This window comes from Chlorocebus sabaeus, chromosome 12 (assembly GCF_047675955.1).
Source record: "Chlorocebus sabaeus isolate Y175 chromosome 12, mChlSab1.0.hap1, whole genome shotgun sequence".
NCBI lineage: Eukaryota > Metazoa > Chordata > Mammalia > Primates > Cercopithecidae > Chlorocebus > Chlorocebus sabaeus.
The window spans coordinates 111,775,485-111,843,816 of record NC_132915.1 but is presented as its reverse complement, the minus strand read 5'-3'; the positions used below and the strand labels follow the sequence as shown (position 1 = coordinate 111,843,816).

At 54.2% G+C, this 68,332-nt stretch overlaps 4 protein-coding genes and 1 long non-coding RNA gene across 13 annotated transcripts; 2 read left to right on the top strand and 3 right to left on the bottom strand.

Moving 5' to 3' along the window:
- Positions 1 to 2,609: 2,609 nt before the first annotated feature.
- On the bottom strand, positions 2,610 to 8,101 carry LCN1 (lipocalin 1). Its single transcript, XM_008005704.3, has 7 exons — positions 7,918 to 8,101; positions 7,328 to 7,458; positions 5,563 to 5,633; positions 4,889 to 4,999; positions 3,936 to 4,037; positions 3,707 to 3,733; positions 2,610 to 2,804 (listed from the first exon to the last, which is right to left on the bottom strand). Exons 1-6 carry the CDS (start codon positions 8,005 to 8,007, stop codon positions 3,708 to 3,710), a joined length of 531 nt encoding a protein of 176 aa, XP_008003895.3. The 5' UTR covers positions 8,008 to 8,101; the 3' UTR covers positions 2,610 to 2,804; position 3,707.
- Positions 8,102 to 25,649: 17,548 nt separating this feature from the next.
- On the bottom strand, positions 25,650 to 29,414 carry MRPS2 (mitochondrial ribosomal protein S2). The gene is made up of 4 exons (XM_008005705.3): positions 29,292 to 29,414; positions 28,927 to 29,079; positions 28,344 to 28,473; positions 25,650 to 26,780 (listed from the first exon to the last, which is right to left on the bottom strand). Exons 1-4 carry the CDS (start codon positions 29,332 to 29,334, stop codon positions 26,189 to 26,191), a joined length of 918 nt encoding a protein of 305 aa, XP_008003896.3. The 5' UTR covers positions 29,335 to 29,414; the 3' UTR covers positions 25,650 to 26,188.
- A 152-nt stretch (positions 29,415 to 29,566) lies between these two features.
- On the top strand, positions 29,567 to 34,873 carry PIERCE1 (piercer of microtubule wall 1). 2 transcript variants are annotated; one of them, XM_008005706.3, is made up of 3 exons: positions 29,567 to 30,332; positions 31,375 to 31,453; positions 34,438 to 34,873. In XM_008005706.3, exons 1-3 carry the CDS (start codon positions 30,190 to 30,192, stop codon positions 34,624 to 34,626), a joined length of 411 nt encoding a protein of 136 aa, XP_008003897.1. In that variant the 5' UTR covers positions 29,567 to 30,189; the 3' UTR covers positions 34,627 to 34,873. The 2 variants fall into 2 exon arrangements, with proteins under 2 accessions (XP_008003897.1, XP_008003900.1); XM_008005709.3 differs by having other exon boundaries at positions 30,105 to 30,332; positions 34,484 to 34,644.
- A 6,715-nt stretch (positions 34,874 to 41,588) lies between these two features.
- Positions 41,589 to 50,749, bottom strand: PPP1R26 (protein phosphatase 1 regulatory subunit 26). Of its 8 annotated transcripts, none has more exons than XM_008005711.3 (4): positions 50,327 to 50,567; positions 47,675 to 47,807; positions 46,423 to 46,555; positions 41,589 to 46,056 (listed from the first exon to the last, which is right to left on the bottom strand). In XM_008005711.3, the coding sequence occupies exon 4, from the start codon at positions 45,992 to 45,994 to the stop codon at positions 42,350 to 42,352; it is 3,645 nt and encodes a 1,214-aa protein (XP_008003902.3). In that variant the 5' UTR covers positions 45,995 to 46,056; positions 46,423 to 46,555; positions 47,675 to 47,807; positions 50,327 to 50,567; the 3' UTR covers positions 41,589 to 42,349. The 8 variants fall into 8 exon arrangements, with proteins under 8 accessions (XP_008003902.3, XP_072878191.1, XP_072878192.1 ...); XM_073022090.1 differs by having other exon boundaries at positions 41,589 to 46,283; positions 50,327 to 50,495; XM_073022091.1 differs by having other exon boundaries at positions 41,589 to 46,280; positions 50,327 to 50,495.
- LOC140713002 (uncharacterized) lies at positions 50,074 to 54,108 on the top strand. Its single transcript, XR_012094901.1, has 2 exons — positions 50,074 to 50,157; positions 51,325 to 54,108. It is a non-coding gene; the product is annotated as an uncharacterized lncRNA (long non-coding RNA).
- The last annotated feature ends 14,224 nt before the right edge of the window (positions 54,109 to 68,332 follow it).

The following is a 68,332-nucleotide window of genomic DNA, read 5'->3' as shown; positions in this document are numbered from 1 at the left end:
GGGAGGATGCACCTGTGCCATCACAGGGTCTATGACATGAGGCAGAGTGGGGAGGATGCACCTGTGCCATCACAGGGTCTGTGACATAAGGCAGAGCGGGGAGGAGGCACCTGTGTGGTCACAGGGTCTATGACATGAGGCAGAGCGGGGAGGACGCACCTGTGTGGTCACAGGGTCTATGACATGAGGCAGAGCGGGGAGGACGCACCTGTGAGGTCACAAGGTCTATGACATAAGGCAGAGCGGGGAGGATGCACCTGTGAGGTCACAGGGTCTATGACATGAGGCAGACCGGGGAGGACACACCTGTGCGGTCACAAGGTCTATGACATGAGGGAGAGCGGGGAGGACGCACCTGTGGGGTCACAAGGTCTTCACATTTTAAGTAAAGGACACAGTGCTCGCTCCAAGTCCACTGTGAATTAAGGATGTCATCGTCGCCCCTAGAGCAGACACGTTTAAAATAATGCAGAGGGATAATGAAAAAGCTGACACATGAATTGGGATGAAATTGGGAAGAACGGAGTCGTTAGGGCTGATGGGCCGCCCTCTGACCTTCCGTAACATCTTCCAAGGGGCCCTCGGTCCTCTTTCTTCACCACTTTCTTCACAGCCCGCTTTCTTCCCCACCAGTCCTCCAGGGACATCTCCTCTCCCGACAGCCCCTCTGCACCAGACCCTGTGCCTCCCTAACAGGTGGATTCCTGTCCAGCGCCTTCCAAACTCCCTTTCCGGCTCTCGTGCAATCACGCTCTGGTTCACATGAGAGTTCTCCTTATCGCTGCACGTAGCGAAGGGTGCTCCCTTCTGGGGTGCACCCAGGTGGGGTGTCTGTCTTCTGTCACTGCTGCCCCATCTCCTCTCCTCTCTGCACAGTTGTCCAGACTGTCCCTGGGCCTGGGCTCTGGCACTGGCCCTGCGGGAGAGGAGGGTTCTGGCTTCCCCATGGAGGTCGTGTGGGGCACAGGGCACTTTCTGAGCTACAGGTGCTCACATGGGCTCTTTGCACTCATCTGCGTGGCGTCTGAAGACTGGTGCAGAGACTGGCGCACCTGAGATGGGCATGCCGGCCGGTGTGGCCACGTCCACCTGCTGCAGGTGACACCCGCTGCAGCCACGTCACCCCTGGAGCCTGGCAGACGGGAGATGGAGCTGGGCATGGGTGGCATCTGCTATGAGTGAGAACCTCAGACACCTCATAAGAACCAAGATTCATCTTGAGATGCAGAAAGTGGAACCCAAATGGAATCGGGTTTCTTTTATTTTTTATTTTGTTTTTTGAGACAGGGTCTTGCTCTGTCCCCCAGGCTGTAATGCAGTGACATGATCATAGCTCATTGTAGCCTCGACCTTCTAGGCTCAAGCAATTCTCCCACCTCAGCCTCCCGAGTAGGGGGACTACAGGTGTGCACCACCAAGCCTGGCTAATTTTTTTTTTTTGGTAGAGATGGGGTCTCACTATGTTGCCCAGGCTGGTCTCCAACTCCTGGCTTCAAGTGATTCTCTCACCTCCGCCTCCCAAAGTGCTGGGAACACAGGCATGAGCCACCATGCCTGGCCAGAATCGAGGTTTTTTAAAATGCAGTCTTGACCTATTGCGGAGGCCCTGGTTAGGGGCCGGCCCCTTCCTGAGCAGCTGATTGGTCCACACAGCCACCCTGCCCTATTCAGATGGCCCCACTCGGGGGCCACTCCCCACCAGCCCTCATTGCCCCAAGGCCAGGTACCAGACAATCAGGGACAGCCGCTATGCCCTGGAGCCGAGAAATGACTCGTTAGCTGGCCACAGGCAGCCGGGTCACCCGCTGCCCTTTCCGCTCCCTCCCCTGAGCTCCACAGGCTATTGTCCTGTCCCGGGCGCAAGCCACCCCGTGTGGCGCTGCCCGGCAGCCGCCCTCTCCTGGGGAGAAGCAGGTCACTAACAGTCTGCCTCTCCTCGCTCCCAGCGCCACTGCGATGTTGCGCCATCGAAAGAAACTTTAAATCCTACAAACCGCCAGGGTTAGGAAAGGCGCCTGCGCGAGGTGGGACCTCCGGTGGCTGCCCCCAAGCTGGGAACTTCCTGTCCCAAATCTACCTGGGCACAGAGAGGGACAGCGTGGAGCCAGGCCCTGGCGGCAATGCTGGTGTGGTTCCCCGGAGGACAGGAATGGCTTCCCCGGTGAGCTCAAGCCTGAGCCACACCCTGCCTTGAGCTGCTGTCCCCTCTCCCCACGTCCAGCCTCACGGACTCAGCGTTAGTGCTGAGGGTCCTGGTGGCCCTGCCCAGTCCCCCTCTGGGGTGGCAGCTGAACTTGGTCCCAGGCCTTCTGGTCTTACTTGTGCAGGATCGAGGAGCAGAGCCCTGCCCCCACCCACCCCTAGAGCCTGAGCTCCGTGGGCAGCTGACCTGCAGGAAGCACCCCCGAACCTTCAGGCCGAGTCGCCAGCACACACTCCCCTGCCAGGCCCTTCCAGGCCCCTCGCACTGTTGGCCTGTGGCACCCACCATGGAGAACTGGGCCCAGGCTGGTCCCCTGTCCTTCCTCCCGCTTCCCACCCCCGCCCTGCACCCAAAGGAGCACCCAGCCAGCACCCCCCACCTCGAGAAACCCCACAGACAGGCGGAGTCACTGGGAACTGCTGAAGCTCTTTATGGAGAACCAGGAGAGGGGGCGCAGGGCGGGAGGAAGGTGGGGGGTGGTAGGAAGGGGTGCGGCCGGCCGGGTTCTGCAGGGGTGGGGAGCTTTTCCATGTCCCTGTGAACGACGGAGGTGTTGGGTGGTGCTGTCCTTGGGCTGCTGAGGAGCCAAGGTGCCCCTGCCCTAGAAACGAGGGGGAGGGTGAGTGAGGCCATGACAGGGAGAGGGTGGGACGGGGATGTGATGTGGGGGCACATGTGGGCTCTTGGGTGCTGCAGTGTGGGGGCACATGTGGGCACTCAGGGGCATGGTGTGGGGGCACATGTGGGCTCTCGGGGACTACGGTGGGGACACACACTGGGCTCTTGAGGGCTATGGTGGAAGGCACATGCGGGTTCTCGGGGGCGATGGTGTGGGGGGCACGTGCTGGATCTCAGGGGCACACACGGGCTCTTGGGGGCTGCAGGTGGGGGCTCCAGCCTCCAGATTGGAGCAGATGGAGCAGGGACCACCCCCGCAGGCTGCTGACAGAGCTCCCTGCTGAGTGAAGAGGCATCAGGGTGACTGCAGGACAAGGGGAGGGTGCGGGAAGGACAGCGATGCTGTCTGGGATTCTGGCTCTGCCCACACCCTGGGCGAGTCTCCGAACTCTGGTCCCCTCGTGCAGCCAGCAAGGGGTCCATCTGACATAGCGAGCACAGGCGCGCCTGCCGCTTTGCTGAATCTTTGAGCAACTCATCAGGTAAGCGAGGTCACAAGGACGGCTGAGGGTGAGGGGTGCTGAGGAGGAACCTGAATCTCCCGCCTGCTCCCACCCACGGGGCTGGGGGGTAGACACCGTCTCCACCAGCAGCCAACAAAGGCTGGCTCAGCGCTGTGGGCTTCTCGGCTTCCCAGGAGTCACTCCCAGGGCAAGAGCGGAGGCTGGTGCCCGAGTGCGGGCAGCTCAGGAGAAGATCTCCCACCTGCCTGGCCTAGGTGGGGCATCTCCCACCCAGGTAGGAGTGTGGTGGGTGGGAGAGACCCCAGGGCCACTGAGCCCAAGGCTGGATTTTCTCAAATGTCCTCTAAAGCTGTTCACTCACCCTAATCGCTCCCTGGAGAGCAGGTTTCTGCAGGAAAAGGAAGCACAGGCGAGTCAGGAGACCCCAGGAATGCAGTCAGGACCGGGGCCCCTCATCAGCCACCAGCTCCACCACCCCAGGAAGGACAAAGCCAGAATTAGACGCAGCACAGCTACACGCCCATGCAACGCGGCTCTGCTGACATCCCCATGCGGGAACATGGGGGGCTCTGCAGGGCCGTGCCTCCTACCGCTCTGCCTGGGGATGAGGATGCTCTCCGAGCTGAGTCCACGGGCTCCTGCGGCCTTCTCAAAGTCTTCCAAGGCATCCAGGTTGTTCTCAGGGTCTCTGCCTGTGGGTGCCAGGGTGAGATGTGGGTGGTTGAGGCAGAACTGGGCAGTCTCCGGCACCCCGTCCTGGCCTGGAGGCCTGAGCTGGGCTGGGGAGGAGGACCTTGCCCGCCACAGGGGCACTTGAACCCAGAGGCCCTCGGGCTGGCAAAGTGGGACCAGGGTGCTGTGCACGGCTGAGAAGGCTCCCGCGGCAGCAGAACTGGGAGAACGGGAAGGGTTCTCCGTCCATCCCCAGGCATCTCCCGGAGTGAGGATGGACGGCAGGACAGGCCCGCCCTGGAGGAAGCGCCTCTCCCCTCGGGGGCACCAGGGCACTGCCTGTCCCATTCCTCTGTCATTCGCACACCCCTGGATCCAGGGAGAACTCAGGAGACTTCACGGGCCTCGTCCTCAGACAGGGATGGCACTGACACGTCACTGTCTGTGGAAGCCACCGCATCCGGAATTCAACCCTGGGGGCTGGAACATTCTTTCCACGCAGACTCCTGCTCACATCCCCGTTCCTCTCCCCTGCTGGACACCCCGCAGGAACGCGCTCAAGGATGACGCTGCAGGGAGCTGCCCCGGGGGAGGGTCTGTCCTGCCCTGGGACATGTGTGACCTCTGAGCTGCTGTGCCGACGGCCGCGGCTCCTTCCTGCCTTCGCTGCAGAGACCTAGGCCGGGGCATCCGAAATCCTGAACTCCAGGGGTGGGAATTGGGGCCTTTATCAGGAAAACTCATCCTAAGGAAACTGCAGTGGGTGCCTGGGTCCCATTGGCTTCTCCCGTGGGGAAGAGGGTGCAGGAGGCCGTGGGAGGAGGGAGGGCGGGTGGAGGCTTGGGTTGCAGGGTAGGGGTGCGGGACTCACCCACGAGCTTCACCCCTCGGATCGGCTTCCCGTGCAGCTCGCCCTCACAGTAGAAGATGTAGTGGTCCTTCACGTGTGACCTGATGATGTATGTCACGTGCTTGCCCCCGTCTGCAGAAGGACAGCAGCACAGTCCTGAATTAGCCACTGGGGCCTTCAGAGAGGATCCCGGGACAGCGTGCGGCACCAGGCCCAGCAAGCCCCGCAGCTCCTGCACCTTCCCAGCCTCCCAGAGCTCTCCGACCCAGGGTCCCCACCAGGCCTGAGCCCCAGGCCATGGGACCCCCACTTCCCAGGAACCTGATGCACCCGAGAGGCGGCCACATCCCAAACCAGTGAGTCACCAGGGGTTCCTCCGGGTATGAGGTCTGTGGAGGTGGGAGTTGGGGTGCAGCACCCCACAGCCAGATACAACTCTGCTCCTGGCCCTGCCAGAGCCACAGCCAGGGCTACAGGGAAAGCCCTGAGGGTCCGCCCCAGAATAAACCCGTCACACCTGGTGTTTAGGGTCAGGTGTTCAAGTCTCTAATGCAAATTGACCAGTGGGAGAGGAGAGTGGGCTTTTAGTGGAGTCAGGGGCAGCAGGCCAAAAGGCCACCCCAAAAAGGCACTGGCTGCCCCCCAATTCCAGCGTGTGTTCGAGTTCAGGCTCTGGCTCAGGCTGCAGGACTCACTGGCCGTGTATTTTCCCGGCTCGTCAGTTTTCTCCAGGACGACCTTCACCTCCTGGCACTGGCCGCTTATCCTGGAAAACAGAAGCCCCCTGGCAAAGTGGCCCTGGCCTGTGCCTCCCCTGGCCCTGGAGCAACCACACTGCAATGCCCTGCAAAGGTGGTCCCGAGTCTGCCACAGGCCCATAGAGGAGGGTGCTTCTCTGCATCTCAGACCCAAGCACCAGCGGCCCCTTCGGGTCACACGTGGCAGTTCCCGGGGTCTCCCGAGGTGGCCAGGAGCTCTGCACCACTCCTCCTGGTGGCTGCCTTCCCAACCCCTCCACCCCCAACACATTTCCTGCCAGAGGGACCCGGGCCGCCTGGTTTGCAGCAAGTGTCTGTGGCGTGGGCCTGAGCCTCATCCTGCCAGCTGCATTCTTCCTTTTGGAGACATTCAGGGACAAGCCCCACATCCATCATCATCTGGCCCAGAGAGGGAAAGGTTCAGTTAGGGGCTTTTGGAAAAAAAAAATCAGGGTCATTGCCAGGGTCAGTGACTTTCTAAGGGTCAGCCCCCAGGACTGGAGCACAGGCACTGCATGCCACTCAGGAGGGAGCCACTCAGGAGGGAGCCACGCAGGAGGAAGCCACGCAGGAGGGAGCCACTCAGGAGGGAGCCACTCAGGAGGGAACCACTCAGGAGGGAGCCACTCAGGAGGGAACCACTCAGGAGGGAGCCACTCAGGAGGGAGCCACTCAGGAGGGAACCACTCAGGAGGGAGCCACGCAGGAGGGAGCCACTCAGGAGGGAGCCACTCAGGAGGGAACCACTCAGGAGGGAGCCACTCAGGAGGGAACCACTCAGGAGGGAGCCACTCAGGAGGGAGCCACTCAGGAGGGAGCCACGCAGGAGGGAGCCACGCAGGAGGGAGCCACTCAGGAGGGAACCACTGAGGAAGGAGCCACACAGGAGGGAACCACTCAGGAGGGAGCCATGCAGGAGGGAGCCACGCAGGAGGGAGCCACTCAGGAGGGAGCCACGCAGGAGGGAACCACTCAGGAGGGAACCACGCAGGAGGGAACCACGCAGGAGGGAGCCATGCAGGAGGAAGCCACTCAGGAGGGAGACACTCAGGAGGGAGCCACAGGGGTTAAACCACGCAGTTGTGCAGGTGGGAGCCACGTGGGTAAATCACACAGGTGGGAAGTCAAAGATGTGAGCCATGTGGGTGGAAGCAGCACAGGTGAGAGCTGCACAGGTGAGCTCTATGCAGGGACTTCAAGGGAGTCTTCTTCATGGCGTCCTTTGCCCCCTCTTGGTCATTCTGCAAGCCCCATCCCTGCCTTCATCTCTGGGGTCTGAGTCCACGGCTGCCTGGCAGGTTGCTTGCTGGGGCTGGGAGAGGCTGTGCCACTCCTCCCACAGAAATGTACTGCCAGGACTGCGAGGCTAGTCTGCAGGCCCTGCCTACTGTCTCTGACTCTGGTTGGGGGTAAACACCTTTTCCCAAAGAGGCCTGCACATCACCAGACATTCCCTAGTCGGAGGAGGAGGTGGGTGGTACCACTGGTAGCCCACAAGGTCTGATCCGGGGCCTCTGTCCCCTCAGGCCCCCTCCAGCCAAGGCACCTCAGTGGCACAGTTTGCCCTCAAACATTGCAGGAGGGGCTAAGAGGGGCCTCCCAGCAGGTCTGCCCACCTCCTCAGCACCAGAGCTCTCCTGGGTGGGGAAAGGGAAGGCCCTAGACCAGGTTGCAGGCTGCCCGGTGGCTGGCAGACACTCACAGCATAGTGGCCTTGGCTTCCAGGTTGCCCCCTTCCAGGATCGTGAGAGTCATGGGTGTCACCGATTCCAGATTCATCTCAGGGAGCTCCCTGTCCACTGTCATGGCCTTCAGATACCATGTCCCGGACACCTGGAGAAAGTTCCTGTCTATCAGGCTCAGGCCGACTGCTCCAGAGCCTCCCCTACTCTTCCCTGGCCTGCAGCCCCCAGACTCTACCGCACCCTGAGGGCTGGAGACGGGGAGCATTCCCCAATCTAACCCACCCAGAAAACAGCACCCTCACCAGGCCCATCTGAAGGTGGCTCCAGCCCCTACAAGTCAGCCAGGACCACAGGAGCCCTCACCCCCAGGGGAGAAGTGAAGTCAGCCAGACCCCCACTCTCCCAGTCCTGTCCCCGCTGTGCCCCTGCACTCCTTCCCCCGCCAGCCCAGCCCCCTGCTGCCCCATCTCATCATTCCCTCGGGGCAGGACTTTACCGCCCAACCCAAAAATGAGAGTCGCCTTGGATGGGGGAAGTATGGGGTCTCCATCCAGTCTCAACCTCGCCCCATGCCTCCTCCAGCCCACCCTTCCCATCCGGGCCTCACATCCTGAATCTCCTCGTCTGAGGCCAGGAGGTGGTGGGCCTGCAGGGCAGCAATGAGGCTGAGGCTGACGGCCAGGAGCAGGGCCTTCATCTCTGGGGTCTGAGTCCACAGCTGCCTGACAGGTCGCTTGCTGGGGCTGAGAGAGGCTGTGCCACTCCTCCCACAGCCGCCCTTTATACTGCTGGGCTCAGGGTCCCCCAGGGACCTGGCACAGGTGACTGACCAATCCCTTCCTGGATGCAAACCATGGCCAGTTCTGCAATGGAGCAGATAACGTGCCATTGTTGTTGGAGGCTGTTGAATAACAACTTGTTAATCCCAGAGGATCATCCGGACAGGACCAGGTCTAGAGGAGCGGGTTTGCAGATTTCACCTGGGAGGAAACTGAAGAGAGTGAAGGGCATGCAGGCCACCTGGGGACATGTGCGGCAGTAACAGGCACCCTCCAGCCATCCCACACACGCTGACGTGCACACCACCAAGGGGGTTTGGGGTTGGAGTCCGAGGGCTGTGGGCTTGGGAATCAGCTGAACTTCCTGCATCTCTGGGCAGGTTACTTGGCCTCAGATTCATCATGGAAAAAGTGGGACCCTCCTGTGTGAACACGGTACCGTGTGCATTTAAAGAGGGTGTCCACCTCCTGAGCACGGTGTGCAATAAGGAACTGCTCTGCCCCACACACAGAGCAGCAATAGGTCAGACAGACAAGACCAAGACAGGTGTGTGTGTGTGTATGCATGTGTGCACATATATACATGCACACACACACACACACACACACACACTCACATAAAACCAGGAATGGAGGAGAAGCACAGGCTGGTGATGGAGCAGAGGCAGGGGCTGTCAACCCCAAGTCTCAAGGCAGGCAGAGAGGGCCTGGGTCCAGCTCCTGGGAGTGATGGGAGCAGCTTCCCCAACTCCAGAAAGGAGGCTGAGAAACCCTTCCTGATGTATCCCAGGGCCGTAACTTCTTATAACTGAGTGGAGCTCTGTGGGCATAGGAAGGCAAGAGGACATCGACACAGCCTGGAGAGCAGAAGCCGTCGTTGGGAGGGGTGACTTTATCTGTGACATCCTCTGCATCACTGCAGAACAGAAGCCTGGGACCCAGGGCAGAGGCTACGAAATACTGTTAGACAGAGGACAATGACAACGAGATAGTGGAGAAAGGCAGAAATGCAGAGACATGATATCCTCGCCTTGAAATGAGCAAGGCCAGGTTCCAAATTACCCAAGGAAACCCACACTAAGAAAGGCAGGCTAAAAATGAGCAATTGGTACAGGAACTTATACCAGCCAAGGAAAGTCTGACACACACGTTAAGACTGCAGGAGTATGATCAAGATGCCTAGAGATTTAAAAAATATAAAGTGTAAAATTAGAACTGGCCAGAATGTAAGAAACAAGGAGAGACGAAATAGAAATAATTACAAATCTTGAAGATGAATAATAAAGTGAATAAAAAACTCAATAGACAGGTTAAATTCCAGACTTGACGTAATAGAAAAGAGACTTAGTGTCATGGAAGATAGTACTAACAATATCAACGAAGACAGAAACAGTTGAAGGAGAAATTGAGGTGTTACAGATAGATTCAGTCTCCAGCCTGGAGCTAGGAATAAAATGAGTGGAGGAAACCAATCAGAGTGCAGCAGCTCTGAAAACACAACACATACACAGACACACACACACGCACATATACACACATACACACACGCATACACACATGTACACACACACGTACACACACACATGCATGCACATGCACTCCCACACATGCACACACATACATGTGCATACATACAAATGCACACCCACACCCACACACATGCACACATACATGCACACACACGCAGGCATAAACATGTGCACACACACCATGCATACATACATGCACACATGCACACATACACACATACACACATGACCACACATGTGCAAAGTTAACACACATGGAGAATAGATCAAGAGGCTTCAATATAAACAGAATAGGAGTTCTGAAAGAAAAACATTTTCTAAAATGGCAACAAAGCAACGTAATAGCTCAGATTTCTTCAGTATTGAAAAGACATGAGATCCCAGATCTAAATTACAAACCAAGAGAAATCCACTCCTAGAATATTACAGTGAAGTGCAGATCATCCAGGAGAGGAGAAAAAAGTCAAAACGACCAGAAAGAAGAGCCACAGTACCTACCAAAAACGCAGATGTCAGCTGACAGCAGACTTCTCAATAGCAACGCTACCTTCCAGAAGACAATGGAGTAATGTCTTTAACAGACCCAGGGGAAATCACATTTACCTTTGAATATTATTCTCAGCACAACTTTCATAAAACATTGAAGGCAAAATAAGGACATCTTGGACCTTAAAAAGCAACTGAGGCCCAGCGTGGTGGCTCACGCCTGTAATACCAACACTTTGGGAGGCCAAGGTGAGGTCAGGAGTTCGAGACCAGGCTGACCAACATGGTAAAACTCCATCTTGACTAAAAATACAAAATTAGCCAGGCATGGGGGCATGCGCCCGTAATCCCAGCTACTCAGGAGGCTAAGGCAGGAGAATCGCTTGAACCTGGGAGGCGGAGGTTGCAGTGAGCTGAGATCATGCCATTGTGCTCCAGCCTGGGCAACAGAGCAAGACTCCATCTCGAAAAAAATAATAATAAAAATTAAACAACAACAACAACAGCAACTGAGAGCGTCTACCACTCACTGACTTCCATCAAAGGAAGTTTGAAAGGGAGAATTTTAGCAAGTCTATAGCAGACCAAGGTCAGGGGGATAAATGATGCCAGCAAAGCAAACTACCTGCTGGCTATACAAACACAAATGGTGCAGACTTTGATGCGGGGAGGAAGGTTCTGTTTTACTGGATATTTAAAGAGAGCTAAATGCACACAAAACACACTTGTGCCCACATGCATGGGTTCATACGAACCAAAAGATGCATGTTAAGCACAGGAGAATAGTGATGTATGGAGAGAGGGAAGTGGAAAGGGGTGGGCAGGGATAATAAATTTTCAAAATACATAAAGAAGCTTGTTAGACAAAAGCATGATTTATTTTTCATCAGTATAGATGAAAAGGGGGCCAACATGAAAACAAAAGCACAATCACAAGCAGATGACTATTCATGAATCTGAAGGCATACTGCATCAAAACGCAAGAAGCCAAAACAGACTGAAGAACAAAGGGGTCAAATCCACTCGGAACGGGAGACGCCAGCACTTCTCCATTGGAAACAGAGGCCGAGGGTTTTAAAAGTTCACACCAATGTCGAAGATTTGGAACCAAAATTGTAAAGTATACAAAGCCACTGCCTCAACAGCTAAACAATTATATTGTTATAATTGTTACAGTGAACAATTCTTAATTGTTAATTCTTCTTAAGGACACATAGAATAGTTTTTTTATTTTTGTTTTTGTTTTTGTTTTTTTGAGACGGAGTCTCTCTTTGTCACCTGGGCTGGAGTGCATTGGCCAGATCTCAGCTCACTGCAAGCTCCGCCTCCCGGGTTTACGCCATTCTCCTGCCTCAGCCTCCTGAGTATCTGGGACTACAGGCGCCTGCCACCTCGCCCGGCTAGCTTTTTTTTTTTTTTGTATTTTTTAGAGGCGGGGTTTCACCGTGTTAGCCAGGATGGTCTTGATCTCCTGACCTCGTGATCTGCCTGTCTCGGCCTCCCAAAGTGCTGGGATTACAGGCTTGAGCCACTGAGAATAGTTTTAAAGTAGGCCACATACCAGGCAACATGGGGAATTTCACAGAACCAACACAGTAGAGCCTGCCCTTTGTAGCTACAAGGCAATAAACTAGAATCAACAATGAACAGAGTGTTACATAAAGAGAAATATAAACTTCAAGTCTACAGCCTTAAACGCATCTATTATACAATAAAGACGTCAGGACAGAAGTCCTCTCTGTGTGAAAAGTTCTCGGTCATGAACACGCACGAATGCCCTGGCCAGCTCTGTGCTCCTTTGGTGGCCACCTTGCGAAGGAGAATTATCAGAGCCGCTGCTTACGGGGCAGACGCCCGTGGCAACATCACCACACACACATCCATGACGGCGGCCACGTGTGTCATGCAGCCCCCAACCAATGATGAGAAACGAATCTGAACCTCACATCAAAGGGAAGGCTGAGTTATCTTCTATTCTATTTATAGGAAATCTTTTTTTTTTTTTTTTTTGAGTCAGAGTCTCGCTCTGTTGCCCAGGCTGGAGTGCAGTGGCACGATCTTGGCTCACTGCAAGCTTTGCCTCCCGGGTTCACGCCATCGTCCTGCCTCAACCTCCTGAGTAGCTGGGACTACAGGCGCCCACCACCACGCCTGGCTAATTTTTTTGTATTTTTAGTATAGACGGGGTTGCACCGTGTTAGCCAGGATGGTCTCGATCTCCTGAACTCGTGATCCACCTGCCTTGGCCTCCCGAAGTGCTGGGATTACAGGCGTGAGCCACCACGCCCGGCCAGGAAATCATTTTCATAGGAAGCAATAATCAAGGGGTAGCAGCCAAAGTATACAGAAAAAATAAGTTCGATAGAGGGATGCCAGGGAGTAACTAATCAAATCTTGTTTGTTTCTTTCATTTGAAGATGTTTATTGCACCTATCAGCTTTTTCATGTGTGAGCTTTGTGATTTTTTATCACTTCAAATAAATATTTTACTTTCCTATCTAATTTGGATTCATATTGCTATTATTATTTAAAGTAATCCCTAAATTTTATGTATATTTTAAGCTCCACAAAATCCATCTACTCCTGGCTGTATCTGTGAGTTTAATTTCCTTTTAAAATAATCTGAATATGGCCGGGTGCGGTGGCTCAAGCCTGTAATCCCAGCACTTTGGGAGGCCGAGATGGGTGGATCACGAGGTCAGGAGATCGAGACCATCCTGGCTAACATGGTGAAACCCCGTCTCTACTAAAAAAAAAAAAAAAAAAAATCTGAATATGTACCAAGGAGATTTTCTAATGCCAGGCATGGGCAATGGGTGTTTTCATTCTCGGCTTGTTTCTGGGCGCTGAAATAGTCAGGTTTAGGACAGTGCACCACGGAGAAAGTGCCCGGATGTGCTGGTACCTGCAAATCATGAGAAAGGGAGGTAGCGTGAATTGCACGTTCTTTTATTTGGATTCTTGCTACTCCCACGTTACTGTCAATATTTTTTCCTGGAGTTTGAAAAGCAAATGCCCCAAGGCAAGCACACAGGGTGCAGGGGTTGCGGTGTCCCGAGGGTGGGGCTGTGGGCAGGGCCTGGACCCCCCGCACCGCGGCTCCTCCTCTGTCCCTGGGCTTCGTCCTCCTCAGTGGCCTGCAGGGCCTCTGTCCACTGCCGGGCCACTGACTAGGCTACGGAGAGACGGTGACGGTCAGACTGCTTGGATCCCCTGGGCTAGAGGAACACGGGAGCCTTTCAGCCAACCCGTTGACCACCCATGAGACAAAGGCAGAGCGGCTGCCTGGTCACGGAGGATGAGCAGCCCCTCGCCCCGTCTCCTGGAGGCTGGCGCTCAAACCAGTAAAACCAGGGAATCCTGGGATTCTTGCTGCCCAGACATAACGCTCTCGTGGGGTCACTTCCTGACACTTGTTTAAAGGACGCACACTTGTTATAAATCTTAGAAAGCTGGAAGAGGGGAGAAAATCACTTCCAATCCCACCTTCCCAGTGACTCACTCACGAGTTGGAACCGTTTCCTTCCTGTCTTTTTTCTAACAGTGTCTTGCGTGGATGCGGTGACAGATGCGTCACCTGTGGCAGGACGAGCCGCAGACAAAGCTCCTCAGACACCGGATTAAAGAAGGAAGAGGCTTTTTATTCGGCCGGGAGCATCGGCAGACTCGTGTCTAAAGAGCCGAGCTCCCCGAAAAAGAAATTCTTGGCCTTTTTAAAGGCTTATAACTTTAAGGGGTCCACGTGAAAAAGTCCTGATAATTCGAGCAAGCGTGGGAAACGTGACTGGGGGCTACATGCATCAGTTAACAGAACAAAAAGTTTTACAATGCTTTTTCTTCATACAGTGTCTGGAATTTACAGATGACACAAGTAGTTTAGGCCAGGGGTTGATGTTATTATTATTACTTTTTTTAACTCCTAGGGCCGGGTGGTGGTGCCAAGGTTGTCCGGCTATTTGTCTTACTTTTGTGTCTTTCTCTCTTTCCTCCTGTCTTGTGAACTAGGCAAGGTGGCGGGGGGAAGAGGGCAGCAGGAGTGGTAGTGGTCTCCTTCCTTACACCCACCTGGGACCGAAGGAAGCCACAGGAAGGACACCCAAGGGCCTTGTGGCATCTCTCCTGTGCCCTGCTCTTCCCCTGGACCAAAACCAAGGGCAAGGCCAGCCGTGATGGGCAGCAGCCCCTCTGCTGGACATGCCGCCTCCTGCCCCAAGGCCGAGGCTCCAAACTCTGCCCCCCACTGAGCATCCGATTTCCTGAGTCCCCTCCAAGGGCTCCGGGATTTGACCTCGAAATTCCTGCCTGCCGAGTCTGTATGTTTTAGGCCTCCGTGGACTTCCCTGTCCGTGCCCTGCATCCACCTGGCCGCTGCCATCCTTCAAAATCCAGCCCAGTCCCACCTCCTCCGGGAAGAAGGGGCCCTGCCCGCCTGGCCCCCGGGGTGTCTTGGGCCAGGGCAGTCGCAGCGGTCCCTGCACGTCCCCGTCACAGGTGGGTGCCTGTCCTGAAGGAGCCCAGTCAGCTAGACAGGCCTCGGCCCTCTCTGGCCACCCGGGCTCCCTCGCCCTTCCGGGCTGGGCTCAGCAGAGGCTCCTGGGGCTCAACTGGGCTGAGTGGAGTCGTGGGTGGTGGAAGAGAGGGGCACTTGGCCATGGGGGCCCAGGGCGTGGCAGGGGGGCCCAGGGCGCATTCGTGGAGGGGCTCCTTCCCGGGAAAGGTCGCGCTGTGTTTGTGTTCCGGCTCTTTCTTCTGCCTGAGTTCCTCCGAGGCCCTGGCTTATCTGAACACAGGACCCTGTGTGCCACAGCATGCACCATGTCACGGTGAATGTCACACAAACAGGAACGTGCCTGGAGGCTGCCTGGACCTGTCCTCCTGCCCATCAGCTGCCAAGGTGATGCTGTGGACATGGCTGTTCCCACCTGCTTCCCTACTCATGGAGCCCCTCACGGGCTCAACATCCCCCTTCCAGAAGGCTGATCCCTGGAGGGGAGCGGCAGGCATTGCGGCCGGCATGGGGTCCATGAGCCAGGGGGTGGAAGAGGCCCTGTGACACAGGGAACACACTAAGCTCCTAGCCCAGCTCTTCTCCTGGAGGACCGGACGCCCTCGCTCTGCAGCTGGGGAAGGGGTACACAGGGGGCTTGAGGCCAGCGCAGGATCTGCCCCCTCAAATCTTACTCCGGGATCAGCACTTTCCTGGAAGATCCCAGGAATAAGGAGCAGGAAGAGCAGCCGGGGAGGGAGGGAGGGAGTCCCAAGCCAGGTGCCACAGAGAAGGGGTGCTGTGACCCTGTTCAGGTCACCTCCTGGGAAACTGAGTCCCAGCCAGGCAGAACAGGGTCTCCTGGTTCCAGACACCACCCGCCACTCAGGCAGCTGCCACCTGGGAGGCCAGAGATGTCAGGTGGGGTCTTCAGACCACTAGCCAAGTGGAAGGAGGCCACGATCTCCGTCCTCCCACCTGCGCACACACCCTCCCCCAGGTGAGCTCCAGGAAGTCCCTCTCTGGGGTGGGGGTGGATGCTACTGTCCTGTGCAGCTCTTTGGTTCAGTGAGTCCTTTTTGGTGAAAGGGCTCAGAGATGCAGCTAAAGCCTGTACCAGCCTTGCACTTCCACGAGGGAGGTGTTACCCTCGTGCCCCTTTCACGGGAGAGGAAGGTGAGGCTGGAAATGGTGAGTAAGGGGCTGAGCTCGCTCAGAGGCTGCACAACCCCAGCTCATACCCGCCAGCAATGTTAAGAGGCACTGGGAGGTGAGAAGGGCTGAGGGCGCCACGCCGGGGATGGACCGGGTCCGACCTGCCCCCTCCTCTGAGGCTCTCTCCTTCCTTCCTGTGTTGGCCTTTGGAGCCCACGGTTTCAGCGTCTGTCACGGACCCCACCGCATACCCAAGTGCTGCTGAGGACTTTAACTCGGCTTTTGAATTTTCAGTGCTTTCTGATTATTTGTAGTCTCAACATCAGAAGAGGCTATTTGCCCTACACGGAACACAGTGTATTTGCATTTCAGATAATTGTACATTTGTAAGAAAAAATGCAATTTGTCTATAGTCACCCCCTCCATAAAAAAGAAAAGAAACCTCCCTAGGGATTGTGACTGGGCTGCCGTCAGGTGTGTAACTGATTTGGGGATAATTCTCCCATCCCTTTGCTTTCCACTGCTCTGTGGCCCCCGTGTCCTTCAGGGCAGGTGGCCTTTGCCTTGTGAGCACCACACATTTTTGGGGGTGTTTCCTGGGCATCTGGTAGAACCACAGGTGAGAATGGCCCCAGTGGTCCTGGGCAGATGTGCACACTGGGACGATGTTCGTGCAGGAAGTCAGGGCCCCGTCGGGCCTGTTGGTATCCATTCCCCTCCCTGTATTCCCCCAACACACCGGCATCCTCATGGACGGTGACCACGCTCCCCGCTCCAGGGTGCATCTGATGGATCTAACAGGGCCCAGTCCCACTGGTCTGTGATTGCTCTGAAATAGGCCAGGGAGCCCAGAGAAGAAACACGCAAAGGGCATCTGAGAACCACAGCAGGGGCCCCAGTTGGGATGAGCCAGCCCTGGGGACCTTGAGGAGAGAGGCAGGAAGCAACCAGTTCTTGACGCCATCACAGAAGCCTGCCCCACACCTGTACCCCAGCCACGTGGGCCACGCAGGGCCAGGCGGGCTCAGCAGTGTGAGGCGAAGCATGGTGCCTGTCGTGGATGCCACGTGTGTTGAGCTAGCTGTGCTGTGGACAGGGCACTGTGGACAGGGCACAGCGGACAGGCAGGGGATGTGGGCACCGGGAGGGGGAGTGATGACTGGTGTGAGCGCCTCTGGAGAAGGGGGTGATGGACAGCGAGAGGTCAGGGAGGCATGGGGGCTTGGGATGGCCACCGGCCACGTCAGAGCAGCGTGGCTGCTGGTTCCCAGCAACATGGAACGAGGCCTCTTGGCAAAGCAACAGTATGTATCTTTGAAACGGCAGCAGCTGACCTTTAAAACAGTAGCGAGTCATGCCTGTCTCAAAACGTTTAAATCCTCGCCTCAAACCATTATGCGGCTCACTGCACCCACAGAAAGCCAACATCAATACCAGCGTGCATGCTGGCCTCCCTGGCTTGGCTGTTTTATGGGGAAGTGGGTCTCAGTTATGCAGCTCACTGCACCCCTGTAAAGCCAACGTCAATACCTGCATGCACATCGGCCTCCCTGGCGTGGCCGTTCTTTGAGGTCGCTGGCTCGAAGCCCCCAGCACTGCCGGACAGGGAACCTGGCAAACCCAGGGATTCCAAGGCTCAGCTCAACAGCCACAGCCTTCCATAGGCCAGAGGAAGCAAGAGCTTTCTCTCTTTCTCACTGTTCTCAGGGATTCATTGTCTTTGTTTCTGTTTTTTGTTTTGTTCTGTGTTTGGGGAAGGGGGCCAGGTCACAGGTTACTATAGAAACAAGCCCCGAACTAGACGGGTGACGAAGCTGTTACTTCTCCCGGAGGCTCTTCGATCCACTTGAGCCGATTGTGGGGCCGTTCTTTAGAAAACAGGCGTTTTTGCTCCGGGAACACTTTTAAGCTCTTTCTTCTTCCTTTGCCTCAGTTGGAGGCAGCATCGCTTCTGGATCACCTCTGATCACTTCCTTTTAACAGCTTTGTTGACATATAGTGTACACATCGTAATGCTCATCCACTGTACGATTCAACCACTCTTAGTACATCTACAGGCCTGAGCAACCACCAGCACCATCTGGCTTTAGAATGTTCCCACTACCCCAGAAAGGTCTCCCGTGCCCCTGAGAAATCAATTTCCAATCCCTTCTCCAGAGCCTGGACACACGAATCCACTTGCTATCTCTAGAGACTTCTCTATTCTGAACATTTCATGGAAGTGGGATCATACATATGTGACCTTTTGTGTCTGTTTTTTTGTTTTTTTTCCCCGAGTATACTTTTTTTTGTTAGTTTGAGACAGAGTGTCACTTTGTCACCTAGGCTGGAGTGCAATGGCGCGATCTCAGCTCACTGCAACCTCTACCTCCCAGTTCAAGTGATTTTCCCGCCCCAGCCTCCCGAGTAGCTGAGACTACAGGCATGCACCACCACACCTGGCTAATTTTTGTATTTTTCGTAGAGACAGGGTTTTGCCATGTTGGCTGGGCTGGTCTCGAACTCGACCTCAGGTGATGCCCCCCGCCTTGGCCTCTCAAAGTGCTGGGATTACAGACATGAGCCATCGTGCGGGGCTGAGTATACTGTCTTCAGGTTCATCCGTGTTGCAGTGTGTGTCAGACCTTCATTCCTTTTCATGGGTGAACAGTGTTCCATTGTATGGATGCAACACATTTTGTTTCTCCATTCACCAGTTGATAGACATTTTGGCTTTTTCTACTTTTTGGTTATTATGAGGAACGCCGCTATGGGCATTCAGATACAGGATATATGTTCTCCATTATCTTGGGTATATGACTAGTCGTTGAACTGGGGGTCATCAGCCACACTACACTTAACCATTTAGAGAAATGCTGGATTGTTTTCCACGATGGCTGCACCATTTCACACTCCCACCAGCCATGTGCGAGGGTGTCAGTTTCTCCATATGGATGACAATACTTGTTATTGTCCTTTTTTTTGGACTAATGCCATTCTACGCGGTGTGAAGTGGTGTCTCATTGTGGTTTTGATCTGCGTTTCCTGAATGACTCATGATGCTGAGTGGCTTCATGTGCTTACTGGTCACTCATCCTTCTTCCTAAGTGAAAAGCAAATTCAGGGTGAATATGCTTCTTGGGTGAAAAGCACATTCAATTGTATTCTACTGTTTTTTTTTTAGTTTGAGTTGTTCGTCTTCCTGTTATTAGTTGTAAGAGTTCTATCAGACGTATAATTTTCAAATATTTTCTTCCAGTCTATGCCTTCTCTTTCATAATGGGTATTTCTTGAATCACAAAAGTTTTAAACTTTGATGAAATACATTTTTTTATGGATTATGATTTTGATGATATATCTAAAAACTCTGGCTGAAGTCCTGAAGATGTTCTATGTTTTCTTCTAGATGTTTTATACTTTTGGCTCTAACATCCAGATTTATGATCCATTTTGAGTTAATTTTTTAGTATGAGGTACAGGCCTAAATAAATCTCTTTCAAGAGGATATCCAATTATCCCAGCATCATTTGTTGAAATTCTACTGTTTCCCTATAGAACTGCCTTGGCACCTTTTCAAAATCAACAAACCATAAATGTCAGTGTTTATTACTGGACTCCAACTTTAGTCCATTGATCTTTGTGCCCATCTTTATGCCGGGATGACACTGTTCTGACTGATGTCACTCTAGGAAGCTTTGAAGAGAGAAATGTAAGTCCTCCAACTTTATTCTTCTTTTGAAATAATGTTTTGGTGTCTCATATACATTTTAAGATCAACTTGTCAATGTTTGGAAACAAGCAAATCCAACTGGGATTTTCTTAGTGATCGAGTTGAATCTGTACATCAGTTTGGGGATATCTGCCACCTTGACAATACCAAGCCTTCTAATACCATAGAGTATCTCTCCATTCATTTACAATATCCTTAATTTCTCTCAGCAGTGTTTTATATTTTATAGTTTTCAGTATGCAAGTCTTCTTCTTTTGCTAAATTTGTTCTTTCTTAAAAAAAAGTATGTTGTTCTTTTCAGGGATATTGTGATTGGAATTGTTTTCTTGGTTTAATTTATGGATTGCTTACTAGTGGAATAGAGAAACACAGTTGATATTTGCATATTGATCTGGAATCTTGTGACCCTGCAGTACTCATTTATTACAGTTCGTTAGTGATTCCTTAGGATTTTTGACACACGGGATTGTTTTCTGTTAATAAAGGTCATTTCACTTCTTCCTTTCTAATTTTGAACTTTAATCTCTTCTTTAATTCTTTTTTTATTTGTTTGTTTCTGGTTTTGGTGCCGTTGCTTGTTTGTTTCTGTTTTTTGGCCATATCATGCTGGCTATAACTTTCATATATTCAGAGGGCTGTGCTGTTAAATACATAGACATTTATAATTATTTTATCTTCCTGAATAATTAATGGTCTCTTCATTATTAAATTCCTGTCTTTATCTCTAGTTAACACTTTGTCTTAAAGTCTATTTTGTCTGATATTAATATAACTCCTCCTGGCTGGGCCTGGTGGCTCATGCCTGTAATTCCAGCACTTTAGGAGGCTGAGGCAGGCGGATCACCTGAGGTCAGGAGTTTGAGACCAGCCTGGTCAACATGGTGAAACATTGTCTGTACTAAAAAAATACAAAAATTAGCTGGGCCTGGTTGCACACGCCTGTAATCCCAGCTACCCAGGAGGCTGAGGCAGGAGAATCACTTGAACCCGGGAGGCGGAGGTTGCAGTGAGCCAAGATTGTGCCATTGCACCCCAGCCTGGGCAACACAAGTGAAACTCCATCTCAAAACAAAACAAACAAAAAATATTGATATATGTATAAAACTACTCCAGATCTCATGGTTATGGTTTGCATGGTGTTTGTTTTCCCATCATTTTGCTTTCAACCTATTTTGTGTTATGAATATGAAATGTTTCTGTTCTAGGCTCTAGATAGCATAAAGTTGGATCTTGTTTCTCATCCACAGTGTCAATGTCTGCCTTTTGATTGAAGTATTTAATCCATTTACATTTAATTTAATTATCGCTATGGTTGGATTTATCTCTGCCATTTGGCTGTCTGCTTCCGGTATGTCTCATGTCTTTTCTCCTTTCCTGCTTCCTTTTGTATCAAGTAGATACTTCTTTGAATAATTTTTCTGTCCCTTCTCTTTCTCCTCTCCTTGAACTCTGATTATGTGAATATTAATATGTTGATTGTTTCCCACAGGTTCAAGGCACTGTTCATTCCTCTTCCTTTATTACTAACTTTTGCTGTTAGTCTTCAAACTGGATCATTTTTACTGATCTACCTTCAAAGTTCCCTGATTCTTTCCTCAGATCTGCTGTCAATCCCTTCTAGTGAATTTTCATTTCGATTATTAAACTTTTCAGCTCCAGAATATCTATTCAGTTTTTTAATTAATGAGTATCTCCTTATGTATTTTCTCTAATGAGTCATTTTCATCATACTTTAATTCTTAACATGGCTTACTTTAATTCTTTTTATTTTGAATTCTGGCTTCCTAAGTGTTGTTCCTGGGTCACCATATCTTAGTGATCAGCTAATACCCGGTCAGAAGTGGTGCCCAAATGCCTTGAGCCAGTGGGTCTGTGTGTGGGGTGGGGAATGCATTCGAGGCTCTGGCAGTTTACCAGTCTGCCCTGGGTATTCCTTTCTTCTGGGCCTTCTCCTGTCTCCTCTGCACATGTGTAAGTCCTCATATTTGGCCAAGAATGAGTAGATAGCTAGGACCCTCTCTGGTCTTTCCTGAGTGGACACAGCCCTGCACATGAGCAGAATCTTCTAGACCACAAGAGGCATGTGACAGCTGATCAAGGTTCATGTGTCTGTCTTGTTGTTTCCTGATTCTCACTCAAGATTCTGGCTGGTGTGCCTTGGATCTGGGAGAGCTGGGGTGGCCGTGCTGCTGCTGACCCACCCATGTCCCCTCAGCCCACCCGGGTCCACCTGCAGCTGGGGCAGCTGGTCTCCATCAGGCCACAGCATCCCCTGAAACGCCCACATGTGTCCTTCCTTAGGGCTCTCTCAGGCACCATGGGGGCTTCCTCTCCTACACACTGCACCAGCCAGCAGAGCAAAGGCATTAATATTCCAGGGCTAACCCTCCGCCCATGGGGACAGAGCCCATCCAGGTGGGACCTGGACTTCCTGTGAGGCTGAGTGGGGTCCCCACTGCAGGATTTGCTCAAGGTCACTCGCCAGCTTCTCACCTCCAGGTCCACCTTATCCGGTGATCCCTCAGGCTTCCTGGGATCATCTGCAGCAAACAACATGTCCCCAAATCCCTGTCTGCTTTCAGAGACCCAAACTCTGCCAAGGTTCCACACTAGCTTTGACCCGAGCAGGTGTCTCCACCTTCTGGACACGAGTGTCCTCATCTGTAAGATTTTCCTAGTGCTAAATCATGGAAATATTTCAAGAAAATCATGGCTTTAAACACCTTCAGTAGAACAAAAGCCATCCTGAACATTTGCCTCTGTGCCTCTCCACATTCTGTTCCTTATTTCCACACTGTTAAATCGGTGCGTACACACAGTCATGGGTTCAGGGAGGTCCGGGAGGGCAGCTTCATGTTTGTTGAATGAATGAGGCCCAACCAGCTTCTTCTCAGGTATCTGAATGGCCCTTGGGCTCTTCAGCCCTCCCCAGAGGGTCCTGCTCTGCTGTACCCAGGATGGGAACCTCCCACATGGAACCTGGAATGCTCTCTGCAGGTGGGAAAACTGCTTTGCACTTACAAGTGAGGCCTGGGGCAGAGAGTTTCCCCATGGAGGGGAGAGGAAAATCATAAATAAGAACACCACAGACCGGGTAGCCTGTTCCCCAGAGCCAGGCGTGAGCAAAGTGCTTTCCATGGCCCGTCCCACCCAGGCTTGACAGCAGCCTCACCAGGTCCTCTTAGCTCCCAGTTCTCACACAGACCAGCCGAGGCTCAGAGGGGCGACGTGGCATGACCAAGACCCACCGTTGGTGGGTATGCGAGCAAGGATCCCCTGTGCAGTGGAGTGGGACATGCTCGCCTGTGGAACAGCAGCTCCGGCATCTGTGGGGTGGGGGGCAAACCTTCCACACGTGCCCAGGAAAGCAGGAACGAGGAACGGTTGCTGCTCTGCCCCCAGGTGACGCTCTAGCTTCTCCGTGGAGCTTGCGTGGGAACTCCCACCCTGCAGGTCTCATCCAGGAACAGGGCTGACTCATTTTCATTCTGGAGTGGGCCAAAGGGAGGATGGCCCAACATGAACAGGAACAAAATGCAGTCGCTCATCGCCATACTATGAATTGGAGAAATCTAGGAAGAATTTCTTGGCTATTCCTATAGAAATATAAAAAGTCACTTTGCACCTGGTCAAGTTGGGGCCAGACGGTGGTGAGGTGAGGGCAGGAGGAGGCCTAGGGTGCTGGGATTGGGACTGTGGGCCGCTGGAGAGGCGGAGTCCTGGGAGGACCCTGGGAGCCACCTGGGGGCATCTGGGCAGGAGGCCTTCCCAGCCACTCAGGGGCCCAGGCTGTGGAGAGGTCCCCAGGACACTTGCACCCCCAGCCAGCGCTGGCCCTTGTTGGTGTCGAGGAGCCCCTATCCCTCACTTGGGGAGAGAGTGGGGGTCGCCCCCTTGGCCAGGGTCCTGCATGGAGCTATGCAGAGACAGTGACCTAGGAACAACAGAGCCGGTTCCCGCCCTTGTCACTTCTGCCCCCCTGACCTTCCACTCCCCGGATCAGCCACAGAACCGTGTCCGCGCAGACCTCCAGCCAGGATGACGTGAGATCCATCTCAAGGGCTGGGGCCCACATCAGCAGAGGGCATCGGCTGGCCCAACTGGCCTCGATCCTCATGGGCCCCTAGGCTCCTGCCCCAGAACCCTGCTCTTGCCCAGGGCAGGCCCTCCCCTCCTATCCCCTCCCCCCACACACCCAGGGAGGGGTGCAGAGGATCACAGTGGAAGCCTGGCCTGTGCTGATGGAGGGGGCTGCCCTGAGCTCCTCCAGGCAAATGGGGATCCTCCGGGCCTCAGGGGTGGGAGTGGCCCAGCCTCAGCAGGGATGGAAAGGTTCCTTGGCCCTACCCACCCCACCCTGCCCTGAGCCGGCTCTGCCAGGCCTGTCCTCTGGTGGCTGCCTCTGGTCTTCCCCACCGTCTGGAACACCAGCTGGTCCAGGTACAGTCCTGCCACAGTCCAGAGAAGGCCACCTCTAATGGGGTCTGCAGGCATCGTGGCCAAGGGAGGAAATGGCTGGGGGGCCCCTCTCCCCAGTACTGAGGCAACTCCCTTGCCCTTCCCCAGCCTCAGGCACTCTCACCGTCTCCTTTGGCCTCTTCTGAGGGCTCTTGGGGTTCATCTCCAGGGTGGAAAACTTGGAGGGCCCCTCCGGGCAGAGTCAAGGATGGGGTCAGCGAGACCACATCCCCTTAGCCCTCAACCCTTGTTTCACCCAGAGTCCCTCAGAATCCTGGGAGGTGGCTCTTTCCACTTCCGGAAGGGGCCCTTAGGCACAGCCTGGTTGTCCCAGCATGGCCCCCACGGCGTCTGCGCTGCACCCTTCCCGTCCCTCCCTGCCCCTCATGGTCACTGGTGCCTGCTTATCCACTGGGTCATCCCTTCGGCCAGGGCCCCTCTAGCCCTGGAAGCCCAGCAAGCGCCCACTCGTGGCTGTTTAGCGGGTCCTCGCCAGCCTGTGCCGGGCGCAGGGGCCAGCGGGAGGAGGACGGCAGGAGCCAGGCAGGTCATCAGCACAAGGTAAGGGGGACCAGTCGGGACCCAGGGAACCTGCCAGCCCCCATCATTCTTACAAGGTTTCTTGGGTTAGCCACAGCACTGCCTGGGCTGCTCCCCTCCACCTGGCCTCAAAATTCATGGCCAGAAGAGACCGCCCATCCCTCCTGTGTTTGCACCCCACTGTGTCTCCTGCAGTCCCAACCCCCGGGGCTGCCTGCAATGCCCTCCCCCGCCGCCGGTGGCTTAGCAGGGAAGGGCCTGGCCTGGACGCAAGCTACAAAGGCCTCTTCCGGAGGAGGCCCAGTCGCAGCTAGAGGGGCACCTCCTGGAAGCCCCCAATCAGTGCCCAGTGTTTGATACTGCTGCCTCATTGCCGGGGTCCTGGCTCCCCACAGCTGGCCTCCCCAGCATGGTGGGACGGGAGACCCAGCTCAGGGTATCTCACCTGCACACCCTGAGAGGGATTCCGGGGGGAGCCCTGGAGGGGCCCTCACTTCACCTGCCTTTATACACCTGCATCTTCAGACTTCGCCTTTGCAAATGAAAGCCATGCTGGCCAGAGACCAACCTGAAGCTCAGCTCCCTGTCCTGCCCACATCACAAACCCGTGACACCCCCAGCGACCTCTACCATGAACCCCTCGCCAGCCTAACCCTGAAGGGACAGGGATGGACGCTGGACTCCGGCCTCCCATCGCCCTGTGCTGCTCTTGCAGGGCAGGCCTTGCCCTACCCAGGGCACTAGACTCCATACAGCCTCGCTGCCCGGACTCTGCCGAGATGGCTCCTTGGGTGGTCAGGTGCATGGGGGAGGGGGGCCTAGGTCCTAAGCAGCTCGGGATGGGGCAGAGAGGAGGTTGCAGCTTGTCCCAGGAACACGGCTGTGTTCCCACAGGTGAGGGGTGTTAAGCGTCCCTGTCAGCACGTGCCCATCTTTCCTGAAACTGGGAACACACCAAGCCTGTTCTGATGAATGAGGCTGGCCGGGCTGTGGGCTTGTCAGGAGCTCCACTGCTGAAGATGGTGCCCTCTAGTGGCGGCTGGCACCTCTGCTGACCTCATTCATGCCCCTCACACACACAGTGCCTGTCCCATCTCCCATCACTGGGGCCCCAGTGCGTGCCTGAAAAAAAAAAAAAAAGCCATACCACATGGACGAAAGCAAACGCACTCGAGGCAGAACCCCAAACTCCAAGTCTCATTTTGCCCAAATCTGAGTTTTATTCTTGCTGGAATCAGGTCCTCTGGCCTGGCTGTCCCACCAACCCAGCTGGGAGCCTCCGAGCAGCTTGCCTGCAGCATCTCATTACAATACAGCCCCCTGGAACCAGGCAGCCAAGGAAGCAGCCCACCTGAAAGGCATTTAGATTGAGAAGAAAAACTGTACCTTCCTGACAAAGGTCAGGGGTCAGGGTGAAGGGAGGGCTGCTCGGATCACAGGGACAGCAGCGTCTTCCAGCAGCTCGGCCACACCAGCCATTGAAGTCCTAACTGCAGCCCAGGGGCCGTTCTGTGCACATCGCTCACCCTCTGTGCTCTGTTTCCCACAGAGCAAATGCAGAGGCAACGTCGGTCTGCTCAGTCACTGGTTCTGAGGCGGAACAGCGGATGTCTGCACTGTGACGTCAGCTAAGTAAGTAACAAGGACTGAGGATGCCGTTGACCCAGGGCTGAGGAAGGGGACTCCCAGCTCAGACAGGCTTGGCTGCGGTTGCTTTGGGAGGAGTTGAGTGAACATCACAGGGAACGGCTCATGTCAGCCCCAGGAGGGTGGGCTGGCCCCTGGTCCCCGGGCTCCTTCTGGCCCTGCAGGCGATACAGAGCCTCAACCTGCCGCCGCTTCTCCTTGGCCCGGGTGATGGTCGTCTGGAAGAGCCTGCAGTAGAGGTGCACAGCCGGCGGGGAGTCGTCGTTGCCGGGTACGGGGTAGGTGATGAGGCAGGGGTTGCAGTTGGTGTCCACGATACCCACCGTGGGGATGCTCATCTTGGCTGCGTCTCTCACGGCCACGTGCGGCTCAAAGACGGTGTTGAGCGTGTGCAGGAAGATGATGAGGTCCGGCAGGCGGACGGTGGGGCCAAAGAGGAGGGGCGCGTTGGTCAGCAGGCCGCCCTTGAAGTAGCGAGTGTGGGCGTACTCGCCACAGTGGCGGGCCGTGTTCTCAATCAGGTACGAGAACTGCCGGTTGCGGCTTATAAACAAGATGATGCCCTTGCGGTAGGCCACGTGGGCGGTGAAGTTCAAGGCCAGCTGCAGGTGCGCGGCTGTCTGTTCCAGGTCGATGATGTCCTGGTCCAGGCGGTTCCCAAAGATGTATGGCTCCATAAACCTGCCAGAGACCCCACCAGGGCAAGGGGGATGAGAGTTCACCGGGCCAACTCCACTGGCCCCTTGCAGGACACAGACGCCCACCAGGGACTCCCGAGCTCCTCCTCAGGGGCACTATGGGCTGGGAAGCACAGTTTGCAACGCTCCCCGTGTGGACAGACAGCAGTGCAGACCTGTCCAGGCCACCCCTCTACACGCCTCGTCTCATGGCTTAACCCCTGCGACCCTCTACTTCTTCCCGAGGGAGTCCTGATAGAACTGACCCCATATGGATGTGTGGACATCCAACATGACACCAAAAGGACATTCAGCCCCGTGCGGCTCACGGGGCAGCCCCCTCCGTCACTCTCCTCTTCCCGAGGCTTTGAGGACAAGGCCCCGCTGGGGTTGGACTTAGGGGGGTTCTCTGGGCCAAAAGCATTAAGGAATCAGGGCAGGCGTGGCCAAGCCTGGGAGGAGAACCCTGATCCAGGGCACTGGACTGCTGCCGGCCTGAGCTGAGGAAGAGCGGGGCATGGGAGACACCCCTGCCTCTTGGTGTATGGCTGGCGAGTCATCCACATTTGCGGTTCCCAGGTCCTCACCTCCAGTCTACTCCCACTGGGTTCTGTCCCTTCCTCTCAAGCAACCCTGCCCATGAAGACACTGGAGACCTCCATCTTACCAAGGTCACACCCTTGAATTCACTTCTTAGCAGCATCAACAGACAACCACATCCCTCTACCCTCAGCTGTCCCTCTTCACTGACTCCAAACACTGGAGTGCCCAGGGCTCCACCTCCGACCTCCTTTTCCGATGCTCTGGAAACACAAGTCCCCGATGCTGATGGCTCCCTAGGAGCCCATCCCTCCTGGTACCCGTGTGACCTCTCCACTGGGGCAGCTAAGAGTTCACACCTCATAGGAACCAAGCTTGTGATGGCCCCCAGGTCCCCCCCAGTTTTCACCATCTCAGTAACCAGCACCAGGCTCCAGGCAAGGAGCAGGTGTTTGATCCCTTTGGCCCCAGCCACCTCCGACCCCAGCCCAAGGCCCACTGGCTCCACCCTGCTGCCTCGTGTCCACCTGCTGCTCTAGCTCTTCTGCTACTGCGATTTAAGCCTCGCCACCTTCACCCTGGACACCCACACCAGCTTCCTCCCTGGCCTCCCACCTGCCCCTCCCATCCCCTCTCCCCGCAACAGTCAAAATGACCATGTGAGAATACAGGACCAGTCACTCCTCCTCCCCACAGCTCAGAAAGCCCTGCCCAATCCACGGGGGCCAGTCTCACAGGCTCTGCCCTCAGCCTTTCCATTTCTGAACCCGTGGAGTTCTGCATCCCCCAGCAGGCCTGCCCTACTAAGGGCTGTGAGCACCACGCCAAGGCACGCAAGAGCCCCCGCCAAGCTGGGGAGTGAACTGCTGCTTCTGTGTGGGGCTCCGTGTTCCCATGTGGAGGAGGAAGGGCTGTAATCACCTAAAACTGACATGGGCCAGTTCAAAAGTGGTCCTAGAACCAGGGCAGGTCCCAGGTCCCAAGCCCTCCTGGGAACCGCTACAGCTCAGATGGGGGTGTCACCTACCTGTGCCGACAGCCAGCTTTGTGTCCCAGATGCACCCGGGCATCAAAGAGGCTTCTCACGGAAAACAGTTCCTTGACATTGAAGAAGTCAGAGTGCTTGAGAGGCTCATTCAGAATCTTGTCGTTGAAATCTACGGCAGGGAGGAGGAGCGACGCTGTGTCTCCCACCCTTGGCAGCAGAAACAGGCAGAGCGCAGTTCCCGCCCACCCCTGCTCCCAAGTGCCTCCTGTGACACCGCGGTGGGCAGCCGGGAGCCCCCCAGCCCCAGGAAAGACCTGAAAGCATAGGGACCTTTTCAGGAAACAGAGGGCTGGAGCCAGATTCTGATCCCGACCTTGCTCCTGGGTGAGCCTGGTCGAACCTGGTCAACCCCGTCCCTTGGTCTTACTTGGAAGACAGAAGAGAAAAAGAGGGGCCCAGCGGCTTTCTCAGGTCTTTCTGGCACCTCCCCACCTTGTGGTCTCAGGTGGCCAGCACGGGAGGGGGAGGAGCCCGGCCGGGCGCGCAGTTTCGACCACGTGCAGCGCCCAGGCCCCTGCAGGGTTCGCATCTCCCACGACTGCTGGCCTCTCCTCGTTCCTACCTGACTCGGTTGGGCGCCCAGTGTTACCGGTGCCGTCCTCGGACTCGCGGATCACAGGGGTCGCCGCGCTTCCAAGCGTCCTGCGGCTCGGCCGAGCAGGCCCGGGTGTCGCCTTCCCGAGGAACCCCAGCCAGCGCGACGGGGCCCGGGCACCTGGCGGAAAGCAGACAGAGGTCCTGGCGCCGCGTCCCGGATGCACCACGCCCGCCCCCACCGCAGCCCTAACGGATCCCCTCTGCGTCCCCGCGCCCTCCTCGAGTCCCCTCCGCGCTCTCCCTGGGTCCCCTCCGCGTCCCCGCCGCTCCCTCGGGTCCCCGCGCCCCCTCTGCATCCTCCTCCCCAGGGACCCGCAAGCGCGCGCTCACCCGCGCCGAGCATTCGGGGCAGCGCGGCCGGGGCGGTCGCCATGGCGGGGACGCGGGGCGGAGCGAGGCCTCCCTCCGGGCCGGACCGAGCGGCCTCCCCTCCCGCCGCCGTCCGCGCGGGGCCGCAGTGCCGCCTACAGGCCCGGAGGAGCCACAGCGCCGTCCCCAGGCTGCTGGGACCTCCCTGCGGGGGCGGGGCAGATGAGGGGGCAGGGCCCGGGGTCCCGGGCTGGAGAGTCTCGGGCCAGGAGTGGGGCCACCGTCCTCGTCTTGCAGCTCGCTCCGCCTTGCTAATGGGCCCGGCCAGCCCGGCAGGCCCCTGACCTTTGGGGGAGCCCGCTGGGTGATGGGGACCCTCGCCTCCCGCCACGTGAGCTGTGAACCACGTCTCGCTCAACCTCTCGCTCTCCAAAACTGTTTTTAATATTTAAACGATATTTGACTTAGAAGAATTTCATAAAGTTAGCAAGATCTCGGGTCTCAATTTAGACTCGGGGTGCTGAGGCGCATATCATCCCTGGAGTACATTGCACAGCAAGCGTCCAATCGTTGTCTGCCGAGTGGACCTGCAGTGCTTAAACCCCGTCACCCGGCTGGCGGGGTCCCAGGGCCTGGGGTTCCTTTCGCCCGGGAGTCCACGCCCCCATGCTGGGGTGACCCGGTCCCCTCGCGGGTGGCTGGGGGCCAGGGGCTGCCCCATACGACGGTCCCAGCAGGGAATCTCTCGCCGTCCCGACCTTCCCGGTCCTTGGGGACTAGCTAGGCAGGTTCCCCACCCGCCCGCGGAGGAGCACCGCCCAAGCGCGGCGCCTTTAAGGTCCCTCCGCTCCGCCCCAGTCACGTGACCTGGCCGTCGCTTGGCAACAGGACGCCACCGAGTCCCGCTTTTCGAGGCGCAATGGCGGAGGAAAGCCCCAGAGCGTGCGCGGAGCCTGTGGAGCCCAAGGCCACGGCCCCGCCTGAGAGGACCAGCGACTACTACCGCGTAAGCGCGGACCTGCCGGGCAGGTTCAACAACCCGGGGTGGTTCCGGGGCTACAGGTGAGGAAGCTGGGGCGCGCCTGGTCCTGACGTCCACTGCTCCATAGCCCAGTGTGTGAGAGACCCCGCAAGACCCCCAAGGTCCTAGCTGCAGAAATCAAGAGGATCGAGGGGTCATCCGGGGCCCGCGCTGTCATCGCCCACTAGTGAGCAACGAAAGTGCTCCCCAGAGCCTCATACAAGGAAGTGGGACTAGGGTCAGTGAGGGGCAGGGCCGAAGGGGGAAGAAAACCCAGTTGTGGCCTCAGCTCCACTGTTTTGTGCCGGGTGAGTCTCCTCGCCTCTCTACCCTGAAACCCCGCTGCAGGGCGTGAGCACAGCAGCACCTGCAGCAAGTCTACGGTCTTGCTGTAGACTCAGCCAGCTGTGAGCTGCCACAGGGCATTGCAGGCTAAGAAGCAGTAAGAAAATTCCTGTAGGCAGGTGCAAGCATCTTGCCGTGCTCACACATTTGGTCCCTCAACAGTCCTCTAGGGCAGGGTCTGTTAGTATCCTCGTTACCCCATTGAGACGACTGGAATGTAGAAAGAACAACTTGGCCAAGATCTAGGAGTATAAAGTAGAGCTAAGGTGTGGGCCTGCAGCCTCTCAGTAGCCTGTCCTACTGACAGGTAGGGGCAGTGGTACCGAGAGAAGCATGACCTCAGCGAGGGTGGGGGCTAAAGGCAGAGGGACCCTCTGGGTGGCAGGGTCTGGAGGCCTCCGCTCCTGACAAGCTAAGTTACCCAGAAATTGCAGCATGTGCCAAGGTCCTGCCAGGGCTGGGGGTCAGCACTTGCTGGCTGCCTGCTCTTTAGGGCTTTGGCCTGCCTTGGAAGAGGAGGGATAGTGGTGAGCAGAGGGGGCTGGGGAGGCCGGGCCGTTCAGAATGGTCATCAGCCAGGTACTCCCAGAGGCTGCCTTTGAGGCTGCATCACCAGCCCAGGCACATTGCTCTTTCTTTGGGGGCATTTCCAGTGGAGTGCTGTCAACCAAATACAAGACTGTGGTTTGTGCAGAGTTAGATTAAATGAACGAAAAGAGAGTGTTTCTCATCTACCAGGACCCAGAAGGCTATCTCGGTGTACAGGACCAGTAACCAGGCTTACGGGAGCAGAGCCCCCACTGTGCATGAGATGCCCGTAAGTGGGATGCAAGATCGGGCATGGGGGGGGGGGGGGGCGGGGGGGCAGCCTCAAAGAAGAGGCTAAAAACCTGGGGTTCTCAATAAGTCAACAATGAGACGGGGAGGGGTGCACCCAGAGAAGAGGCCAAAGTTCCAACATCACAAATGGGGAGGAGGGAGGTTCCCCAAATCGTTTTTGGGAGAGGGTAGGATAGAACTAAATGAGTGAATGAATTTGGGAGTGGAGTGTTTTAAAAGAGGAGGATATAGACTTGCTGACATCACCCTGTCCCCACACCCCAAAGCACACGCACAGCAGTCACACACACACACGCAACCATCTCCTGCAACTTACAGTGCTCAGTTCTGAGGCAAATAAATGAAGGGCTACTTTTTTTCTGGAATTACACTTTATGAGATGTTAACGTGTGACCTTAAGAGGGCAGTACTGGCTGACAGCACAGCTTGTGGGTGGGCAAGGTGTATTGTGGGCACAGGAGCCTGTGGGCCACTGGGGAAGCCAAACCCTTTTTGAACTTGACCTCAGACTCCAGGATGACCCTCCTAGAACCTCCTCACACCAAACCCCATGAAGGTCCAGGTGAATGGACAGAGGGGCTAGTGCGGTGTCTCCTGCACACCTGGGACACTGGGCCAGCCATTTTGGGGTGAGAATGTTGTGGGTGTTTTTTCTTTGTCAAAGCATTCATCATTGAAAAGGTCTGCTGAGTGCTTATTTAGTTGTGTTGTGTGAGTGACTGAGCTCTGGTGAGAAGATTACTTACCTGAAAATGCTGGAGCACTCTCCCATAATCAAACGACCCTGAGTTTTCCCTGGGGATCAGGTATTTCTATGACAAAGACCAGACACAGCTGGGCGCGGTGGCTCACGCCTGTAATCCCAGCACTTTGGGAGGCTGAGGTGAGAGGATCACTTGAGGCTAGGAGTTCAAAACTAGCCAGGGCAACGTAGTGAGACCCCATCCCTACAAAAATAAAATAAAATAATTAGCTGGGTGTGGTGGCATGCACCTGTAGTCCCAGCTATTCAGGAGGCTGAGGTAGGAGGATTGCTTGAACCCAGGAGGTTGAGGCAGCAGTGAGCCATGATCGTGCCATTGCACTCCACCCTGGGTGACAGAGCCAGACCCTGTCACCAAAACAAACAAACAAAAAACCCAGCAAACTCACTAATATGGGTCCAGATGTTTTAGGTTTTATAAAAGGCCATGAAAAAACGTTCCTATTGTAAATGGTAGGAGCCTTCAGGTCACTGATGTGAGCAGGCAGTGGAATAGGAGGCATGAGGTACTCTTGACAAGTTTCCAAGGAGGTTTTCCTGCTTCTTATCCACCTGCTCCATCTGGAGTCTCTTTTCCAGTTTCGTGACCAAGGGTGGATGCCGGAGAAGCTGTTTACCTCCCATGTGAGAACAGGAGATAAATACTTTGCATTAAAAAGTGCACTGAAGGGCTGGGCGTGGCGGCTCACACCTGTAATCCCAGCACTTTGGGAGGCCGAGGCAGGCAGATCACCTGAGGTCAAGAGTTTGAGACCAGTCTGGCCAACATGGCAAAACCCCGTCTCTACTAAAAATACAAAAATTAGCCAGGCTTAGTTGTGGGCGCCTGTAATTCCAGCTATTCGGGAGGCTGAGACAGGAGAATGGCTTGAACCCAGAGGCGGAGGTTGCAGTGAGCTGAGATGGCGCCATTGCACTCTGGCTTGGGCGACAAGAGCGAAAACTCCATCTCAAAAAAAAAACAAAAGAAAGTGCACTGAAGGGAATTCCTCTCCATGATACTGCAAGGGTGGGTCCATGTCATGATACATTTGTCCCCCCTGTAGAATGTGGACTTTAGTTACTAATAAAGTATCAACACTGGCTTCACTGTAACAAATGGGCCACAGGAGTGCAACATGCTGAGGACACGGGACACTGTGTGCTGAGGGAGGTAATTTGGGAACTCTCTGTACCTTCTATTCAATTTTTCTATAGATCTAAAACTTATCAAAAACAAAAAGAAGTTTTCTCTTTGCACTTGTTTCTTGCCAAGGAGATGAAACATGAGACAGGATCCTCTAAGGACGACAGGTCACCCGCATAGGGCAAAATATTTGGCAGAGGTTCAGGCCACTAGCTTCAGGCTTCAGGAATGTCACAGTCACCTAATGATGCTGTCTTGCTAGAATAACTCCTACGGCTGGGTGCCCGCCCACACGAGTGGCCTCAGTACACCCCTTCTCAACCTCCATAGGGCAGCCCCTGCCCAGACCACTGGGCTGGTGAGGTGTGGGCATTGGTGTCGTTAAAGCTTTACAGATGATTCAGATGATTCGAATTCCCAGTGAAGGTTATCATCTTTTTTTTTTTTTTTTTTTTGAGATGGAGTTTTGCTCTTGTTGTCCAGGCAGGAGTGCAATGGCACGATCTCGGCTCACTGCAGCCTCTGCCTCCCGGGTTCAAGTAATTCTCCTGCCTCGGCCTTCTGAGTAGCTGGGATTACAGATGCCTGCCACCACGCCTGGCTAATATTTTTGTATTTTTAGTAGAGATGGAGTTTCACTATGTTGGCCAGGCTGGTCTCAAACTCCTGACCTCGTGATCCACCTGCCTCGGCCTCCCAGAGTGCTGCGATTACAGGCGTGAGCCACCATGCCCGGCCCCAGTTAAGACTGAAACCCACTGATGTGAATATCATTTCTATTCCATAGAAGAGAAAATGAAGTTCAGAGAGGGCTGGCAGCTTTCCCAGAGTAGCGCAGTGAGGAAAAACAGACCTGGGGGTGACTCCAGGCCTGACCCCCAAGGCGATGCTCACAGCCACATCCCGAGGTAGAGATGGCACACAGGTGGCCCTGCAGCCCACCCTTCTATCCCTCGAACAGTGCAAGGGGCAGTGTTAACAGCAAGTGCCAGGCATCGGGCATGGGTTAGGATGGTCTGGGGTGAGCCCATTCATCCGTGTTCATTCATCTGTGTTCCTTCATCTCTTCTAGAAAGTATTTTATCCAAATTCGAATAAATTTTCCCAACAACTTGCAGCGGGTGGAATGTTCCGGAACAACACTCTCAATGTTTACCTGGAGAAAAGCGTCGTGACTGGCCCTGATAACTACATCACCTCCTGTGACCGGCTCAACTTCCACCCCAGTTACAACATCAACAGGCCATCCATCTGCAATTGAGGGGCTGGAAACCCCCTCTAGGAGTCCTCTGACCCCAGGGGCCTCCTGGAAAATCATCGTCCCTCATCCTCTAGTCGCCCAATTGCGACGGCACACACTGTGCCGCCTTCCCTGAAAATATTATTCCGTCTGCGGAGTAGGAAAATGTGCAAACAGGGCTGTGAAGTCCTGCTATTTAACGTCTAATAAGTACATGGGGAAAGATGCTCATGGTTGATTTTGCATTAAAAACGTTGTCACATCCTGAGCTTCCGTCTTGTCTGACATTTGTCACGGTGCAGTGGGGCTGTGGCTCCCGGGGCCCAAGTCCTGGCCTGCGCATCAGGAGTGCTGGCGGCTAACTCCGCTCATGTCTATATTTGGGAGCCATGTTACCCACAAGACCAGTTAGGGAGCAGATCTCCCGTCCTAAAAGCACCCAGCACCCTGGTTGAGATCTGCACCAACCCTGCAGGGTTCCCACAAGGGCATGGGATGCCCCACTGGGGTGTGGGCGAGGGCCAGGAGGAGGAGCAGATGCCGCGTCAGCCAAGTCGAGGCTGAACAGGCAGGAGGGTCATTACTGTCTGAGATTACTCGAGGAGCACGGGTTGCAGGTGGACCTCCTCCGCCATGTTTGTGTGCTTCATGCTCCAGCAAGGGGCAGGGGCAGAGACAAGACTGGTGACTGCCCTTCATTGTGGAAGGGGGTGATGCAGACATGGGCATCCTCTATGTTTATTTTAAAATTTCAATAAAAAGTAAAAAAAAGCAGGCATGGGATTACTTGTATTTTGCTAAGGTGGGGTAATAACTACATTAAGTGGATTTTCATCTCTGTGTAGTCATAAATCCATGTTTACTATGAGTTACAGGATCTTCAATTTAAAAAAAAATTCTGTCTATGACATGGATTTTTTTCCCTCTATGAGAGCACGATGTGTTCATTATAGGAAATTTAGAAAGTGCTGAAACTGGAAAAAATAAACTCCTCTTATATACCATCAATAATATCTTGTGTATAGATTCTTATCCGCAGGGATTCTACTCACGAATCAGGGAAGAAGTTAAACATCACGATGGGTTATTTCTTCATATAAACTATTATTAATACACAAAAGCAAACATTTTGGCAACAGTCTTAATGTCCAATTTGGGATGGAAATGCTTCCCAGAGAAAATTAATACATTTAATTAAAAATATACAAAATTGGCCCTGAAGCCAGGATCTATGTAATATCTTTCTTCTGAGCTAAAAAACCAGCAGAGACTCCAGGCATCAAATTGAAAATGTTTTTGCAGTCATTCCTTAAAAATACCAGAATACCAGTAATCCCTCTGTGTTTAGCGTCTATTGAAATAAAAAAAATAATAATAACATGCCTTATCAATCAGGTTTCTCAACATGCTGAAAAGAATGCATTCCTGGCCGAGCGTGGTGGGTGGTTCGCGCCTGTAATCCCAGCACTTTGGGAGGCTGAGGCGGGCAGATCACTTGAGGTCAGGAGTTTGAGACCATCCTGACCAACATGGCAAAACCCCGTTTCTACTAAAAATACAAAAATTAGCCAGGGGTGTTGTGGTGCGTGCCTGTAATTCCAGCTATTCGGGAGGCGGAGGTTGCAGTGAGCCGAGATCACGCCACTGCACTCCAGCTTAGGTGACAGAGCAAGATTCTGTCTCCAAAAAAAAAAAAAAAAAAAAAAAAGCATTCCTTCCTCCACAGATGATTTTGAAAAGCAGGTTACAACCCCAGGGTAAGATGAAGCCATCAGGCCAAATGACTGAGGTTCTTTCCCTGCCAGCCTAGAACTGTTGAACACCTGCACTGCTGTAGCAATACTGCTTCATGCAGGCAAAACCTGCAGGCAAAGTCACACCTGCAGGCAAAGTCACATCTGCAGGCAAAGTCACACCTGCAGGCAAAGTCACATCTGCAGGCAAAGTCACACCTGCAGGCAAAGTCACATCTGCAGGCAAAGTCACACCTGCAGGCAAAGTCACACCTGATGAAACCACTTCACTTGGAAAACACCCCCAATTCTAGCTGAGGCGCTATAGGGGCCCAGGCTGGGAGTATCAACCAACAGCAACAGGTGCCTCCCTCCTGTGGGCTTCACAGGCTCGATTCCGGCATCTCAGTTGGGCACCGAGTGCTTTAGTTGGTTGTGTCTAATAAAACGTTATTTCTGTACAGCTGCTAATGAGCTGATGGAAAGTTGGACTCCATTCGTTTATTCTAAATAGAGTAAGCATCTGGAAAGATGAAAAACTCCAATACCTCTGAATTGTGAGCGTGCCCATCTCCCATGCCCAGGCCCGGGCATGTGCCCGGCAATCCGTTTCTCAGCATCTCGCAGTATTGTAAGGGCTTTGGCATTGTCACCTGGCCCGAGCCTCACACCTAGGGCAGGTCTCATCACTGTGCCTCCCTCTCAGATGAGAAAGAGCCTCAAGGAAGTGCTGTGAGCAGGCCTTGCCGGAGCCCGCCTTGGGCACGTCCTGGAGGCGCGAGGCCATCGGCACCAGAGTTGCAGATTCAGTCCTAACCTACTATGCATTTGTCATATGGAACTTCAGGGATCACAAACGTGGAGACAGAACTCCAGGGATCACAAATGTGGACCTTCATCTTTGGAACAGATTTCCAAATCTTGACATGCTGAGAAAAATCAAGTCCACTGATCTAACTGAATGCTAAACGGGTATGTTTTCTGTTTGGGATTAAAGTGTTCAGAACGGAGGGTTGCAAAATGAAAAGAAAATGGCACCCATCTGTATTGTGTTCTTTCAAAATCTTAGAATTACAGGAAAGGCGATGGAAACACAGGGTAACATCAGTTTGCAGAGATATTTGAAAAAAAAAAAAAAAGGACACAGCCATTTCTGAAACCCTCTCTCTTCACTCCACAGAGCAGTCTTTGCTTTGTTTAGCCTTTTTATTCCACTCAGAAATTAAAAGCTAAGGCTGGGCGCGATGGCTCATGCCCGTAATCCCAGCACTTTTAGAGGCTGAGATGGGCGGATCACCTGAGATTAGAAGTTTGAGACCAGTCTGGCCAACATGGTGAAACCCTGTGTCTACTAAAAATACAAAAATTAGCCAGGAATGGTGGTGCACACCTGTAATCCCAGCTACTTGGGAGGATGAGGCAGGAGAATTGCTTGAACCCGGGAGGCGGAGGCTGCAGTGAGCCAAGATTGTACCACCGCACTCCAGCCTGGGCGACAGAGTGAGACCCTGCCTCCAAAAAAAAAAAAAAAAAAAAAAAGAAAAATAAGTTTCATGTGGCTTACTAATCACTGAATTTTGCTGCTGAGTTGGTTTAAAACCAGCCACTCCTCCTTTTTTTTTTTTTTTTTTTTTTTTGGTGAGACCGAGATTTACTCTTGTTGCCCAGGCTGGAGTGCAATGGCGCAATCTCGGCTCACCACATCCTCTGCCTCCCAGGTTCAAGCGATTCTCCTGCCTCAGCCTCCCAAGTTGCTGGGATTACAGGCATGCGCCACCACGCCCGGCTAATTTTTGTATTTTTAGTAGAAACGGGGTTTCACCGTGTTGCCCAGGCTGATCTCGAACTCCTGACCTCAGGTGATCCGCTTGCCTCAGCCTCCCAAAGTGCTGGGATTACAGGTGTGCACCACTGCGCCCGGCCAAAACCAGCCACTTCTTCAACGTACATTTTCATTTATATTTCTGTATTTTTCATCAGTAACCTTTATCTTTTCATTATAGTCAATATTAGAATGGTTTCTACTACATAGTAAAATATCTTGACATTGAAAAAAAAATCTTACATTTAGTACACAAAATACCAGAAGCCTCAAAGATTTTGCACATAATGTGATCTGTCCCCCACCGTCCCCAACAGCCACGCCTGGGAATAAACCTGGTTGTGATTTGCAGATGTGGACTGCGGGCTTTGTGTTGTTCCCCGCACACCTTTAAACAGTTCCTTTCATTCATTTGGAGGGAGGGGGGATCCAGGGGACAATGCGTTTTCATGTTTGTATGAGCGGACAAGGTGCTAATAATTAAATGTACTGCTTGATTTTCCGAAGCAAATGTATCTCAAGCTGGGAGAACCTGCTGTCTGACCCTTCAGAGTTTGAGCGACAGATAAAATAAGGGGGACTCTTCCCTAAAGGAAGCTTCTCCCCCTATATGGGGACGTGCGTGGAGAATATCAGACAAGACCCACCAGAACTTTTTCCCTTTCCCATCCCCGTTCCCCGACATCAGGCTGATCCATCCCAGAGGACGAGAAACCTTAAAACCTGACCTCTCCTGATTCTTTGTATTGGATGAAATGGACACTGGCTCTACTCCCTGGGAAGAGAGAGGGGCTCTGGGGACGTGACTCACGTCTAGGTCTTAATAATTACAGACTGGCAAAGAGATTGACTTACTGACACCCCATCCACCAGAGACTCCTACAGGGCGGGCACACATCTACTTATTCCCAAAGCGGCTCCGGGCCTGTATTTATGGGATGAGGCCGCGTTGTCACACCCGAATCTGCGGAGGTGCTGGGAGACAGACTGCCAACACAGGGGCGGGCATCCCTCCTGGACAGCTCCTGGCTGCCCCGACTGCAGCCCCCTCCCATACAGGAAAACCCACTGGCAGGTGTGGACGAACCTTGGATCTTGGCCTCTTCTCTAAAACACACAGGGCAGTGGAGGGGTGAAGAAGCAACACTTTCAGGTCACAAGGCCCGCGGACAATTCCAGGGAATTCCAGTTTGTGAAAAGAAAGTAGGCACCAACGGACTCATCTCCAGCTGAGTCTTAAGGCACCAGTGACTCCTGAAAGCAGGACAAGAGGAGCTCCAAAGACAGCCATGATCAGCAGAACGAAGGTCGGAGGAAGCCCCGAGGAAGCCCCAGGGAAGACTCCCATGGATCGCCTGTTTTAACCCCATCAGGAGGGCCGTTTGGTCAGTGCTTGAGCAAGCCACTGTTTGTCACAGCAAAGCCTGACCCCAGGGCCCTCGGTAAGGAGCTCTGAACTGGGGACATCTTGTGCAGTTTTGAGTCCACCCCACCGGGGTGACCCCAGTGATGACACGGCACCTCTTTACAAAAACTGAAAATGGACCAAAATGTTCCATAAAGAAATGCAGGTTCCCAGAACATTCTTAGTGTGTAATTAACCCACGGTGACTGTCAGCCAAGTGGCAACTGCTCCGCATGTGGACAGTGGATGCCGTACCACAAGGACGGACAGAACATGCTAACTAGGGCCGGTGACCGTGTGCTACAAACGCCATGTCCCCGAACCTTGGGAGGTCTTCTCTCTGGGGCAGCGGTAGCTCCGACCTGCACTGCTGTGTGGAGCGTTGGCAGAGGACATGGGAACGTCACGGAAGGTGTAAAGGGTCCAGGGTTTGGGGAAGACATGAGACAAGCGACCCTGGGGTGGGCATGGGGGCAGCAGTGGGAGAGGCTCAGTGCTATGTGCACTGTGGTTGCAACGCCTCCCCTAGCAGGCCCAGGACGAGGTTTCCAGCCAACACCCCCACAGGCACTATCTACAAATATAAATAAGGCAGGGCGGGGTGTCTCAGACCTGTCATCCCAGCACTTTGGGAGGCCGAGGCAGGCGGATCACCTGAGGTCAGGAGTTTGAGACCAGCCTGGCCAACATGGTTAAACTCATCTCTACTAAAAATCCAAAACTTAGCTGGGTGAGGTGACAAACACCTGTAGTCCCAGCTACTTGGGAGGCTGAGGCACGAGAATCGTTTGAACCTGGGAAGCGGAGGTTGCATGAGCCCAGATTGAGCCATTGCACTCTAGCCTGGGCGACAGAGTAAGACACTGTCTCGGGGGGCGGGGAGGGGGGGGAAGCAATATAAATAGAACAGCACGGATTACATGAAACTGTTTCTCCTGGAAGCACTTAAGTGAAGCAATATGCCACAATGAAGATATCAAACACAAAAGACAGGGCTGGACAGGAACGGCAACCACAGGGACCCTCGTCCCAGCTTCTGACCCAGCAGATGTTATAACTGTGGATGGCAGGGGGCACATGCCTGCATCTGGATACAAGAGTGAATTCTTGCTAAAACCCAGGGGTGCACAGTGTGTAGACAAGTCACTCGCATGTTAGAATACCAACAAGATTCAGCTCCAAAGTAAACCTTGAATGGCAGCTGAGCCACGAGGCTGACGTGGGAACCTCCAGTGACTCATGAAAGTCTGCTGAACAATTACAATGTACATGTCATGGCCCATCAGTGCCCAGCACTGCTTCCGTCTCTGTAGTAGCCACAGGCACTGCGGCAGCCTCAGAGTTCTGCAGAAGGCACAGAATACCAGGGCGCCAACACAGGGCGGCATCACAGGGCGCCAACACCGAGGACCTGAGGCTGCTGCCTTTAACCGCAGTGCAGAAGAGGGTCCTGTGCATCCCGCCCTGGGAGGCGCCCACAGAAAGCCACCCAAAGGGCTGGCCTTGGTGTTCGGGCACACCTCTGACGGGGCTCCTGTTTCTGGAGGGCAGGTATGGAGAATGCTTATCCCCAGGACTGGGCTTTGCACATCGTCTCTGCCCTAGGTGTCTGAGGACCAAAGTTCTAAGCACTGCTTATTGGTGTGCACAAGAAAAGAATCTGTTTGTTTTTTGAGATGGAGTTTCACTCTCGTCACCCAGGCTGGAGTGCAATGGCATGATCTCAGCTCACTGCCACCTCCGCCTCCTGGTTTCAAGTGATTCTCCTGCCTTAGCCTCCCAAGTAGCTGGGATTACAGGCATCTGCCACCACGCCTGGCTAATTTTTGTATTTTTGGTAGAGATGGGGTTTCACCATGTTGGCCAGGCTGGTCTCGAACTCCTGACCTCAGGTGATCCACCCGCCTCAGCCTCCCAAAGTGCTGGGATTACAGGCGTGAGCCACCGCACCCGGCCAAGGAAAAGGAAATTTTAAATGCACGTGTGTTATCTTTAAGAACCATGATTAAAAAAGAACAGTAACTCCATATAAAAAGAGGTTTATTTCGATGTTAGAATCATCTAGTGATTGAACAAGATTGGACACGAACCCACCCAGGCCCAGGGCTGGGCTGCAGAGCAGCTGCTGCTGACATCTGTGTGGATTTGACATGCAACAGGGAGCAGTCACGTGCTCGCTGGCCATTGTGCTTCGAAACGTTTTTCTAGCGGACGGCTGTAATTGCAGTTTTCAGATGTGCCCTGGCCTCCAAGGACTGTGGGGCCAAGGGGGTGTCCTCTGTATAAAAAGTGCTGTCCTGGGAGCTTCCCAACGGACATCTTGGGGGCATCTGAGCGATTCCCAGGGAGGGCAGCTCGGCCTTCCTCAGGCTACCACTGCAGTCACCGCCAGCATTCTCACCAATAACCAACTAAAAAGCATCAGAGTCTCTGTGAACCTGGCTGCGATGATAAGAACCAAATGTTTCCTAATCGAAGACTTGTATGCAGAACACAGAAAACTGCAGTTAGGAACACCCTACAAAATCGAACGACAGTATTTTCCAAAAATATTTTTTACATCACTTTAAATAATTTACAAAAAGCTACAAAAATCATATTTACCAGGACACGTCTGTTAAATAAAAGTTTCATGTTGGTGTACATATATACAGGGTTATGTATAACAGACCATTTCCCTCCCTGCAACCACAGAACGATCACACGCACGCACGGCTACACACATGGCTATGCCGCTTTCCACGAATGCACGGAACCCGGGACACGAACCCATAGCTCAAGGGCTTAGACCTTCACTACGGAGCTGCCGCCACTGTCCTCCGCGGAGGTGTCGCTGAAGTCACTGGCGTCACTGCCCAAGGCGTCCTGGTCCTGGTCATCTCTGTTGATGACCCTTCGTCGATACCTCAGGTCTAAAATGCTTTCCTCCGAGCCCGAGCTCCTCCTGTCGTGCAAACTCAGCCCTGTCTGTGCCTTCCTGCTTGGCCAGGGGCCCCCATCCTTCTTTGCCAGCAAGTGTGGGCTTCCAAAGACAGGGCTGGGTCCGGCCTGGGCCTCCCTGAAGGCCGAGAAGGAAGGGCCCTGCAGAGGCAGCCCCAGGTGGGGGCTGAAGAGGCCAGCCTGCCTGCCCCCCCAGGAGACACCCTTTCCAAAGTGGAAGAGCTGGGTGGACAGCAGCGGGGAGAAACCCGCAAGGGGCAGGCTGGGCAGGCCCCGGGTGGGTCCCTCAGACCCCTTGTCTCTCTCACTCCCAATCCCCCCTCTCCATGCCGCATCTCTGCCTTCGGAGCGCAGCACCCACGGGCTGGGCAGCCGACTCTGGTGGGCGAAGTCACTCCAGGGCAGGGCACGGTCGGCCTGGGCTCCAGTGTCCCTCTCAGCTCCCGGGCTGGGGGTCAGGAAGCTCGGGCTCCCGCAGCCCATGTGAAAGGTTCCTCTGGCACCTCCTGCCTCAGTGCCCATGGTGGCACAGCTGGGCAGCTGACCAAAAGCACTTCTGGCAGCAGGCTCGGCCCCTCGTGGGCTCTGGTCTTTGTGAACGTAAACGTTTCTCCTGCTCACGGACAGCCCCTTGGCGGAGACACTGCCACTCGTGCTCCTGGGTGGCACCGGATCCCCTCGGGCCGGAGCAGCAGGGAGCCCCTTCCCGCCCTGGCTGAACAGACCGGCTGCGCCCTGTGCTCCTGCACTCTCTGTGCCTCGAAGCCCGTCGGCCAGATGTGGGACCCCCCTGGCCCTCTGGCTCCGTGTGCACACACCAGGCAGTGGGGCCGGCTCCCTTCTGCACAGCACCTCTGGCCTGGCTGGGCCCCCTGTCCCGAGAGCAGTGGGGCCTTCTGCCTGAACTTCTGAACTGCTCACTGACTCCTTGGCCTTTTCCGCCAAAAACTTTCTAATCTCCAGTTCGATGCTATCGTCGCTGTCCACTGAACTGCTATCATCAGACAGGGAGCTGGGGCTGGGAGCTGGGCCCTGGGACTCCCTGGGAAATGGAATCCCTTCGGAGGCAGACGTGGAGGCAGAGGCGGAGGCAGAGGCTGGTCTCCTGACCTGGAAGGCCAGGGCCGTGTCCTGGCTCCCGGGGCCCTCCTGCTTCGTCCTCTCTGCCGTGCTGCCAAAGACACTGGGGGGTTTCTTCCAGGGGCCCTCGCCACCATCTCTCTTGGACTTGGAGAGGCAGCTCTTCAGCACCGGCGGGCCCCTGTCTTTCCAGTCTCTCCGGAGCCCGCCCAGCTGCTCCAGGAAGTGCGTCTGGGCGGTGCTGAACCTGACCTTCTTCCTGCACGCAGCCCTGGGCTCCCTGCACCTCTTCTTGAGCTTTCGCTTGGACCTTAACAAGTCCTTGATGGCTGTGTCCAGGTCCTCGTCACTGTCCAGGGAGCTGCTTTTGTCTTCGGAGCTTTCCTTCTCTTCTAGGCGCCTCACCTCGTCTGTCTTACCCTGGCCCTGTGACATGCGAGTGTCGCCGGGTCCCCTGGCAGCGCCCTCCCCTCCCGGGGCCTCGCTGGCTTTGCCCTGGACAGGCAGGTCCCGCCCCTCATGGCCAGGCTCGGCTCTCCCCTGGCTATGGCTGGCATCCTGGTCACTGTCTTTCACCACCTCCCGCGTTTTCTTGGGCGTGGATGGCCTCACATGGCCACCGCCTCTACGCTTCCTTTTGCAGCCCACCAGTGGGTCTCGTGTTTTAGAAAGGGGGGCCCTGGGGCCACTGGTCTGGCTGCTGAGGCCAGGCGGCAAAAGTGGAACCTGGGCAGCCTGAAGGCAGCTCTCACCTCTGGCCAGCAAACTCCCCGACTGCGCCTTCAGGGCCAAAAACGTCCGGATTTCCTGCTCAATGCTGTCATCACTGTCCACAGAGCTACTGTCGCCGTCAGAGCGGGAAGGCACGTTCGAGGAATAGAAGACGGGGCTTGCAGACGGGGACCGGTCACTGCCCTCCACAGGGGCCGGCAGGATCGTCTTGGAAATGTCCAGGATTGCTTCTGCGCACATCAGCTCAGCCGATGTGTCTGCCCGGCATGAGGACCGTTCCACAAACTCACTCCTGGAGGCCGGGCTCGCTGGAGGTGGAGCTTTGGTTTCCTTCAGGAGCTTGGGGGAATGGTCGGCGTCCCCCAGACCAGGGTCTGTGGTCTTGGCGGCCACTGGCTTCTTCTTGCTGAGTGTTTTCCTGTGGGTCTCGGGCAAGGCACTTTTCGGGGCGCTGCTTGTGTTGTGTGTGGAAGGATCAGGTGCTCTCTCCTCTCGGAGCTGGGCCGTCTGGGGCGGGTCCCCTTCGGTCTCCTTGCGTGTTCTCTCCAGCTGGTACAGCTGGATGGCCTCCTCGATGCCGTCGTCGCTGCTGGAGTCAGACGCCTCGGGTGCCTGTGCCAGGCTCGTGACTCGCTTTCCCCTCCTTGCTGTGCTGGTGCCCCTTTTGGTCCCACTTTTATTCTGTGCTGCTTCTGAAGGGCGGCAGGAGGTTGCTGGCTTCATGCTGCCCTCGTTCTCCTGCGTGGTCGTGACCTTGGACCTGAGGCTTCTGGGCTGCACGTTCGTCTTCGCGAACCGGGGAGGTTTGCGGAAGGCGAACTCCTTCTGGACGCCCATGGGGCCCTGCCGAGGCACCGCCTTTGTAGCCGGCTCTTGGTGGGATTTCGAGAGTGACTTGGCCGAATGTTCATTTGTGTCTGGTTTCTTCTCCACGGACCCATCGCATTTCTGGGTCTCGTGCTGTCTCTTTTCATTCAGAAACTGTTCTATTTCCGCCCTGATGCTCTGCTCAAAGGAATCATCGCTGCTTACACTGACCGGGGAGGCGGAGCCCTGGTCCTCGCTGGATCCCGCCTGGTTGCCGGGGCCACCACCTGATCGAGGTACGAGTTTTGGTGGACACAGGGCAGTCGGGGCACTGCCGTGAGCCGGTTCTGGCTTACATCTACTGCCTCCACCTGCGGCCCTGGAAGGCTGGGCTGTGCCTGCCTGAGCCCCACCGGCCCCGGGCTGTGTGGCTCCACTCTTTGCCTTCAGGTATTCCTGGATGGCCTCCTCAATGTCCCGGTCCACGGAATCGTCACTGTCTGAATCTAGCACCAACGGGCCAAAGTCTGCAGTTTCCTCCTCCCCCATGGGGTCAAAGTCAGCAACGAGACCACAGGCAGCCAGCGTGGGCGGCTCCTTGTGCACGGTGGGCTTGGCGGCCGGCCTGGCGTCGTGGCATCCCTCTGCCCTGTGGCCCCTCTGCGCAGCACGCTCATCGCTGGTGCCCCGAGCAGCCCCGTCACGCTGCAACGTGCTGATGAGCATCTGCACCCGGGCGCTCACCGACGCGCTCTCCACGCCCTCGTCAGCCTCCGAGAAGCACCCAGGGAACCTACAGCTCCCTGGCGGGCCAAAGGCCTCCCATTTGGACTGGAGAGCAACCACTGGAGGAGCATTCATGAGAAACATTCTAGCAGACGGGGAGGGACGCGCAGAGGGGCGGCGCTTTATTTCTCTGCCGGCTTCACATCCTGGGCGGAAAGAAAGCACATGGGCGTGAAGTAGCTAAGAATAGCGATAGCAGCCAGTACCAAGTGAGGCCCCAGAGGAACAGCATGTCGGGCTCACAGAGTTGAGAGAGTCGGGTGGAGCCCGATGTCCAGCTGGCTGGGTGTCCTTGTGTGACTTACTCGTGCTCCTGGGGCCTCGGATTCCTCGGCTGGGAAAGGAACAGTTTATCTGCTCCAGCCCAGGGCTGCTGGGAAGATTCAGTAAGAAAATGTTTCCAACCACCCTCCACGGTGCCACACGGGGCACGCACGCACATCACCTCCCCACTCTTCCCTTCTCACTCCGGGCTTCCACCTTCTCTGTAAGAGGGGAGAGGTTTTATTTACCTCCAAAGGTTGGCAAGCGGTACCCATGAGACAACGTCTTCAAATGCTTCTTTGCAGGTTAAAAAGGACGACTATAAACCCAGGATCAGCACGACGTCATACGTAGGTTTATCTTGACCCAACCAACAAGCTCCTGGAACGGAAAGTTGTATGATGTGAGCCACTCAAAAATTATTTCCCCAAACATCTTGAAGGGCTGCTTTTACTAAACCCTCTCTGTGTTAAATGTCAAATGTAAATTTGCCAGGTGGTCTCATGGGACTGTTATTCTTAGCTAACTAGCACAGAAGTCACCCTGAACAGAGTGATGTCCCTCTTCTCATCCTGTGCTTCCAGATTTCAGACCAAAGGTGGCTGCCTCAGCACAAGTGCTGGGCTGAGCTTGGGACACTTTGAAGACCTGCTCACGAAAGGCCTGGGGATTGCCACTGTAGGGAGGAAGCCCAGATGGATGGCAGTCACTTAGAACAATACCAGGGATACCGCACAGCTATTCATTCTTAACATGTTGCTCTGATCCCCACCTGCCTACACCAAAATTGGAGTGCAAAGCAGTTCCTATGCAAGCAAGCTCCCAAGGCTTATGGACACTGAACTTTCCTTGGCTCAGAGGCCGTGGCTGCCCTCAGGACCTCAGCAGTGGGTGAAAACTGGCCCGTATGTTTTGCCTCTGTTATGGATTCTTCTCTACCAGGAGCTTTCTCTGTTTAACCAGGCATTTGCTTCCTGACAAGCACATAATCGGGTATTTACATGCCACCATCTTTTCTCAAAAACATGAGGCTGCGGCCAGGTGCGGTGGCTCATCCCTGCAATCCAGCACTTTGGAAGGCCAAGGCAGGTGGATCACCTGAGGTCAGGAGTTCGAGATCACCCTGACCAATATAGTGAAACTCCACCTCTACTAAAAAAATACAAAAATTAGCCGGGCGTGGTGGTGCATGCCTGTAATCCCAGCTACTTGGGAGGTTGAGGCAGGAGAACTGCTTGAACCCGGGAGGCAGAGTTTGCAGTGAGCTGAGATAGCGCCACTGCACTCCAGCCTGGGCGACAGAGTAAGACTCCATTTCAAAAAGAAAAAAGAAAAGAGAAAGAAAAAAAAAGGTGAGGCTGGCCACCTACACACAGGTGAGCCCAAAAGGGGTAACTAGCCATTAACCAGGGGGTGAGACAGATTCAGAAGTAAGTCATTTGCTAGTACCAATTTGTGCTCTAAAAAGGAAACTAAAATACAAGAATTACTTGAAATTACTTGAAATGCTCTGAGTCCAGGTTGACTGTGATCAAACGGCAGCCAGTGTTCCCAAACGGCCCAGGGATCAGGTCCTCATCACTCCACTTACACGCCAAGGCATCCTCTCTCTGCTTTTTCAATAGACGTTTGACTACCAGAATCAAAGAGAATCAGAGGCATCTAGTTACAGGCTGAAGCTACAGTTCATCATATAGTTTTTTTTTTTGGAAAGAAATACCACTAACTTAAGGGCTCAAAATTAACTTTTGAAGGAACTTACCCTAAGATATTTAACCCCAAGTACAAATACATTTAACTGAACGTATTAAGACAAATACATTTAACCACAAGTAATGTCTAGCTATCCTGGACGACAGATCTGATGCTAGCTGAAGTGACGGCAATGGGGCACATATGTGACATTATCTACTAGTTCTCAAATTCTGGCCACCCACTGCAGCCCGTGACATCTCCCGTAAAGTCCCCTTCTGGAGAGATTCCCCACTGACACAGAGCACTGAGGACCAACAATGCGGTAGGGGCTCTCTCACTGGCTAGTAGACCCGTGCCTGCCTTATTGTAGGTGTTATTCAAATTGCCTCTGCAAAATGACATCAATGACAAAACATTTGCATTAGCCTTGGGCTGAGGAGAGTCTACATTAAGACTAGTAGCTCCTTAAACAGTACTACTACCTTAAGAAAACGGGCCCAAGTCAGTGTCTTTCCACTAGATGACAAGGTGGGGGAGGGGAGTTTTCCTGGGGAAATACTCTGTTCTCCACCAGCCACATTTACAGCTCCTGACTGATTGCAGAGAGGGCCTGGACACCTAGTGAACAGTTTTCTAAGTTGTCAAATCACCTAGTCCAAGAATGGTATTAAAAAATCTGGCCAGGTGCAGTGGCTGACGCCTGTAATCCCAGCACTTTGGGAGGCTGAGGCAGGTGGATCACCTGAGGTCAGGAGTTTGAGACCGGCCTGGCCAATATGGTGAAACCCCTCCTCTGCTAAAAATACAAAAATTAGCTGGGCCTGGTGGTGTGTGCCTCCCAACTACTGGGGAGGCTGAGACAGGAGAATTGCTTGAACCTGGGAGGCAGAGGTTGCAGTGAGCTGAGATGGCGCCACTGCACTCCAGCCTGGGAGACAGAAGGAGACTCCATCTCAAAACAAAAACAAAAACAGAACAAAAACAAAAACAAAATCGAGGGGGGGCATCTCCCCGGGACAGCTTGTGGCTTTAAAACATTATGCAAGATGAATCATTCTTGAAAAGCCCCCTGGTTCGGGGATGGTGACTCACGCCTGTAATCCCAGCACTTTGGGAGGTGGAGGTGAGTGGATCACTTGAGGCCAGGAGTTCGAGACCAGCCTGGCTAACATGGCGAAACCCCATCTCTACTAAAAATACATAAATTAGCTGGGTGTGGTAGCCCACGTCTGTAGTTCCAGCTACTCCGGGGGCTGAGGCATGAGAATCGCTTGAACCTGGGAGGCGGAGGCTGCAGTGGGGCAGGCTTTGTCAAACTGCTGCCCCAGGATACGGTCTTGAGGGTGGCTGTGGGGACACCCAGCACCTGCACCCCAAAGCCACACGGTATCAGATTTTAGGAAGAGGTGGAGAACACTCGGTACCTTCTGGGTCCAGACATCACCCTTCCGGAGAGAACCAAAGCACCCACACTGGGCCCTCGCCATCCTAACAGTCTGCCCACCTGTGAGAAACGCCCCCAAATACTCTACATTTCTTGGTTGGCCGAAAAGCAGCTCAGCGAGCGGTCTTACCTCCCAGGTGGGGTTTTCCCCCAGGGTAAGGAGGCCAGGGTCTGCAGGCCAGGGAGAGGAGCCCCGGTGCAGGAGCGGGCGGGGCAGCAGGAGGGCCCGCTCCAGCCACCCAGAAGTGGGCGTGGGCTAGAATTCCGCTCCCAGCCTTCCAGAAGCTGCAATTTTACAACCTCACAACAAGCGTCCCCTAGCAAAGCTGCACCGCCATTTCCTGTGCTTGGGAACTGGAGGCAAGGTGAGCCCCTCCCGGCTGCCCCCGCCCGACCTCCCCCGACTCCCGAGCTCGGGCTACTCACGGCCTGCGGGCTGGGCAGTGTCCCCCACGGGAGCTCCCCTCCCCGAGGGCGCGCTCACCCCAGCCGCTTGGATCGGCGACCTAGTACTTGGCCCGGCGGGAGCGAACGCCTCCCAGGGAAGAGGCCGGGCCTCCAAGCAGGTCTGCACCCCCGGAGTTATGTTTCTGGAATCCGAGGACTCGCGAGCTTGGGGCCCAGGAGAGCGGCCACCCTCCCGGAAGCTCCGCCTGGCGCAGGGCGTGAACCTCAGTCTCCAGGCCGGCCGGGCCGCGGCCATTCTCGGAGGGCAGCGGGCGCCCCGGGCCAGGCCCAGGCTCCCCACCGCGGGCCCTCACCTGCGCCTCACCTGGGGCTCCAGGAGCGCGGGGCGCGCGGACCGACAGTCGCACGGAGGCCAGAGCCAGGACCCCGGCCCGGGGTACGGAGTAGCCCCGGCGCCGATCCCCGTCTGCCTGCCCCGGGGAGCCCCCGCCGCCCGCCCGCCGCGGCCTGCACGGCGCGCCGCCCCCGGCCTGGCCGGCCCTCCTGTCCCCGGCCCCCAGCTTCCCAGCCCCCGAAACCCCCGGCCCAGCGCTGCACCCGCTCACCTCGGCCAGTTCCCCGCCGCCCGCCGCGCGGACCCCGCCTGCGCCCGCGTCCCACGTCCCGGGGGAGGCGGCGGGCCGGGGGCGGGCCGGAGGCTGCGGGGCCGGCGCGCTCCGCCCTCGGCCCGGGCGCGGGGAGGGGGCGCAGGGGCGTCCGGCCAGGCCCCCCGCCTCCCAGCCTCCCCGCGCGCCGCCGCTGCAGCCGCCCCGCGCCCCGGCCGCGCCGTGGGAAGCGCGGGAGGGGAGGGGAGGGGCGGGGCGGGGGGCGGGGCGACCCCCCCAGGCCGCCCCCTCCCCGCGACCTACCGGGCGGTGGCGGCGGCGGCCGCGCTCCGGAAGCCGTGCCCGTGGCTGGGCATCATGGGAATGGCACGGCCGAGTTCCGGGGGAGGCGCGCGGCCCGGCCGGACCCCCGCCCGCGAGAGCGCGCCCACCTGCCGCAGCGCCGGCGCCCCGGGGACACCCCCGCCCCGCCCTGCCGGGTTCGGACGCGGCCCCCTCCGCGGGGGTGCGGGGCGAAGCCGCTTGGGTCGGACCGAGCTCCGTGCTGCCCGGCTCCCGTGCCGCGGCCGCCTCCGGGGGGCGCGCAGGGGGCGCGGGGTCGCCGGGAAGTTCTGGGCGCGGGGGGCGTGGCCGTGGGAAAGCGCTCGGGGCCGCGGGGAGGGAGCGCGCGGGGCCCCGGCCGCCAGCCGAGTTCCTCCCAGAAGTTCACGGGGGGGCTCCAGGCTGAGCCCGGCCTGCCCGCCCCTCCAGCCCCACGGCCTTGGTCTGGGGTCGGGGGCGGTCCCCGCGTGTCCCCGTGGCTGCCCCACCCGAGCTTGCGGTGGGGAGTGGATGCACGGCCTGCCCGGGGCGGCGGCTCCTGGAGCACACCTGCCGCCAGGTTCAGGGGAGGGAACAGTTTCTAGGAACTGCCCTGGACCTTGAGGCCGCTGCTGTTTCTGCTTCTGCTGCGCACTGACCATGTGACCTTGAGTCTTTCCCGTTTTGTTTTATAAAAGGTCCAGGGTGTGTGCCCGAGGATGGCGGTGGCCGGTGGCCCGGGTGTGCTCAGCATCCCCGGGCGGCGGGGAACGGGCAGACCCGACTGGATCCTCCCTCAGCGCCCACTCGTGGAAGGGACAGATGGTGCTCAGGGCACCGCGCTGCCCCTGTAAGCCCCCTGGGCCCTGATCCACACGTGTCTGGGAGATGAATTTGTGGGCTCGGTTCCTGTCTAGAAAGTGTCAGAAATTTGATAGGATCAAAATCAGAGACTTGCCTTGAAGAGGTGCTTCTAGTCATGCCAGCCTGGGAAGCTGGAGGGCCAATTTCGGGGTCAGGAAACCCATTAAAGCATTGTTTTAATGCTTTCGTGAATGTTTTCAAAAAACCATTTTTTTCCTCATAAAATAATACTCTTTCATTACCCAACTTTGGGGGAGATGATCTAATGAATAAGATGACTTCCCAGAGACAGGGACTGTTAAGGTTTTGGCGTGCTGCTTCACAGGTTTTAAAACAGTGCTGTGGTGAACAGCTTTCATGATGCCTCCTTAGAGCAGCTCTGAGCGTTTCCTGCGGGCAAATCCCTAGAAGAGGCTGGTGGACCAAAGACTGTGCTGCATTTTGCCAAAATGCCCTCCAGAAACGCGGGACCAGCCTGCCGTCCACTCACTGGTGAGCGGGCATGCCCGCTTGCCTGTCCTTTTGCCAGCCCTGAGATGCTGTCATTGCATTATGTCTTTGGCAGTCTGAGAGGCGAAACAGCCCTTTTCATCACTGGAATCCTAATTTCTTTGACTGCTGGTGATGTTGAACATCTTTTCATTTTATTATTGGCCATTTGGAAAATTGCCTGTCTATGTTCTTTGCCCATTTTTTGTTTTTCTGTTGGGCTGTGTGTCTTTTTCTTAGGGATTCTAAGAGCTTGTTACTGGAAGGAATTTAGCTCTTCTCTGTACCATATGCTACTCTGTACAACAGTGTAAATGCAATGTGTGGCCGGGCGCGGTGGCTCACTCCTTAATCCCAGCACTTTGGGAGGCCAAGGTGGGCAGATCACCTGAAGTCAGGAGTTTGAGACCAGCCTGGCTAACATGATGAAACCTCATCTCTACTAAAAATACAAAAATTAACTGGGTGTGGTGGCGGGTGCCTGTAATCCCAGCTACTCAGGAGGCTGAGGCAGGAGAATTGCTTGAACCCAGGAGGTGGAGGTTTCAGTGAGCCGACATCGTGCCACTACAGTCCAGCCTGGGCGACAGAGCGAGACTCTATCTCAAACAACAACAACAACAACAACAACAAACTGTATTGTACAGCAGTACAATAACACAGAGTATTGTACAGTAGTACCGTATACTCTTGTACATTGCATTTAGTTTTCTGTCATTTTTCTTTTGACTTTGGATTTTGTGTTTTTAACTTTTTTTTTGTTTTTTGAGACAGGGCTTACTCTGTGTACACTCAGGCTGGAGTGTACTGGCGTGATCACTGCAGCCTCAACCTCCCCAGGCTCAGGTGATCCTCCCACCTCAGCCTCCCCAGTAGCTGGGACTACAGGTGCACGCCACCACGCCTGGCTAGTTTTTGTTTTTGCTTTTGTAGAGGTGGGGTTTTGCCATGTTCCCCAGGCTGGCCTTGAACTCCTGGGCTTGAGTGATCCACCCTCCTTGGCTTCCCAAAGTGCTGGGATTACAGATGTGGGCTACTGTGTCCGGCCTTTTTATTTTTTTACTACGTAGAGGTTTAAAGTTCTTCTGTAGCTAAACCTATCAAGTTTTCTTTTGTGGTTTCTGGCTTTGGGGTAAGGCCTGGGATAGCTTTTACCACTGTAAGATTTCATAATCATTCACCAATTTAATCCCTGCATTCCAAAGTAAGAGAGCGTGACCTAGAGCTTTCGGGAGATTCCTGGGCCAGAGTATGTGGCACGTAATAAACAGTTTCTCAAAACAGCAAGCACTTGTACTCCTTTTCGAAGCTACCGATGTTCAGAGATTGGTTGTTTGGTGCTTTTTATTTTTTTATCAAATTCTTAGGAGGCCTCAACAGTGCCTTGTGAGGCCTTCATTGGAGGAACAAGGAGGGGCGTCTGTCATTGTCAGACTCTCCTGTTGTGAGAGGCGCTGGCCTTGGCCTTGGGACCCCCTAGTCAGGCTCCTCGCTGTGCAGTCGGTGCCTCCGGGGGTCACACACAGGGTCACCTTCATTATCTGCCATGGAGGAAGTGAGGACTCCTGGCGTCTTTCCGTCTAGCCCAGGGCTCTGCTGTCCACGGCGGATGGGCGGTGGCAGCAGGGACAGGTGCAGAGGGCTTCACGTCTCACCTGAGGAGCTCTGGTGGGCTCTTGGGCCCCTGTGTGGCTGTTGCTCCCCTCTGGGCCTCCGCTTGGCCTTCTGTGAAGGGCACAAAGAGTCCAGTGGGACCACGTCAAGGTGCTCCATGTGGAGTGGAGAGACCACCTGGGAGAGATGGCTGAGGGCCTGCTGGGGACCAGAGTCTGAGCTCATGAGAAAAGCCAGCAGTCAGTCCCTCTGTGGCTATTTTCCTTTACAGAATTAGTGACATTGTCAATAATTAAAGAAAACTCAAGGGCTGGGCTCGGTGGCTCGTGCCTGTAAACCCAGCACTTTGGGAGGCCGAGGAGGGCGGATCGCCTGAGGTCAGCAGTTGGAGACCAGCCTGGCCAGCATGTTGAAACCCTGTCTCTACTTTAAAAAAAAAAAAATTAGCTGGGTCTGGTGGCGCACGCCTGTCATCCCAGCTCTCAGGAGGCTGAGGCAGGAGAATCGCTTGAACCTGGGATGGGAGACTCCGTCTCAAAACAAAAACAAAAACAAAGAAACTCAAATGAAAGAAGGCAGCATTTCCCCACCACACAAGGAAGCTCCACAGTCCCCCGGAAGGACCCAAGGATGAAGGCACCCCAGACCCTGCTGGCACGAGGACACAGTGTCTGTTGGGAGATCATCCTGCTGTGTCTGTTAACTATAAAGTGCAGGTCACATTTCAGTGTTGCTTAGCCCTTCGTCCTGAAGTTACGTGCACACTGTTTGTCCAGGCATGCACTGACGAGGACTGCTCCAACCTTGTCAAAGCGGAGCCCCCTAAGTGACCAGATGGGGACAGCGAAATGAACCCTGGTACCTCCTGCACCGCTGGGCCTCGGCTGGAAGGGAGGTGGGTCCATGTGCCCCAGTGTGGAAGGAGTCCGGGGAGCATAAGAAAATGGAAAAAGCTTGCAGCAGAATGATGTGAAGTGTCACCCTAGTATGCTTTCAGAAGCAGAGTGGGCTGGCGCGCCACCTGGCAGAGCACGCACGAAGATGTCGGGACCCAGGTGAGCGGCCTGAGTAGAAGGCCAGCAAGGGGGAGGGGACGTTTTGGTGTTGTCTTTTGGTGTTGTCTTCTTTTATACCATTAAAAATTTCAAAACAGTGAGCATACCGGTCTCACGCCTGTAATCCCAGCACTTCAGGAGGTGGAGGTGGGTGGATCACTTGAGGTCAGGAGTTTGAGACTAGCCTGGCCAACGTGGTGAAAACCCATCTCTACTAAAAATATATATTAAAAAAAAAAATTAGCCAGGCGTGGTGGTGGGTGCCTGTAATCCCAGCTACTTTGGAGGCTGAGGCAGGAGAATTGCTTGGGCCCCGTAGGTGGAGGTTGCGGTGAGCCGAGGTTGCACCATTGCACTCCAGCCTGGGTAGCAAGGGCAAAACTGTCTCAAAATAAATAAATAATAAATAAAATAAAAAATAGAACAGTGAGCTCTCCTCTCCTTTGTACATAAACTGACACATATAGGCTGTTTAACAGAAGGACATGAATATTCATGACCATGAGCACAGCCCTGCAAACGCTTACCTGTCCATGGAGACCTGCCACCAGGTGAGGCAGCTGATGCTCTCCATCCTGACCCAGAGTCCGCAGAAAGGGGGCCAGTCCCTTCCTACCCGGGTCCAAGGAGCCCACTTGATTCAATCTTTAGAAATTCTATTTCTGCAAAAGAATTTTCGAAACCATTTACCCCAGAAATGACTCTGAAGGGCTTTATGTGGATTCATTTCTTGATCGTTATGTTCTTAGAATTTTCCTGGCGTGAATTTTACCCAATTTATTACTTATAATGTCAGGAGACAACGTGATTTGATGATGATCTGTTTATGAGGGAGTGTTTTAAGCTGAAGCGGAAAATAGGCCCCCCAAGACAGAATTATTCAGGAGGCCCCGCGTGCATCGTCATTGGAAAACGAGGACACGTCACCTTGGATTTATTCAAGAGCAGGATGCCTCCAATTCAGGATCTGGGAGGAAAATGACTTTCTTGCTCTGATTCCTTGCAGAAAATACACTGGGCGAGGGCCCTTATTCTTACTAGACACTGTTGCTATGTTTGCTCCTCTCCTCAAACAGGAGGGCCTGGAGGGGCCAGCAGGAGTGTGGTGGGACAGGTGGCTCCCTCCTCAAAGGCAGGAAGACCTTGCAGAGAAAAGGCAAAGGTGACAAAGGCCAGAGGAAGTGAGCATCTCTGACCCAGACGACCTCTCGGACAGGAGCCTTCCCAGGGCAGGGGAGCTGCATGGACTTGAGAAGGTCATGTGTGAGGGTTTGGCCGGGGCACCCCCAGGACAGGATGGGGCAGGGGGTAGCCGAGAGGTCACACGGCCACAGTGGAGGCTTCAGCTGCCCCTGGGGGACCTCAGCCTGGGAGTGTCATTTGGGCTGGGCAGCCGGGGACCATGGAGTGCTCCTGCCCTGAAGGGGGCCGAGGCAGCTGCCCTGTGTCACCCCAACTTCCCCAGGGCCCTCCTTCCTTGGGAAGCAGCCATTGGAATCTTAACTCTGCTAGGAGCTTACGTTCTCCATCTCTTAGGCAAAGAGGTAGTTCACTTGTAAACTCTCGCTGAGAAATATTATCTCAACCATATTCAGTGGAAGAGGCTGGTGAAGCTGTATCAGAAATGATAAGCTGATAAGACTTAGCTTTACAACTCTCAAATAGGATGTTAGCAGTCAAGGTTAAAGTGATGGCCAATGTGATGAGGGAAACAGATTCTTCCTCTCACGAGGAAGTTTCCACACTCTTGTTATATGAAGGTGGTGCGGAGTAAAAATGAGAAAGGTCACAGTTTTCTTGCGTCTCAAAAATTTCCCCTAGATCCATGGAAATGATTCTATTTCAGTTTCCCTTCGGCAGAAAGAAGAGGGACTCTACTGCACATTCTCATAGTTCTGGAAAGGCAATACAGAACATTTGATGTTTTTGTATAAAAACCTACTCATGATGTCCTGAATCACTGTATTCTGAGGTAGGGGAGGGTAAGGAGCCTCTGCAAGTCTTGATACAGATTTGTAGTTTCTGGCCGGACACAGTGGCTCACGCGTGTAATCTCAGCACTTTCGAAGGCTGAGGCAGGCGGATCGCTTGAGCCCAGAAGTTTGAGACCAGCCTGGGCAACATAGCAAGACTCTGTCTCTAAAAAAAAAGAAAAAAATATGTATATATATATTTATACCTACATCTGTGGACCCAGCTACTCAGGAGACTGAGGTGGGAGGATCGCTTGAGCCCAGGAAATTGAGGCTGCAGTGAGCTCTGATCGTGCCACTGCATTGCAGCCTGGGCAACAGAGCAAGACCCTGTCTGAAATATATATCTATAGATTTTTTTTTTTTTGTATGTAGCAGTTAGTTTGGCGCTGTAGAGAAAAGTAGGGCTGCCTGGAAGCTGTACCTTGCACCAGTTCAGGACCATCCAAGGCCAGAAGGCATTGAGGGCTGAGCATTGGGAAGAGGCAGGTGTCCCAAGCCTCTCTATGCCCCAGAAGACACTGCCTGGCTTCAACCTAAGGTAACCTTCAAAACCACTCCTGCCACAATGCCGCAGTATTTCCCGGGGAGAAACATCTGCCCACTTTTCTCTCAGCCTGGTAGTCATGAAGGGAGATGGTGAGGTCTACTTTGATGGATCATGACACCCCGAGCTCATGTTAGAAAGGGAAGCGAGATGGCATGGAATCTACTTGTGGCCGCACACAAAGCTGGACCTTAGGGTGGGCTCCCTTTGCCACCTGTGGGCTTCAGAAGGTCCCATCTGTGATGGTGGGTTCAGTGAGGAGGGAGACCCCTTTCCAAGGGTCTTCCTTGCAGAGATGGCCGGGAACCAAGGGTGCGCACAGATTGGGGCCGGCAGATCCTGAGGATGGCGGCTGCTTTCGTTTTTTTTTCGTCCCTTGAATCAGAAGTTCAGATGTAGCATTTCCCTTGGAGTCTGGACTTTTGATTTTTCTCTTTTCCTTTTTAAGTTTTTGATAAGCAGTGTTTTGTTTCACTGCCCCAAGTGGGACCGATGAGCGGGGTGCTACTGTGTGGTCGCCCCCACATCTGACTCACCTCAGTGCCCAGGATGGGAGCAAAGCACAGGTGAGCTGCCCGGCCAGGCCCCTGCGGAGGTGGTGCATGCATGGAGACAGCTATAGGTGCGGAGGTGAAGCACTCCCATTCCAAGCCCATTGCCCAGAGGGGAGAGCTGGAGGACAGAGGCGAAAGCACTCTCAGACCAAGCCTGTTGCCCGGAGACCCCTTCTTGTTTCTGTGGCAGCAGCTGCGGACCTTTCCACCTGCGTTCTGAAACCAGCGTCTCCGGTTACAATCTAAGAGGTTGCTCAGTCACACTCCTGAAAGGGAAAAGGAGGTTGGCCAGTAAGAAAGATGTAAACCCGGCCGGGCACGGTGGCTCAAGCCTGTAATCCCAGCACTTTGGGAGGCTGAGACGGGCAAATCATGAGGTCAGGAGATCGAGACCATCCTGGCTAACATGGTGAAACCCCGTCTCTACTAAAAAATACAAAAAACTAGCCAGGCGAGGTGGCGGGCGCCTGTAGTCCCAGCTACTCCGGAGGCTGAGGCAGGAGAATGGCGTAAAACCGGGAGGCGGAGCTTGCAGTGAGCTGAGATCTGGCCACTGCACTCCAGCCTGGACGACAGAGCGAGACTCCGTCTCAAAAAAAAAAAAAAAAAAAAGAAAGATGTAAACCCTAGTTCTTAGCATGGAAGCCGCTGGAGAACTTCCAGTGTGGGCCACGGGGATCACCGAGGCTTTTATGCAGGTAGCTGAGCTGGGTGACCAGCTGCCTGGTTAACAGTTGGGCAGAGGTGAGCTATTGTTGTGCTCTGTGCTGTCTACCTACAGCTTGTGCACGTCAACACAGCACAGAGTGACGTTTTGCTCGGAATCAAGCGAAGGCGTTCAGGAGTAAGTTTCACAACAGAAGACGGGCTCAGAAGCAGACCATCTGAGTCGGGGGTAGTCAGGCTCCCTCGAATCCCAGGCTGTGATTATCTGCAGCCTCTGTCACCCAGGATGAAAGGGGATGGAAAAGCCGTGCATACCCTTGGTGAAAACGCCACTCCTGCTCTTAAAGGATGGAGCAGGACATCTGACACAATCCCAGGTCTCCACGGAGGCAGGGGCATGGCCGGCAGCTGTAGACCACAGCCTCTGGGCTCTGGCGTGGAGGAAGAAAAGGAAACGAGCACAGAATTATTATTATTATTATTATTATTATTATTATTGTTTGTTTGTTTGTTTTCTTTTTCTTTTTTTTTTTTTTTGAAACGGAGTCTCGCTCTGTTGCCCAGGCTGAGTGCAGTGGCCGGATCTCAGCTCACTGCAAGCTCCGCCTCCCGGGTTCACGCCATTCTCCTGCCTCAGCCTTCCGAGTAGCTGGGACTACAGGCGCCCACCACCTCGCCCGGCTAGTTTTTTTGTATTTTTTAGTGGAGACAGGGTTTCACCATGTTAGCCCATGTTGGGATGGTCTTGATCTCCTGACCTCGTGATCCGCCCGTCTCGGCCTCCCAAAGTGCTGGGATTACGGGCTTGAGCCACCGCGCCCGGCCTATTATTATTTTTTTGAGATGGAGTCTTGCTCTGTCCCCAGGCTAGAGTGCAGTGGTGCGATATCGGCTCACTGCAACCCCTACCTCTAGGATTCAAGCGATTCTCCTATGGCAGCCTCCTGAGTAGCTGCGATTACAGGTGCTGGCCACCACACCAAGCTAATTTTTGTATTTTTAGTAGAGGTGGGGTTTCCCCATGTTGTGTTGGCCAGGCTGGTCTGCTGACCTCAGACGATCCTCCCGCCTCGGCCTCCCAAAGTGCTGGGATTACAGGGGTGAGCCACCGCGCCCAGCCCAGCTTTGTGAAAATTCTGAAGAATCAAGAGCAGACTGGGAAAGTGGGTCCTTGGTCTTTAAGGCTCAGCTTAGGGAGGTGACAGCTGTCTGCAGCTGTGTCCAGGAAGCCGAGTAGCTGGGACTACAGGCGCGTGCCACCATGCCTGGCTAATTTCTGCAGCCGTGTCCAGGAAGTGGTCCACAGTCAAGGGAGAACCCTGGAATCTGAGTGTGGAGGAAGATATTGCATGGTCCCCAGACACCCCGAAACATTTCTTCAGAGCCATCTGAGAAGCAGCCCTGTCTGGGTCATTGCGATAGACAGAGGACACAGCGTGGGGTGCAGAGGACCCAGCCTGGCCCTGAGGCTGAACCGGCTGAACAGATCCTGAAGACTATGGAGGCGGAGCTCTGCTGCCCCAAAATCCCGGGATAGACACAGGAAGACGAGCCTGTGCTTTGTACACCAAAGAAAATGGCTGAGGAGCTTCCATCAATTGAGAGGTTTATTTTGCCGGGGTTGAGGATGTGCCCAGGAGAAAGTGTCGGCAAACCGGATCCCCAACTTCAGGAGAAGGATGGGCTCCACGGGCTGGGTGGGTCGGAAGGAGCACTGGAGGAGCTGTGGCCTGCACGATTTCCAAAGAGGGTGTGAGAACTATAAAAGAGGCCAGCAGTTGCATTCTTTTGAGGTGTTGATGAGCCTTCCCTGAATCCCCGTTTTACATGTGAAAGGGGGAAGAGGAACAGTAAACTGTGCATTCATCCTGTGCTCTGTGAACCTGCATCTTTACGTAGGAAGAACAGTAGAGGAGGGAGTCAAAGATGAATTTGTCTCCAGTGAGCGGCGGGAAGACTTCTAGTCCGGTCTTTGTCCCTTACCTGTGCAGATAAGCTGTTAATTTACATTGTCAGGGTGAAATTCAATAGAACTCTGTTTTAGGACAAAGTTCTAGGAAAAGAGAAAAAAAAAAATGTGTGGCCTGTAATCCCAGCACTGTGGGAGGCCGAGGCAGGCAGATCACCTGAGGTCAGGAGTTTGAGACCAGCGTGGCCAACATGGTGAAACCCCATCTCTACTAGAAATACAAAAATTAGCCAGGCATGGTGGTGCACGTCTGTAGTCCCAGCTACTTGGGAGGCTGAGGCAGGAGAATCACTTGAACCCAGGAGTTGGAGGCTGCAGTGAGCCCAGACCATGCCACTGCACTCCGGCCTGGGCAACAAGAGCAAAACTTCATCTCAAAAAAAAAAAAAAAAAAGATCTTGGGGAGCACAAGGTATTTCCTTGTGAGCAAACTGAGGGAGGCCCCCTGGGGAGGGGAGTGGCCTTCTGTCTTTGCATCTGTCTATTTAGGAAGAAACTGGGAGGTAGTTTTGGGTGACCCAGATCCCAATCTTAACTCTTCTTTTTGGCATAGTGAGTTTGGGGTCCTGAGATTTTTATTTTCCTTTTACCTCTTTAAGGTGGAGGAGAAGAAAACTTCTCAGGGATTATCCCAGCATATTATCTTGTCTTCCTGGGCTTGAGGTAAGACAGAACTGCCTTTTGGGCTGCCTGTGTCCCTGGGAGTCCAGAGACCCTGGGTCATATGGCGGGACCGATGGCAAATAAAGCTCCATTCAAAATGTCCTGCTCCAAACCCAGGACTCTTAGCCTGTCTTAGTCAAACTTGTAAAACTGTGATGAATACATTACAACCTCTGTAACCGCCCAAGGAGTTCACCTTGCCTGCTGTGTAGACAGAGCCGTTTTATCAAGACAGAGGAATTGCAGTGGAGAAAGAATAATTCATGCAGAGCCGGCTGTGCAGGAGACCAGAGTCTTACCATTACTCAAATCAGTTTCCCGGAGCTTTCAGGGATGAGAGTTTTTAAGGACAACGTTGGTGGGTGGGGGAAGCCAGCGAGCCGGGAGTGCTGACTGCTCGGAAATGAAATGGGGAGTCGGAGCTGTCTTCTTCCACTGAGTCAGTTCCTGGGTGGGGCCCACAAGATCAGATGAGCCAGTTTGTCGATCTGGGTGGAGCCAGTTTGTCGATCTGGGTGGTGCCAGCTGATCCATCGACTGCAGGGTCTGCAAAATACCTCAAGCACTGGTCTTAGGTTTTACAGTCGTGATTTATCTCCAGGAGCAGTTTGGGGAGAGTCAGAATCTTCCAGCCTCCCGCTATATGATGCCTAAACCATAATTTCTAATCTTGTGGCTAATTTGTTAGTCCTACAAAGGCAGTCTAGTCCCCAGGCAAGAAGGGGGTTTGTTTTGGGAAAGGGCTGTTATTCTCTTTATATCAAACTATAAACTATCAATATAAACTAAATTCCTCCCCAAGTGAGTTCGGCCTACACCCAGGAATGAACAAGGACAGCTTGGAGCTTAGAAGCAAGTGGAGTTGGTTCATCTCTTTCATTATAATTTTGCAATGGTGGTTTCATCTCTACCCTGACAATACCTTCTAGTTTTCTTACCCACTGGTGTCAAGTCTTAATTAAAAACCTCAGACGGACAGGGTAACATGGAACCTGAGACCCTGATTTGCGGGGACAGGTTTAAAGTGTATTCTGGAGTTGGTGCTCCCACCCCAGGGGCCGACTCAGAGGCCTCACCTTCAAGCCTAACTGCAGGGGAACCAGAGGCTGCTGACCTGGAGCTCACCTTGACGGAGGTCCTGTCATCTTCCTCTGTGGCTGGAGAGACAGATTGTGGATGCTCTCCTGCTGGCCACCCAAAAACAAACAAACAGACAAACAAATATGAGTGAGGAAAACTTGAAGAGGTCCCACGTGCCAGAGATGGGACAGCTTGAGATTTGGTGAGGATAATTGCAGTGACTCAAAACCCATCAAGAAGTTTAAGTCCATGAGTTCACTGTAATCTTAAAAATAATAATAAAAAAAAGAGAAAGAAAACAAATTGATCATCTTTGGAGGCTAACAATCAATTCATTATCTTAGAGACAGGTGAGTAAAAATTTAGCATTGTTCCTGCCCATATCGGGGAGTCTTTTTTTCTTTTTTTTTTTTTTTAAGCAGTCCAACTGATAAATGAAAAAGGATTGGGAGGCCAAGGTGGGCGGATCACGAGGTCAGGAGTTCGAGACCAGCCTGACCAACATGGTGAAGCCCCATCTCTACTAAAAATACAAAAATTAGCCAGGCGTGGTGGCGGCGCCTGTAATCCCAGCTACTCGGGAGGCTGAGGCAGGAGAATTGCTCGAACCCGGGAGGTGGAGGTTGCAGTGAGCCAAGATTGCACCACTGCACTCCAGCCTGGGTGACAGAGCGAGACTCTGTCTCAAAAAAAAGAATAGAATGAATGAGTGTAGGTAATGTAGCCACTGACCCTCGAAAAGGGGGAGCATCAGGCTTCTGTGCCCCGATAAAGAGCCACAGGGCCTGAGTGCGATGGAGCCCCTGGCCCCAGCCACTAGCTCCAGCTGCCTCCTTGCAGGAAACCCACTGGACAAGGGAGGGGGTGTTGATCTGTGAGCTGGAGGAGGGGGTGGGCAGCCAACAACACTGTCACTGTGGGGAACGTGGCAGGGGGTGGCCCCAGGGCTTCCCCAGATCAAGTGTAAGGAAAAAAAAAAGGGATGGCGTGGAACCTGTAGGGGAAAAGAGATTTAAAAGACATCAGATACAAAAGTGGCCCTGACTAACCTGTCATGTTTAAAGATAGAGATATTAAATAATTTGGCCTAAATGAAAGTGTAGAGAAGCACAAGGGAGACAAGATCCTGTCAGGATGGTGGTGACTTTGGGGGCTGGGAGAGGGCTGTGGCCATGGGGGTGCCGTGGAGGGGGTCTGGAGTGGCTGGCAAAGCTCTTGGCTTTCGTGGTGGTGACAGAAAGTGCCCTGTCGAAGTCCATGAAGCTTGGCTGGGCACGGTGGCTCATGTCATGCGTGTCCGTGTGAAGAGACCACCAAACAGGCTTTGTGTGAGCACTAAAGCTTTTTAATCACCTGGACACAGGCGGGCTGAGTCCGAAAAGAGAGTCAGCGAAGGGAGATGGGGTGGGGCCGTTTTATAGGATTTGGGTAGCTAAAGGAAAATTACAGTCAAAGGGGGTTGTTCTCTGGTGGGCAGGAGTGGGGGTCACAGGGTGCTCAGTGGGGGAGCTTTTTGAGCCAGGATGAGCCAGGAGAAGGAATTTCACAAGATAATGTCATCGCTTAAGGCGAGGACCGGCCATTTTCACTTCTTTTGTGGTGGAATGTCATCAGTTAAGGCAGGGGCAGGGCATTTTCACCTCTTTTGTGATTCTTCAGTTACTTCAGGCCATCTGGGCCTATACGTGCAAGTCACAGGGGATGCGATGGCTTAGCTTGGGCTCACAGCTCATGCCTGTAATACCAGGCTTTGGGAGGCCAAGGTGGGAGCATCACTTGAGCCCAGGAGTCTGAGACCAGCCAGAGCAACATAGTGAGACCTCATCTCTACAAAAGATTTAAAAATCAGCAGGGCATGGTGATGTGCACCTGTAGCCTCAGCTACTCTGGAGGCTGAGACAGGAGGATCGCTTGAGCCCAGGAGGTCAAGGCTGCAGTGAGCTGTGATTGTTCCACTGCCCTCCCCCACTGTCTTTAAAAAAAAAAAAGGCCGAGTGCAGCGGCTCATGCCTGTAATCTCAGCACTTAGGGAGACTGAGGTGGGCAGATCATGAGGTCAGGAGATCGAGACCATCCTGGCCAGCATGGTGAAACCCTGTCTCTACTAAAAATACAAAAATTAGCTGGGTGTGGTGGCACATGCCTGTAATCCCAGCTACTCGGGAGGCTGAGGCAGGAGAATCACCTGAACCATGGAGGCAGAGGTTGCAGTGAACGGAGATGGCGCCACTGCACTCTAGCCTGAAGACAAAGTAAGACTCTGTCTCTGGCTCAAGCCTGTAATCCCAGCACTTTGGGAGGCCGAGACAGGTGGATCACAAGGTCAGGAGATTGAGACCATCCTGGCTAACCTGGTGAAACCCCGTCTCTACTAAAAAATAAAAATAACTAGCCAGGAGAGGTGGCGGGCACCTGTAGTCCCAGCTACTTGGGAGGCTGAGGCAGGAGAATGGCGTAAACCCAGGAGGCGGAGCTTTCAGTGAGCCGAGATCCTGCCACTGCACTCCAGCCTGGGCGACAGAGCGAGACTGCGTCTCAAAAGAAAAAAAAAAAAAAAAAAAAGACTCTGTTTCAAAAAAAAAAAAAAAATTCATTAAGCTAAAAAAAAAAAGTCTCTGATGGTTTCCTAGTATGGTTTGAATAATGGAGCCGGAAACCCCCATAGCCCACCCAACTACCTTCAAGAGTTCATCCCTCACGTTCTCCCTCTTCTGCCTCCCCAGGGGTTGGGTGCATCCACTGCTTTCCCCACTGCAGGCGCTTTGCACAGATTCGACCTTCTAAAGGAAGCGTTACACCCACATTTGCAGGAGACCGGCCTCCATCTCCTTTCTCCTAGAGAGAAGCAGTCATATTCCCTGCCGTGGGTTATTTAGCACTTACTGCTGGGACCCCCCCAGACCCTGAGATGAGGACCTGGGGACCAGAGACCCCAGGAGGCCCAGTGAGGGAAGGGTGTGAGACATCGGGGGAGGAAAGCCAGTGGAAGGGTGACGGCCATGGGCAGCTGGGCTCAGGCTCCTGGAGGCCGCGGGGAACGTGCCTGGGAACGTCCCTCTGAGGGCTGAGAAAGCCGGGATCACCCACCGACTCCCATTCCTCAGTAGCTGCGGTCCGCCCCTGGGCTGTGAGCTCCTGCCAGGTCTGGCAGCTCCAGCAGCAGGTGAATGTCCTCCTGCAGAAGACACGGCGGAAGACACGGGAAGCTGGGGGTAGAGACAGAACTGTCTGAGGTCACCTCTGGGGGACGGCAGCATCTTTCTTTCCCTCCTGCCCCGCGCGGAGTCCATCCTGTCCTATCGCTGATTCTTCAAGTGACGATTTCTGGGAGGGCTGATGGCACAGATGCCAGTTCCCACCACCACCGTGGCCTCAGCGCCACGGCTGACCCTCATTCTAGAGCCCCTCACCCCACGCTTCTGCTGGTCTGGGTCATTTACTGGCTGGGGTGTCCAATGTCCTGGCTGAGGCTTCGACCCCAGCGACCTTCCCCCGGCCAGACAGTGGTCGCTGCAGTGACCTGTTTACTGTTGGCTTTGGGCGAAGCACCAAGGGTAAAACGAATGAGAAGATGGAGCCTTTGACAGAGCAATGGAGCCCTCGGGAAAGGAGCAGCTGGACAGGCCGCGTCGGAATTGCGGATTCGCTGGGGTGCACTTCACATAAAAGCCCCTGGATACAACCAAGGAAAGGCTCAGGGGATGCTGAGATTGGCCAAGAGAAATGATTCAAATGGAAGCACAGAGGAGAAAGAGGTAAACCAGCTAAACCAACCTGGAGCTGGAAACGTGTGGGGTGAGGTCCACGGGCCACAGGGGCCTGCAGGGTGCGAGGGAGTGAAGAGATGTGGGAGAGGAGCCCGCTGCCCCCACAGGGCCCTCTTGTCCCTCCCCTGAGTGGGTTCCCCAGTTTCTCACCCCCCTGCCTTCCCATTTTTGGTTTACATTTTTCTTTTTTTTTAGACAGAGGCCTACTCTGTTGCCCAGACTGGAGTGAAGTGGCACGACCACGGCTCACTGCATCATCCACCTCCCGGGTTCAAATGATTCTCGTGCCTCAGCCTCATGAGTAGCTAGGATTACAGGTGTGCACCACCATGCCTAGCTAATTTTTGTATTTTTAGTAGAGATGAGGTTTTACCATGTTGGTCAAGTTGGTCTCGAACTCCTGACCTTGAGATCTGCCCACCTTGGCCTCCCAAAGTGCTGGAATTACAGGCATGAGCCACCGCGCTCGGCCACATTTCCCTTCTGGTGCGTGTCCTCCTTTAGCTGCCTGCAGAGGGATCAGGGGAGGTAGAAATGTCTTGTAACCGACTCAAGTTTGGCTGCTCGCTGCAGGAGAAGTGAGGTGTGGTGAAAGGAAGGCAACTTTTATTCACGTGCTAGCAGGTGAGAGAATGGCCGGACTCAAGCCTCAAAGGAACCATCTCAGCTTTCCAGGCTGAGTGAAGGGCTTTAGGAAGGAGAACTCGGTGTGGGAGACATGTGGGAGTGGGGCAGTGGTGCAGGTGTCTTGAGTAATTGCCCATCCGGAGGTCCGGTTGGCATCACCTTGACCTTGGTCCGGTGGTGGTGGACGCGTTGTTCATAACACCCCTAGACAGGAGGATTCCACAGCTGGGTCCTATGCCTGGTTTATTTAAAAATGAGCCCCTGGCATTTCTAAGCAGGCACAGAATGCGGTAAGTGAGCACTGTGGCTGGTGGAAAGGGAGGGAAACGGGTTTAAAGTATGTTTCAAGGCTGCATTCTGAGACTAAGAGGTAAAGGAAGAAGAATTTTAAAATCCTTCTCAAGGCTGAGATACTTGACTACAGTCTCATGCCCAAAATGTTTCTATTCTACGCTGAGACCTGATGGATAATTTGGCTGAGACCTGATGGATACTTTGGCTGCATACATGGAGTCCAGTGTGTGCACCTGCCCGTCCCATCCCAGACTCGCAGCCAGTGGAAAAGTGTGCAAAAGGAAGCCAGCTGGGAGTGCCCACCAGAGTCAGTTTGGGGCAGGCTGGTGGATTCAAGAGGAGTCTTAAATATTGGAAATGTCATCACAACCATCTGGGAAGCCCCCTCCTCTTCAAAAGGACATAAAGTCAAAGTGAACAGCTGTGCTCACTCCAAGCCCATACCCACAACCACAGTGCCCTTGACATTCAGAGTCATGGCCACCAGCCACAAAATTGTGACTTACAATTAACAAAATTGGGACATATTTACATGTTGACTAAGTTGGGAAATAATTGGGTTTTCTTTAAAAGTAGTAAAAGTAAAGAAGAAAAAGTCAAAAAGGTCTGACATCTAAGAGGGTGAAATTTCCTTACTTTAGATCAGCAGCAATCCAGCTGATCCTGCCTGAGCCTCGAGCTCCCCGGAACCCAACAGCAGCTGTGCATTGGCACGTGGTGCCCTGTGTCTGATCAACTGACTCTTCAGGCAAAATCTGCACCATTTTCACGTGAATTGCAGATGTCCTCAGTGTCCTTACAAAGTTCCTAAGTCATGACCATTCTGTCCTCTGGATCCAGGCTGGAGTTGCCAAGACCAGCTCAGTCAGGGAGACCCTAACCCAGTGGCGCTAGAGGAATTAAAGACACACACACAGAAATATAGAGGTGTGAAGTGGGAAATCAGGGGTCTCACAGGCTTCAGAGCTGAGAGCCCCAGACAGAGATTTACCCACATATTTATTAACAGCAAACCAGTCATCAGCATGGTTTCTAGAGATATTAAATTAACTAAAAGTATCCCTTATGGGAAATGGGACGGGCTGAATTAAATGAATAGGTTGGGCTAGTTAACTGCAGCAGGAACACGCCCTTAAGATACAGATCGCTCATGCTATTGTTTGTGGCTTAAGAATGCCTTGAAGTGGTCTTCCGTCCTGGGCAGGCCAGGTGTTCCTTGCCCTCATTCCTGTAAAGCCACAGCCTTCCAGCTTGGGCGTTAGGGCCATTATGGACATATCACAGTGCTGCAGAGATTTTGTTTATGGCCAGTTTTGGGGTCAGTTTACAGCCAGATTTTGGGGGGCTTGCTCCCAACATGGAGTAAGCTCCCATTTCTTTAAGCCATCCTGTCCCCTGCAGGTGCTTCCAAGGTTGAGCTGATGAGCAATAGTTATGAGTCATTGGAGGAGACATCCCAGAGGCACCAGCTCCCCCCTGCCCTCAACTGAAATTAAGACCTGATGCTCGGGGTGGAGCCTCTGGGAGGGGAAGCTCAGAGGGGA

Coding starts and splice junctions, on each gene's coding strand:
- PPP1R26 (XM_037986998.2), bottom strand. CDS start 45,994: ATGTTTCTCATGAATGCTCCTCCAGTGGTTGCTCTCCAGTCCAAATGG.
- LCN1 (XM_008005704.3), bottom strand. CDS start 8,007: ATGAAGGCCCTGCTCCTGGCCGTCAGCCTCAGCCTCATTGCTGCCCTG. Junction 7,459..7,917: donor CAGACGAGGAGATTCAGGAT/GTGAGGCCCGGA, acceptor AACTTTCTCCAG/GTGTCCGGGACATGGTATCT. Junction 5,000..5,562: donor GCCGGGAAAATACACGGCCA/GTGAGTCCTGCA, acceptor GTCCTTCTGCAG/ACGGGGGCAAGCACGTGACA.
- MRPS2 (XM_008005705.3), bottom strand. CDS start 29,334: ATGGCGACCGCCCCGGCCGCGCTGCCCCGAATGCTCGGCGCGG. Junction 29,080..29,291: donor GCCCCGAATGCTCGGCGCGG/GTGAGCGCGCGC, acceptor GCTTTCCGCCAG/GTGCCCGGGCCCCGTCGCGC. Junction 26,781..28,343: donor AAAGCTGGCTGTCGGCACAG/GTAGGTGACACC, acceptor GGTCTCTGGCAG/GTTTATGGAGCCATACATCT.
- PIERCE1 (XM_008005706.3), top strand. CDS start 30,190: ATGGCGGAGGAAAGCCCCAGAGCGTGCGCGGAGCCTGTGGAGCCCAAG. Junction 30,333..31,374: donor GGGTGGTTCCGGGGCTACAG/GTGAGGAAGCTG, acceptor CTCATCTACCAG/GACCCAGAAGGCTATCTCGG. Junction 31,454..34,437: donor CCACTGTGCATGAGATGCCC/GTAAGTGGGATG, acceptor CATCTCTTCTAG/AAAGTATTTTATCCAAATTC.